This window comes from Seriola dumerili, unplaced genomic scaffold (assembly GCF_002260705.1).
Source record: "Seriola dumerili isolate Sdu_G_001 unplaced genomic scaffold, Sdu_1.0 BDQW01000478.1, whole genome shotgun sequence".
In the NCBI taxonomy this organism is placed as follows: domain Eukaryota; kingdom Metazoa; phylum Chordata; class Actinopteri; order Carangiformes; family Carangidae; genus Seriola; species Seriola dumerili.
Genome location: NW_019174733.1, coordinates 3,530,457 through 3,602,545, shown reverse-complemented (window position 1 = coordinate 3,602,545; position 72,089 = coordinate 3,530,457). Strand labels below are relative to the sequence as shown.

The following is a 72,089-nucleotide window of genomic DNA, read 5'->3' as shown; positions in this document are numbered from 1 at the left end:
AGTGAGTGAGTAAACCTTTGTGGTCCTGACAGTGCCAGGAACAGAGAGGGAGGCCACGGGACGTACAGCTGGTTAGGAAGCAGACAGGCTGTGCAGAGCTGTAGGTGTCCGAGAGATAAACCCATCAGCACAGCCAGTGTTGAGATGAGGCTCGGTGAGGGAGCTCTTGGACAAAATGCTGGTATTCAGATGTGTCATATACGTGCTGGTGTTAGCAGAGGGTTTTTTTTGCCACAGACTGGTCTTATTATCCTGGCCCTTTACTTTATGCACACAATGCCTGTCATCTCTCTGCACCCAGGCCTTTCACCCCACCATTCAACCAATTTTTACTGAAAAGAAAAAGCTGCCTAATAATCTTGAAATTACCTCTTGTACGAGGAATATTTACCTCTATGTTTCATTTTCAAATATGCTCTTGATGAAGGGTAAATTACCTTCTGAACACACATGCGCTATTGTTGAGTGAATCATAGATTATTAGGATAACTTACAAGCTACATGGAGTGCATGCTCCTAGCAATGAGCTTGCAGCAGTTACGTACTGGTTTCTGTGTTAGAGCAGTTCGTCAGACTGAGTCAAGCATGCTCTAATGGTCCTGACTGTGAGTCACTGGAATGTGGTCACATGGGGCGTAATCTGTTTGAATTCACAGTAGGAAAACAAACCAGTGGCCTCAAGAGTGATTTGTAGATATTCAACATTTTTCTTCACCTGAAACAGTGGGAACAAACTATGAATGTTGTACACATTAACAACTATCTAGTACAGCTACATGTGCAAGTGCTGTGAACATAATGTTCATAACTGGGATTTTTATACATCTTTGGCATATATGCAGCAGTTTTTGTCCTAGCGTAATTCTGAAATCTGCTGTCCATCCTCTATCATACATATTATGGAGCCTTCTTACCTCACAAAGCAGAGTATCCAGCCCAAGATATCAACTGTTGGACCTCCCTTTAGAACAGATATATCCACTTGTTTCAGCTGAGGCCACAGTGTGAGCTCTCCTGCACTCAGCCAGAAGTATCACAGATCCGTGCGGTCACCAGGTAGCCGAGAGTGCTCTGTGGTCTTTTCTCAAGCCCCAGGGGAAACCTCCCCTCAGCTGACAGGGGATCAAGGAGCAAGGAGCATCAACTGAGTCAATATGTTTATACAAATGAGCCTGTGAGCTTACGTTTGCCGTCTGAGAGCTAAGACCTGAATACGCTCTGCAAATGAAAGCGAGGGCGAGACTGTGTCTTTCCATGCTCTGCTGGACACAGTTCAGTGGATCTTGATTTTTCTCACTTACAGTAAAATCATTCTCTACACGCGCCTCTGGTTTAGTTATGCTGGTTAAAAAAAAAAAGAAAAAGAAAAAACACCCACCAGGGAAACTCTGGAGCTTCCAGCAGAACCCTAGGCCTCGTCCATATGAGTTGAGCGCCCCTGGCTAGACAGCTCAGTGATGCTGTCTACCCTTCTTCTTCTCTCCTCCTCTGTCCCTAAGGCCCGGGCTCAGGTAGCAGAACAGGTGACTGGCTCTCAGGTTTCAGGACTTGCATAATAGGTCCCCACTGCACAAGTTATTAATGGAGTCAGAGGCTCAGAGCAGCTCCTGCAGTTCTCCAACTGACACAGCAAAGAAATATATATATATATGTTTAGAGATAAAATAAAAATACAGCTGTTTCAACCCACTTTTACTCTTTTCAGTTCTTACTGAAACCAATACTTTCCAAAGATGCTTTCCCAAAACCGCATACATCTTCTTGGAATACGCAGACCTGGATGTAGACAAAAGAACAGAGAGTAAAGGCAAAACTATAAATAAACGTCTAGATGCGGTACAGCACTGAAGGTGCTGAATATTCAGTTTATTGTTTCTCCCCTTTGTGAAACCCAGCCAAAGTAGGGTAGCTTTAAAAATCACAGTAGAGTACAGTAAGTTTACACTTTCCCAATGATAAATTACCCAGTTACTCAACTAAAACAGTAAAAACATTGAGGTATATTTCACTCTTGTCACCACACATGACCAAGTGGTTATGCTGATATGAATGGTGAATGAAGCACGGCGATGATCAATGCCTTATACCTCCAGCTATTTATCTTGGGGATATGCTGCTACACTATTAAGTGCTTGTAAATATAGGTATACACGGTGATCATTTTATAGTCACACAAAGCAGATGGGATATTTTTGCTATTTATCAAGCAGTTTTCTTTAAGGGTACTGTTTTTCTTTATAACTTACAGTATGTTAAAGTTTTCCTTTTGATCTGTCTCCATGCTGGTTTCCTCTTCATACAGTCGGTTGAATAATGTATGTTTTTAATAAAAATGCTCATAATGTTAGATATTGGCCATGTTCAATATTTGATTCAAATAACTCAGGTTATCAGCAGTTAAAATATGTAATAGTTTCTTCACCTGACAATCACTGATAAATGTAATATTGTAGCAAATTATTGAAGAATTAATCAGTTCCCTAAAATATTGGTTGATTAACTTTCTGTCATTTGACTTATTGCATTGTTGATGAAGTATTTATGCATTAAACGTGATACTGCTGTTATGAGACAGTTTATTTGGATGTATTCAGTTCACTGTTGACTCATTTCTATTTGTTAAGATATATTTCACTGTAGCAACAATGGACTAACTCATCAACTCTGTCAACTGGGTATTGTTTGAAAGCTTTTCTTGTTTTATATGTTCTCTTTATAATCCAACCTCATGACCATTGTCACTGCTGTGTCCAGCTTCACTGCATCGAGCTACGCATCCTTGCACCTCTTCCCACCTCAACCTTTTAAACCTTTTTCATTCCTGCTTGAAATTTTGCTACGGATGGATGCACCTTACAAGATCTCTTGAAATAAACACAGACATTTGCCATTCTACTCAAATATTCTAGTCTGAGAGCTCTGAAAAATGTAGCTGAGAAAAACTGTGAAATGGGGTTCTCTCAGCATGCCTAAAGATATGTGTAGGGGAGTCTATTCCAAGCTGATCCTATTAAAGTTCCCATGCTATACAGTATGTCCACCCTATGTCTTCCAGCAATGTCACTTTTCATTTGATTGGCCCTGTTTCAAGTTTCAAGGGGTTTTGTGCAATTAATAGTGTGCTCTAAAGCTAATGTGTTCATTAGACAAAATCTTTTCTCTCTTACCCTAAAGCATCCTTTTGTCTGCATCAGAAACGCCATGGGTATACGGTACTAAAGCTCTCTCCTTCCCTGTTATGTTGTGTTTTTCCACACTGACGTAGTTGGATTTATCATTCATAACTGGTTTGCTTTAAGTCCACTGCTTAGAAGAATTTTAATAATGCAAATCTGGATCATAAGGTAAAAGAAACTCCAGCTTTGTCCAATCACAGAAGGTCGGTTTCTAATCACTGGAATGTGGCCTATTTTCATGCTGTAGGTCTTTCTCTTCTAGCTGGAGAAAAGCTATAGTTACCTTTGTCACTTAAAGCATGCCCCCGTTCAAATGATATAAACTGGACTGGAATACCAAGTGTAAAGTTAGTGCCATCTGCAATCACTGTGCCCATATGTACAAATTACAAGTGATTCCATGGCTTTTAAAATACTTCTCCTTGCTATAATGAGTTTCCACAAACTGCCTATACTGTTGGATTCAACATCTGCAGTATGTTGGATTTTAAAGTAGGATTTTCCCTCAAACTTTGTTGATACATGTGAAACATTTTGGACAGTGTCCAAACTAAATAAAAATTTAAACAAAATTACAGGAAAATAGTTCTATTTGTCATTAAATGACATGTCATTAAAAACAATACATTTATATGGTTTAAAAAGGGGAAAATGCACAGCTCCAAAAATCCATTTTGCATCTTAATTCTGGCATTTCAGATTAAAATGAGTCAAATTTAGCATTTTCAGTTTTACGATAGCAGGATTCTCCCTGGCTTGTTTTTTGAAACATGTGGAAGACATTGTTCAAAAGCAGTGGGTGGACAGTAGTAAGCAGTTAGCTGAAATGCACCAGTCAGAGGACACTATTCCATCTAACAGGTTTCATGTTATGGAACCGACGTTCAATAACCCAACAAAGGTACAATACAGTACTGTTGGCTTGGCTTTTGTCAGTTCTTTCTTTAGGTGTCATCATCATCAGGACTTAGGCAACTTTTTTTCAGATGCAAAAAGTTCAGTTTGCATTTTCATTTGTCAGATTTAGGTAGCACATTGTCTGCTAATATGAAAATGAAATTGCAAATCCTTTTCACATTTAGTTCCAACATAATTATGGCAGGGTTAGCTGAGCCCCGTATGTTCTCCGTCAGTCGTTCTCAAACTCTTTCCCTGAGTCAGAGGGCTGGTGAGGTGAGCAGTTGTATGGTTCTCTGATTTTTGTATCACACTTGAACTTAACATAATTGTGGTGCATCACTCACTTACTCATACATTTTTTACATCTGAAAATAATCCAGACAGACATTACTGATAGATAACTGGGACAGGGTTGAGGTGTGAGGAGTGAGGACAAAAAAGTCTCAATGTTTGACCATTAATTCAGAGGTCCACATTCTGACCATTGTTTTTTATGCAAGTTATCCTGAATTAATTAAATATGGTGGCAGTGTTACATTTGTGTCTAGCAAGAAATCTTTACTAATGTTGTGGCTTACCAGAAAATAACAGAAACGAGAAGGAACTCTGTCTCTAAGCATCATAATGACACTTTTGGGTTGATTTTCTGGAAACAGCTGGATTCTTGATAAACTTGATTTCACAATAGTTTGCCTGATGTAGCAATTATGTGGAAATAAATACAGAGACACCAGACTTGCATAGAGTAGCATGACTGTGTGTCATGTGGAGGGCTTGGATAAAGATAATGTTGGTAAACACCTTCACTGCACTGCACTGTCAGTGTCTACGAAAAAGACCCTGAATGCTGGCATCTCTTGCTCCCATTTTTGATCAGATAAAAGTTTTTTAATTTCTTTTGCTAAATTTAGAAAAAAAATTTTTTATGAAAATGTACATAAATGGATCCCAGTAAATTGCTCAAGTGTAACAAGCTCACCTAAGAAACAGTACTGTTGCTTGAATCACCATACACAGTGACAGTCAGTACTGACATAATAGAGGATGTCATTCAACTTGGCCTTTCGCCAGCCTACACATGAAATATGCACATAACCCGACATGAACACACTGTCTGAAACACAGGACACAGACAACATGCTTGCTCACATGGCCACATACAGTACAACTGCTGAGACATAAATATATGAAAATTGCCCATTCCTCTGCCCTTATACGTGCAATTGCAAAGCTATGTAGCGAGCTATGAAACACAGGCATGAAATAGGCACTGGCACTGGACACGAAGTACTGCACGAAACAGGACAGTGATTACAAATCCGAAAAGATGAGACACCATGAACCAAAAATGTATCATCAGCAAAAAGTCAATATTAAGTTGCCATGGGAACCCTATAAATAAACTAGTGAAACCACTTACTTTCTGAAAGCTTAATGGTTAGCCTTGTTACTTAGTACCACAAAATTCAATAAGAAAACCGATGCCAGTTAAAATCAGCTCAAAAAAGTGGACCAGACCAAACCATACCTTATCGTGACAATACTACTTGCAAATCTCTTTAAACGTATCTAATGTGCAGTAAGAAGGAAAAACATCACTTCTATGGTAATCTTCAAGATATTTACCATTAACTGACAATGACACACTCCAGTGACAATGCAGAATCCTGCATTTACCTGCCTCAGTGTTGTTAACCTTTCCTGGCTCATTGTATGGACTGTGGTGGGGAAGCACAGGGGAGATGCGGGAACTTGGGTCTTGAGAAGTTGTAGCATTAATTTACCGATAAACAACCTAAAGTACACATACATCACACTGTACGTTCACAGCCAAAGAAGCTGCGCAACTGTTGTAACAATATTCTGTCTCAAATTTACTGCAGATCTGTGTGATGTGCTCGTTCACTTGCTACTGCTGCCTCTTATTGCTACACGCCAGTTTAGTTTCCACACACATCTGCGCATGTGTATAATGCTCCAATATCATAACTGATCTCCGAACAGTGGAAGCTAACTCGAAGATGCCAGGATTATCCTCAATGCACATGCGCAACCATCCAAGAAAGGCTGATGTCCTCTCCAATTGGTAAACTTCAGCCATTGTGGGATATGGTCACACCATAATACATCCATGGGTCACACCCACGAAAATGACAGCAGCGACCCTGCAGCCAGCACAGGTAGGCAGTAAATTATGTGATGAAAGCAAACAGGCCCATCTTTTATGGGACAGAACGTTGTTGTGAGTTCAGATGTAAGGGAAGATATTACTTACACTTCTATCTTTCTAATTGATGTCTATTTTTAGCTGTAACTGGGCAAGCACTGCTTGCCTTACTTGTCCTGACGACACGCCACTGCTGTGCTGTACACGGCCTATTGATGTTTAAAATCCTATATTTTGCCTGGGGGTTACAGTTGAAACACAAATTGGATAAGTGACAAACTAGATAGAGCAGTGACAAATAAGGGGACAAACCGTGAACTCATCACACGACACTCAGAGGGAGGTGAACAATTGTACATTATTAAGTTTGGTGAAATTCTTCCTCTTTCAGAAACTGAGGTAAAAATGTAACAGTAGGTATAAGCCATAGCCAAAGACTTCAGTTGTTTCGTCATAATAAGGTGAGAAGGGTGATAAAATGGTGTGAAAAAGGCCTAGCACTGTAGATGTGAATCTATGACCACTTTGAACCATATTAGAAGATTTTCAGTTAATGATTAGAAGAGGCCTTTGTACAGGTGTCCTTTTATTTTCAACCCAGGCTTGGAAAAGGATCTGTTTCAGACACACAATCAGATAGACTCTGCCACAGCAGTGAAAGAAAAAGATGATTTATTGGATTACTTAATTTATTTTCCCTCAGATTTTATATGTGACTGCAGTGGAACACAAGATAAGATAAATTTAATGAATCAGGAAACTTGGGTCTTCACACTCTTACGTCAAAAGACAGGTGTGTAGAGTGAGAGAGACTCCTGCTATATTTGCAAGATTCTAAATCTTGACATTTCAGTATTAATTCAGTAACGCAGCTTTTGTACAGCTAATATCAAGATGCTGCAATTCTCAAATTTAAGGCAAAAGCCATTGATTTTTTGCCTGATTTTGAAGTGCTTTATGCTTTACATTTTATTTTAATCCTCTGGCAGTAACAAGTCCCAGTTGATCAGAGGTCTTGAACATTCATCAGAAATGTAATTTGGTCCAAAACCATTGAGTGCTTTGTAAAGAAGTAATACATTTTCAAAATCAATCCTTTGACACTCAGATAGCCGGTGCAGTGATCTGAGAACTGAGGTCATGTTCTGCTTCTTTAGCAAAGAACTCTGGAAACAAAGCTTCTGTAGATAGTTCGGGGAAGGTGCTGTCAGTGAGTCGGGTACCAACCCTCTAGTCCTTTAAGATGATCTTTTAAATTAGTGTCTAGCTGTCTTTATCTGGCTAAAACCTAGGTGTGAATTTTCTGACTTTGTTATTTTTCAGTAAAAACAATTCAAGGTGAGCACTTACTTCTGAACTTTGTTGGTCACACAAAAAAAGATGATTCTTTAGGTGAATTCAATAGTCATGATACAGCGGTGTGAAAATTTGTGATCTTGCTGTTATGTGTAATTTGAGCTTGTGAATGCATGTATAAATTCAACAGTAAAGGTCCAAGAATTGATCCTTGAGGTGTTCCTCATGTCATTTTGGTCTGAAATATGTAGTGACAGATTGCCAACAACATATTCTTGTTCTGGGAATTGAAATGTTTAGGTTTACAAAATCTAATGTTGTCTGGTCTGTTTGTTCTATGCATTACAAATGAGCTTTTGCCACAGTCAGTGGCAGTGACAAGAGCAATTTCATTGCTATGCTGTTGTTGAAATTCAGAATATAAGAAGTTACTTGAGGACAAGAAAGTGCAGCAATTTTTTTGCCTTTTGACAGGCATAATGAAAAACTGAACTAGAAAGCACTGTGTTATTCTAATAGTATTTCCATAATACTTTACAAGACTTTTGCTCACCTTTGATCCAGTACCTGTTTGGGTGAGTTTTTCTTTTCACCTCAAGCTAAAAGACAGAAAAACTTAATGTGTATCTGGATTATTTTCATTTAAGAGAAATAATTCATGAGAAAATACTGATAATATTCAGAAAAAAGGCCTATCTCACAGTGATTATAAATCCAAACAGATTCCGGATCCAGATCATCAAAAAAATCTTATCACATCACTTCACCAATGACTTCATCACTGACTAGGAAACACAACGCCTTATTCAACTGACATGATGCCTTATTCTCTGAAAATGTAGTTGCATAATTAAAAGGGAGGGTAAGCAAAGTCTTGACCATCTTCTTACCTTATATGGTCTGTGGTCATGGCTGATGGAGAGTTTACCAATAGTGAGAGGTCACACTTTGCTTTAGTGGCCTTTCAGCATGACATATTGCTGGAATCCTCCACCACTTAAGAAGCCATCTGTGTATGGATTGATTATTTTAGCCCCAGATAATGAGTGTCAATTGGGAACCGTATGTAGAAACAGTTGCTTTCTTAAAATCAACACTCTGGCTCTCTTTCTCCCTCTCACAAAATATTGATCAGAGCAATTGAGTCTTTGCAGTTTGTACCCCCTGATCCCTTTGCTTCTATTTGTCAACATCCAGGAAGTGTATTTTGTGTATTTATGCACATATGTTCACGATGGTGGTCAACACTCACAGAAGATTGTTTTCTTTTCTTTACTGCTTAGTTGACCCTGTGAGTGTACTCACCAATGCCACAGCTGCATGACTGTGAGTAGCAGAGGCTCATACAGCGCTCACTGCACTGCTTTATTAGTATGGCTGAATGCATTTCAACAGAATGAATTAACAGGATGAAACGATGATATATTTTAAACCGTCAGTTCATTCATAACCTTTGTGCATGCGCTACATTGTGACGTGACAAGATACAAATGAGTTTTGAATGCATTGTGATTAAACCTGCAAACTCAAGTGGGATGAAAAAGGGTGACGGTTCAGAAATGGTATCTGGGCAGCAATTGTAAGGCTGCTTGAATGTGAAGAATTGATGCTTTTTCTGTTTTATATAATTGCAAATTAAATCCCTGGAGCTATTTGTAAGTTTTGCTATTGCTACATGGCCAAAGTTAGCATTAACAGCTGTTTAACTTGCCAAGAGTTTCAGCCAAAGTTGTGTTTTCAATACAAGAGGTTATAATACATGCTCTGAGCAGCGCTACTTCTTCAGGGCAGACTGCAGTGACTTGGTATCGGAAAGTGACGAGATGGGCTGACTGGGCTGAGACTAGCTGGAGAGCAAGCTAACTTCAGTAGAAGAAAATAAGTGATACAAATATATTAAAAACAAGTGGGTAAGTGAAGGAATGAAGATGGATGTTGAATTTCTTCTAGACTGGTAAGTAATAGCTGTTAATGCTAACGTTGGCTATGTAGCGATTACGAAGAGCTCCTTTGAACTGACAGACAAAAACACATAATTTGAACACACAAACTTAAATGGGTAAATTATGGAAGCCATTTTTTCACTAGAAACTGAATGAAATTGTCTCAGAGCTTTTTCTCTTTCTTTACCTCATATAATTACCAAACTACATGATTCTTTCCAGGAGACTTTTATGAAATTATTAGGGAATGACAGACTAGAAAAATAAAGAGTCACCAATATTTTGTAGACCAAACAAATCCAAATCCACATATTCATCAACAATAGTTGAAGCCCTAAGCCCTCTCCCTTATTCCCTGTGTTATCTTCCATTCTCTCTCCCTTTTGTAGCTTTTTGTCCCTATTTTGTTTTTCTCTGTCTGTGTGTGTGTGTGTTTGTGTCCAGCTGGGCGTGGCTATCCGGTTCCCTCTCCTGCCAATCCACCTGAACACCTGCATCTCATCAAGTCTACAAGCAGCTGCAGTATTTAAATCATCCCTCCAGTCTCCGCCAGATCGTTCTGTCACCTACGCAGGACAAATGCTACGGCCGAGTTTCTTGTCAGTTTGATTCCTCGTGCTCGTCTGTATGATCCTAAGCCTGTGTTTGCCTCCACCTCAGGTTCACTGCTCCTGCCTGCTTCCATTACCTGTCACGTCCAGCTCTGTCCTCGTTTCCTGCTCCTCGTTTGGATCATCGTTTCACCGCCTGCACTGCTCTGCCACAAGCTCCATTGCCTGCTCAGCTCCAGCTTACCTGTTCAACTTACCTGCTCTGCTCCTTCAGTCACGACTCCATCCATCTGCCAAACTCCAGCAAGAGACTCTGGTTGCATCAGCTCAACATATTCAGTTTACAATGAATCCTCTGTGAAACTGCTAACTGTCTCCTGCTTAACGATGTGCCTTATTCTTCTTCTCTTTTCTTCCTGGACCACTTCTCTTTGATACGCCTTAGAACGGCTAGTAGTAAACCTCGGTGTCGCAGTGTTTACTGAGGCAGAGACTGACCATAAAGATAGATGTAGTAGGTTACAACTCTAACGTGTTGATCCAGGAGGGAACAAATTTGATAAAATTCTGGAGTGTTAACAATATATCAAGAAAACAATTGGGTGTTTTGATCAGCATAATATGCCACTGGTTATATAGCCTTGAGAAGCAAATCATTTGAGTTCCATTGAAATTAAACATGGGCAAATGTAGCTTACTTTATACATATCAATGTAAAACTAGTTCAGTTAGACAGCAAAATATCAAGTAACAGTAACTGGAAACAGCTTAGGTGGATCTTCATTTTTACTCGAATCATTCGGATGTCATGATTTTCATTCAATAATGTGCTTTTGCAGCAATGGACCATTTTTGAGAACAAATCTTTAAGCAAGCTGTAAATCATGCAAAGCGTGGAAGCACTGTTTAAATGAGATCTGGCAGTATCGCTGGCTGCAAGAGAAGAGGAAAGCAGAAATTCTTTCTCCTGCAGTGAGTCTACAGCATCTTGAGAATGGTTTACAAGATTAATACTTGGATACCTGCTATCAGGAAGATAACACAGGTTTTATACGTTGCTGCTCTTTTCCAACTTTAATATAAAAACCAATGTTGGCGTACACTGGTGTAAATGTCATTCATTTTGCTCTCCATTGTACAACGTTCTTGACAAAACAGCAGGCACAGTGCATAGCAGGGCATGGAGAAGTTTCTCCTCTTAGAATGACAGACAGGAAGGGGATTGAGTCAGTGTTGCTGACCTGACAACTCTGGCAGAGATGGACTTATGAACTCTCACAAAGAGAAACAAAAATGGAGGAAAATGCACTTGACAGTTGAAAAAAAAATGCACTTGTTGTATTGGGTTTCTACATCCCAGGGAAACCAGTAGTGATTTGATTGCTCCCCAGCTTTGGTGCTATAAAAAAAAAGTCACAATCAATACTCCAGACATCATATTGATTCAAATCAGGAACTCATTACACATTTACAAGCCGCTGTAGAAAATACAGCTCGGTTCAAGTCATTGACTGTATTGTTGTTTTGTTTACAGTCATATCTGCACAGTCCATGTCATTTATAACGACCTGGTTGCTTGCACAATTCTGTAAAACTCATGATATCTGACTTTCTTAATCATTAGCAGTATTTCCTTTCAAATCAGTTCAATTCAATACAATTCAAACAGCTCATTAACGACAGTAATTGCTTTAACTCAGCAGATTAGATATGGTACACCTCGTATCCGCAGTGAGGTTGAGTGACTGTTGTTAACAGAGATAAGAAGCATGGCATGGTGAGAGGCTGACAGGATTGGCTGTCATGCCAACTCAAATCACAGGGCATATAAGTGTGTTTGAATTGGCTCGGCGGAGGCTGCTTGTTACACTCCTCGCATGTGACAGTCATGTCTGCAACATGACGTGGGAGGGAGACTGTTGGAAGGCTCCACACACACCCCCGCACACACACACACACACACCTCAGCCCTGGCAGTTGTTTGATTTGTTATCCGTGCCATACGTCCTCCAACAAACTGGGAACAGTCATGAAAATGTGAAATACATGCAACTGTTGGAAGTACAGCGATATTCTTACATTATGTTCAGCAATCAATGCCAGACCAGCAGCTCTTCCAAAACCATCTCAATACCAGAAAGTGGCGAATGAGTTGGTACCGCTGCCAAAGCTGTGCAGTTCTTTATATTTGTTGTCGTGATAACAGAAAATGTGCAGGAAGTGAAATATAAGAGAAAAGTAGAAAAATGGCCAAAAAGGCCTGTTTTGCTTTATTGGATGATTTTAAAAGTTCCTGGATCCTCACCTAAAAAACGAATCATTTCCATTTCCATGGACCATGTCTTAGAAATTTAAGATTAAGATCAAGATCAAGTTTAAAATGAAGATTAGAATCAAGATTAAGATTAATTTCTATTGTCCTGGGGGAAATTTGTCTTGGACATACACTGCAGCTGCTGTAGAAAAAAAAACAAAAACGCAATACATAGCACATGCACATATGTCATCCATGTATGCACACACTTGGATTGTTACTGAAAAACCATTGTACATTCCCTTCATATCTTCATTCAGAATATATAGTACAGTGTGACTTTAATATGAATAAATAATGAAAAAACAGCTGATATAGCGTTGGCTAGCTTGTTGTGCAAGACTTTGATGTACAAAAGGAGAGAAGAGTTCTTATGAACTGTAAGATATGTGATGAGTAAAATGAATCTATGTCTATCTTGTTGTTTCAAGCTTCGATGGACAAGGGAACAAAGGACTTCTGAAACCCGTTCAGCCTGCACTAGGGGACTCTAAAGCATCTGTATGAGGAGGGAAAGCTGGTGCTCCTTCCATCAACATTTCTGAGAAACCCTGCTAACTAGTGAAATGACAAACAAATGGGACTGAAAACATAATCTCAGTGGCAGAAGTAATTACACTGAAGGTATAAGAGAGGCAGGAGAGCACATAATCAGTTTGTCAGCCTTAATAAGACCTTGCTCCCGCTGAGAAGAAGTAATCTACTGGAAACTGATTTGACTGATGAACCTCTAAATAAACCGCCGAGCCAGTGAATCCATCACATTATACAGTACATTATCCTGGCGTTATTATGGTGATCACAGAGGTTACAGTACAGACCCTGTCTGTCATAATTCTGGCACTTTAGAGATGATATTACACTGTATATTATTTATGATATGGCACCAGGTAGTGCTGAAATTAAGCTGGTTACAATGAGCTTTGTAAATTATTTCTTTGCCAGAGCAAATTCCAAAATCAATTCATTTAAACACGACATTTGTGAGGCACAATTTGACACAGAATGCAAAATAGTTTTATAACTTAATGTATTTCATTTGCTTACTACACAGCACTTTAACATTCTTCCTGTGACATTCAGTCAAAAGTGACAATAATACTTACATAAATTTTCCTCCAAATTCAAAACCATAGCCGGTGTCTGAGTGGTGTTTTAAGACAACATCCACATTCATACAACAGAGACTGCAACACACTGATGTTTGACCTCAATGAGATAAAAGACAGACTTGAAGAGTTTGGATTGATGTTGAGGGCCAGATGACATTGTTATGTTCAGAATAGCATCATGGTAATTGTTCTTCCCCTCTCCCCTTTATTACTTAGAGGATTTAAAAAAAAAAAAAAAAAACTCATATTGTTTATTGTGGCTATGATGGGAATCTGCTAATCATGATCACTTAAACCCTTAAATGTAGGGCACACTGACAGAGGTTTCACAAATTAAAAGATAGCTGAATGTGCAGCATAACATGATAAACATGCAGTAAAGGGACCATCTGCCCATATGGCTGGGAATTACATTACAGCTCCAGCTCTACAATGGTGATCGAGTGAGAGAGAGCAATAGAAAGATACAGTGTGCATGACAGGTTAATGTCCCCTGTGGTCAATAGGTTTTTACAGCATGAGCCACTGTAGGAAGAGCTGTTCTCTCCTATGTAAAACTTTAAATTGTTTCAGTTATTTTTCTTGACAAACAACAGATGTAATACATTTGCTGGCCCTCTTTGGAAAGCCCTACATTGATTCCTGACACGACTTTTCTGCTGCTGTGTACTGAGAGTTTAGTGTTTTCTATAAAGAAGTAGAGAAAGGCCTGTTTGTTGTGTGTGGATGCACGCTCTCGGAGGACAAGAAGATTCTAATGAATGAGACTCATTATAATGAGAGTGTCATGTGGCAAATCGTGACAATTGTTTTGCACAGGGAACAGTTGCCCCTGTCCTGGCAGTGTTACACAGGACGGCCATCTGCAGCCCACATGTCAGAGAGCGGCAGCCAACATGGTGGCAGATAATTGGTGAGGGACGAGAGCTGGAGCAGGAGCCTGGGTCTAAACCTACTGAAATCAATTTGCATGACTTGGACAAACAAAACAGTCGTAAACACATCGCTGTACGTGTGCGCACACCCACACCTACAATTTACATATCCTCCATGTATACTTCAGTAAACGGGAGAACCCTTCAGATGGATTCACTCACTGTGAAGGTCTCTGAGTTATTCATGGCCTGAGGGGGCCCATCATTCTTATACATTTCACTGCACCATTTGCTTCCATTTAACATCACTCATGTGAGGTAATGACAAAAGTCAATATGTAAAAAGAGGCGAGGACTCACTGCTGTGGCAGGACTGTTGACTCGCACAATCTTTATGCACATTTGCAGTATAGTGCTGTGTACAATTCTTTTTGCATTAAGTAGGCATTTGCATGAAGCACTTATTTTGGGCTAGGTCAGAATAACAAACCATAAAGATAAACAACTGATTTCTTGTGTCATCTTGAAATGGATTTATGTCTATATATGTTGGAGGTGATACTTCTGGATGCTATAAGGGTCAATGTGTTGGTTGTCATTTTTCAAACACAACACATTTGTTTTTGAGGGAATATTCTCCTGTATTGTATCGTGCAGTGACAGCATTGTCCCAGAAAATGCAGACACGAACACATTCAGACACTCAGACACATACACGCACACGCGCACGCACGCACACACACACACACACACACACACACACACACACACACACACACACACACACACACACACACACACACACACACACACAGAGGCACCAAGAGCTATCACATACTGAATGACAGACAATCTGTCAAAACTTGCATACGTCTCATTTGTCTGGGAATTAAAACAGGAAGACAGCTGAGGAATCTCAGACAGCAATCTATTCCTCAGACAATATGCTTCCACCACTTGTATGAGCCAAATGATTATTTACAGCCTGCTGTCAGCACAGAACGTATGAATAAATTCATGTGAGTGCTTTGGACTACACAAGGCGCAAGAATCAACTCGCGTGTCTTCCATGCATGAATTTGAGGTTATTGATTCTCAGATAAGAATCATGTTCAGTATTCTCATCTGCAACTGATCCAATTACAAATGAAAACACATTTAGATTATTTCCTATGTACGCTTGTCTTTATTTCTTATTTTGTTTTTACGCTGCTAATCATCTGTTCTTGAGAATGGTGTTTCTATTACAGTATTTACAAAATCTCTTATTAAACTTCCTGCATCTTTTGTGGCTTGTTTCCTTGATAAGATTCGCTAGCTGTTAGTGATGATTAATGTTACCTGTTTGGCAGCATTGCAAGCCTGATGTTGAGGAGACAGACTACACTGTCTGGTCCAGTGCATCTCCAGGAGGCCTTGTGTCAAAGTTGTCAGAACTGGCTTCCAGGGAGTGACGCTGATAGGCAAAACAGTGATCCCAGACAATAACCTTTCATCATCCAACAGCTCAGGGCTGTTGTTTCTTCAAAAGACAAACTAAGGATCAGCTTGCCCATTAAATGATACCTGCAGGCACCAAATACTGGCTGTAGTAGTTGTGTAATAGTTGTGGGTTAAAGGACAGAGCAAATGAAAAAAGAAGAATATTAAATGAGTCCTTCATATTTAATCTCAATTATTGTTATTCTTGGTCTGAATTGTTTTCTTTTCTCTTGCTTGTCATGAATGCATTAAAAGTAAACGGGACACTTCCCCTGAAAACATAATAATAGCATCTCCCCCGTGACGAAGTAGCTCACATTAAGACCTAAATTTTGTTGCAGGCTTCTTCTTATATCTGCATGGAAATACACAAACAGCGTAGTTTAGTGGGGAGGCAAAACCTGTTAACCTGTCTGGGGATTATCGTGTATGACGGTGTCACTAAATTTGGAACAACGATGCAATCTTTTGCGAGGCTGGTGACACTGGGTGCATTGTAATAAGGAGATATAGCACCAGCATATTTCCAAATTTGGGCAAATAAAATTAAAATGATCTGCATGAACAGATAACACTCAAGGCGAGACTAAAGATAAACCTGAATGTGTTTTTATATTACATTTTCCTTCAAGGTCATTCCGAGATGTTTCACTCTAATAGTTCCTTCGCTATACTTTAGTATTATTTTCTGTTCATGCTGCAGCAGCTATGTACATTTTTTGAAAGTCGGCCAAAACTCTTCTTGTGTGATGTTTACTTTATCACAGCCAGCAGCCATTAGATAGAATACTTTTGAAGCACACAGAGAAAGAAACTTATTTTTCACATAGTGGATTAAAATCAATGCTCCGCCGTGACTTCTGGATGCATTAATCATATACCGGTAGCACATCAGAGTTTATTCAAGGGCAACTATTAAGTCTACATTTATCAGCTGTTACAGGATCTCTGACTGTCCAGATGCATTTGTTAAAGTGGAGGTCCTGCACCCACACAGGCTTTAAGGAAAAACTCTGCATGTATTGCATGTAAACATTATTCATGTATAATTTTGAGCTTTTTTGTTTTCTGTAAGCAGATATCTCGGTTCCTTCTCCAACACAATGCTATTTTTATCATCGCAATATCATGTTTTTAAGTGGCACCCTTAGTCGTCTTTATAAAGATGTGCTTTGGGCACCAGTGGATGTCTGGTCCAGGACATCAGTGTGGTCAGAAACGGCCCTTTTCTCACATGTTCTACATTGAAATATAAATACAACACAACATATGGCATGGGATCATATATTTCTTTTTACTTAAGTAGACTAGCTTTACCTGCTAGCATATTAGCATATGAGGTCTCAGCTGGGCTTACTTGGATTTGTTCAATGTGCAGTTAGGTTTGAATAAGGGACTCGTAAATTACTAAAAATATCAAAAATATGGAAATTAGAGATGGCTCTACTTCTGTAGGTAGACAACTGCATAATGCATTCCATGACATGAAAGCCACTGAATAATACACAGATAACAAGATATCCATGAGCTAACATGGCCATAAATTATGTATTTTATTCCCATTAATCAACATAAAACCATACGTTGTACAAGGGAAGGAATTTAAGTATCTCAGGGTCTTGTCCCTGAGCAAGGGTAGACTGGAGCAGGAGATCGACGAGATCCGGGCGGCATAAGCAGTAAAGCAGTTGTCGTGGTGAAGAGCAAGCTGAACCGGAGGCGAAGCTTTCGATTTACCAGTCGGTCTATGCTCCAGTCCTCACCTATGGTATGAACTTTGAGTAGTGACAGAGAGAATGAAACCGCGGCTACAAGCAACCAACAAAAGTTTCCTCTGTAGGATGTAGTCTTATTGGCCACTCAAAGCGTTTTCCACTATTAACAACTTTCACCAATTCACACACTCATTTATTCAGCACACATTCACACACTGATGTTACATCAGGGGCATTTTGGAGTTCAGTATCTTGCCCAAGGACACTTTGACATGAGGACAAGGAAGAGACGAGAATCAAACCACTGACCTTCCAATTTGTGGTCGACCTGCTCTACCTCCTGAGCCCCAGCCGCTGGAGGAGCTCGGACACAGAGGGATCATATATCTCATCTGGCCAGGAAAGGCCTCGGGATCCCCCAGGAGGAGCTGGGAGAGGGATGTCTGGACTACCTTGTTTGGCCTGCTGCCGACCCAACCCCAGATTAGGCAGATGAAAATGGATAAAACTTTGCGTTTCAATATGGCAATGAAGAGCGCGGGCTTACCTTTAATATAAGCACTATGGTGCTCTCTCACACTGAAGTTAGTTCACAAATCTTATAGCATCCCATTTCAGAAACTTTGCAGTGACATTCAAGAAGTGAATGAAAATGAATGAATGCAGATTAAAAACTAACCCTAGGAACACTCTTCTCACATACTGTCTGCCGTGACGTAGTGCTGGCCCAGTGTAGAACAGCCCGACTATACACAGTCCACACTGATAATACAAAGGTCAACATCTAACAGCTTTATGCTGCATATGAATTCCCGAAAAAAAAAAACTGCTAATACTGCTAATGGCACTGTCAAGAGTATATAAAGATTATATAAACAAATGCACTTAACCTTTTCACCAGCACTTGCCTCATTCTCCCCTTGTTCAATGTTCTGCTGATTATCCATTTAAAAATGTGCGGTAGTTCTGGGCATCTTGGTCCGACCCTCAAAATCTAAGATCTAACGGGAGAGTGTATAACCCTGAATTCAGCCTCTTTGCTTTGGTTACCCTTGTGCTTTATTGCAAATTTTAAAGACTAATGATTATTTTAAGACATTTGTGGTATTTACTGCTGAGCCTGAATAGATCATGAGCTCTTAAAATCAAAGTTGCAAAAGATAATGCAACCTAGCTTCTTTCAGATCTCTTTTTTTCAAAGAACATCCTTTTAGATTTGCTTTCATTTATATTATGTCCATCCTCCTTTTATCGTATTCTGACTTCTTGTTCATTTGTGGAGTTGTGGAGAGAAGAGTTTAGTAATTATACACCAAGGGGGGATAAACATTTTTGCTAAGTTATTTGAATTCACAAAGTATAGTGTGTAAAAAGTGAGATACATCAGCACACAGCCGAAGTGTGCAAACAAACTTGTACCCTCATTTGTGAACATGTTGATGAATGAGGCCCGATGAAACATACAGTAACCTACAGAACAGTGAACCTGTTCTCATCCTACCTGGAATCATCAGTCATTTAAATAGATCAAAGAAGCACAGAACCAAATTTTGAAATTACAACATCTGCTGTTTGACTACACTGGGTCACGAGCAGTGTTCAGTAGCTACACGAGTAAAAATTGACTGGCTATACTGAATCACCATTGTGATAACTGAGAGCAGTTATCGGTTCAGCTGTGACTCACAGCTACTTCCTCATTAAAAGTATATTTAAAAACAACCTCCACAAAAGCTACAGAAACAATCCTAATCTGATAACTCTGTTAACCTACAGTTCTTGAACAAGCAAGAGATTGAACATCAAATCTCTGATTACACACTCAAGCCTTTGTCAGTGGTTATTCCAGACCCTCTTGTCACAGAAGCAGCAGCAGTGCCAAACGTCATATGGTGACTGACTGAGTGCATGCAGTATTGCCCTCAGGTCTGGGCTCCCTGACAGTTTAGTTGAAATATGGATATAGTTCAAGAGGGACTGTCCCAGAATCAACTGTGTGATAATACAGGCAGAGACAGAAGGGCACCCTGCTGTAGCGCAGAATGGATACCCCCACCGACTCATCCGCTAGGTTTGACTAATGACCCACCCTTGGCTGTATCCGTCCGAAAGGCTGCAGCAGGGGATGGAGACAGCTCCCATGATCCCATGTGCCTGCACTGTGTGCGTACATCCTTGTGCGGTGAAATGTGGAAACTTAAATTACAAGAACACGTGACAAGAACTACAAATGGCTGTGTTCTTTATCCAAAACGTTTAGACTTTGTTTTCTTTCTCCGCTGACGTATCCCATATGTTAGAGGCATGACCAGCAGCAGGAGGGATTCTGTACTTGTCTTGTATGACATCTTCAGGAGATTACTCCAGAGGCTGATAAATTGGCTGTCATAATTTGCCACAGCTCCCATTGTTCAGCACAGTCACAGTTTTCACAATTCAGATAGTGAGATACTACATGCAAAATAATAACTTTTTAAACGGTCCTACAACAAAATGATCCGAATTTAATGATTGGTTATTGAATAATGCAATACCATTTTAATGTTTAATGAATGCATGGCCTAGAGTCTTAAATTGTTTTAAAAAGAGTATTTAAAAAGTATATTTTATTCATACAGTACATAACTGAAAATAACAAGAACTACAAATGCTCTTGCTTTATATGCAACCACAGTCAACTTTACCCAGGACAGCATTAGGTTCGCCAGCACATTGGTTAGTCCTCCTAAAAGCCTGATTCTCTCTTGCAAAGTTGAAAGTGATTGTTACATAAGCTAAGGAGCCAAATAAGGTTGCGTTTGAAAGAATTAGATTACATTTTTATTTTCATACTTCTAATACTTGGACTAACTAGATTCACACTGCAATACAAGAACAATGGTGTTTCTTCATTTCCATGTCTTCTACATTGATCTTCAGCTGGTGAACACGTCAACTTTCTGCCTGGAACATGCAGCATTAGCAACTGTCTTTCTGCGTGATATCATGTATGTAGCCATCAAGAGCATGTTTGAGAATCCTTTAACAAAATCGTGTTAAGTTGCGACAGTTCACATTATTCTCACTTGTACGAATCTCACTGTCACATTACTGATGTTTTTACAGCTCAATTACATAAAGTAACAAATCCATTTAAAAGATGATGATGTAATTATATAAAAATACACCATTATAGTCTACAAAGTCATATGATTGACTTGGTTCATTATAGTTATTACAGCGCACTTCACACACAGTGAAATTTTTTAACATCTTAATTATAATGCCTTGTCTGAACAAACCATAATTTGACCCTGTTTAGCCCCAGTTAAATGCTCCTCTGCATGCTGAAAAGGTTGAGCTCTGAATCTCAGGATGTGGGAGTTCTTATAGACTTTCTCAAAGTGAAAAGTTTACCTATTATTACAGCATCTTTTGAGTTTGACGGGTTATAAGAAAAAACTTGTGCGTGTTCAAAAAGCATCAGTCAGGTTTTTGTTAATGAGTCCAGTGCAATAAGTACGGTGCAGCACTTTCTTAAGTTTCTTAACTACACACTTTGACATAACATATTTAAAGCGCAGTGTGTGGGAGTGAGTTGCTGTGAAATTGACTTTGTTATTAGTCCAACTGCGGGTAAATAAAAACTGGAATAAGGCAACATTTGAAAAAGTTCCCCTGGGGATAGAGCTGTCAGACTCACACAGGCTTATGTTTGACTCTTGGATGGTGCATCATTTGACACATTTCACAGAGAACATTTAGACAAGTCCTTAACCTTAGTTTCATTCGTTAGCTTGCCCGAAGCCTGGGCCACTGTGCATGGGGAATTATTTTGAATGAATTACAAATAAGGCAATTTGCAAAACTCGCACCATGAGATGACAAAGCCGAAGACCTTTTAGACTTATTTGTTATTCAAAAAGAGTGATTTAGTTTAAATACATTTTATTAGTGCATATGACAATTTCACAGAGAAAAAAAATGATACATTTTAGTCAAAGTATTATCTTCTTGAAGAAAGGTTTATAATTTGCTGTTATTGACACAATGTTTGATGAACTGAACTAAATGAAAAGGTGTTCTTTATTAGCAACTTGTTTTCCCAAAAATGAATTGTAAACATACATTAATAGAATAAATGTTGTACATGTAAATGGTAAGAAAGACTTGGATCATTAGTAGTGAATTTCTAAAAATTCTAACCGTGGAAGATATTAAATGCTCTCCTGATAATCTCATTCTTATACATACTGTAATACAATTAACACTCAAAGGAGTGCAGAGAAGCAAAGCATTTCTCTGAATGGTTCTCTTTCCATCAGTAGATGTGCCAGTTGGACACCGTTCCTTTGCCTCCAGACAATGTGGATGTGGGAGAGGGAAGAAAACAAACTGGAGAGTGTCAGACAATGAGCAGAAAACAGAAAGAAAGAAATGAGGGATGGCAGGATGAGAGATTTGTGACTGAAAGAGTGGACAAATCTGGAAGATGAACCTCCACTCCAAACACTGCAGCTATGCCCCCCCCCCATTGCACAGATTCTGTCCTGATTTCAAGTCCCTTTTACCAATTTATCCACTTCTCCCCTTGCAGAGTAAATTTACTGTCCCTTTGCGCCCCCTGTGTCTGATGACTCAGTAAGTGGTCTTGAAATTAATTTGAGCACCACAGCTTTCATGGCTCCTGCTCCTCTCTCTTTCCTGCTGGTTTCTCCCGCCGCTTTGGAGGGTTAAATGGTTTGAGAGATTGCTGGCAGTGGCAGTAAAGCATGCTGACAATGGGAGGATGAAACTGTGGGCTCACAGAATGGGGGGTGGGGGGATGGAGGGGGGCTGCTAATGTTGCTTTGATGCAGGCATCTGACAAAAAGCAGCTCAGATATGGGTCTAACCTCCCGACATGATCAAATCCGGGAGAAATAAAGCAGTCACATGTCACATGTATGAAACGGCTTTACCTACTGGAAATACATCTGGCAGTACTTTTGTATTCATGATAAGATAATACATACATAATGCATAATGGATTGTAATATCATTTTAAGTAGGATTTACAGTGTATGGATAGATATGATCTTTTTTGGAAAGTCATCAAACTTTGGACACAAATTTAAATATTGGGGATAGAATAGCATCTTGATTTGTTCTACAAACACAATCAAAAACTCACCCATACATAAAGGTATATAAAAACATACATACATATACATATCCTGGATGAGAGCAAAATCTTTTAGCAGGGAAATCAGGTTTTTTTCTGTCAGAATGAAAGAGACTGATACGTTGATTAAGCCTTGTCTCTTAATGCGATGTTTGTCATTGTTTAGACTGAGCCTACACTGATGTGTAATGTGCAAGGAAACTGGCCAAACATTCTCAAAGGCTCACAGTTGGTGCACAGCCTTGGTCAACATCAACAAATTTCACTTGGCTTCTACATGTACCCCACTAGGCCTTGATTGATGTATTTGAGCCCATATAATACATGCATTGCAAACAAAGAAAGCACAAAATGTGCCAGGCAGGAAGCGGAATGGGGCTGTTGTGTTGATTTTATAATCCTAAACAAATGTTACTGGAGATCAAAATTCTCATTTGTTGAATTTTATGCTGCAGTAAATTTGTGATGATACATAAAAAGTTAGGAGCTTTTGTTTTGTTTTTCACATGAGCTGCAGTACAAAGGCATCAGATTAAGATGTAGTGGAACAAGCCAAACTACTTGGAGACGATTCTACACATGTCTTTACAATACTAATGGATCTTCCCAGCACTGCAGAGGCTTCTGTGGTATTATGAGTGTTTATGAGAATGTCTCACTCTGAAGCATCTGGATGTACAGGGAGAACATGTAAACACCACACAAGAAGGGCTGGGGTCAAACCAGGGGCTAGTTACACGCAGTCTATATTGTGCCACTGCAGTAATACTATTGTTGCTACTATTTTTGACTACTAATATAGTACAATGATTAGCTAAACTGACATTATGTCCTTTATTATTGCAACTTCTGCTGTAAAAAGTAACAATAATTGCCATCAAAACAATAAACTTTATAAACTGTATATAGCTTTAAAAAAAAACTAATGTAGCCTAACAGATATATATGTCAAGTCAAGTGTATTTGTAAAACCCAGTGTCACATACAGTTTGTCAATGGCCCTATAAATTTCTTTTGTACTTCAAGGAGCACATGAGTGTAGGTCCATCAGCATCAAAGAGAGTTAGTTAACGTAAGGTTAAAATGTGTGCCTCTATATATTTTCAAAATATGATAAAAGTATAGTGAAAACGTCCCCAAATTATACAAGAATATAATTTTAGTACATTTATAGACCTTTAGTTTGCTAACGATTAATCATCAATTTTTCTCTTGAAACGTTAATCACACGTTTCTGTTTGTGACTGTGTGAGTCAGTAGCACTCCCACTGAACGATATTGTTTCATGAGCCTCTTTTACAACAATCAGATAAAAGTACACTCAATATACTAGGTACTAACATATTGTTTTTCAAATATTCTGTATGAATCTTTAACTGCATTAGTCGGGAAACGGAATGAAAAAGTGAGAAAGTGTTTCTTCCTCTGACTCTGTATCGTAACGAATCACTCCATTATTTCCAAATGAAGGACTGTTCAGACTGTGGATACTGTGGAATATATTACACATGAGACTATATCTGGTATCTCACTGTTGTAAGACATCTGCAAAATGATGACCAGTATAGGCTGGAATAGAAAAGTATTTATTAGATACTTGACCTTTATCATGAGAGAGGGAGCTCAAAGAGAATTAAAGAAGAAAAGGGTGCTCTGTTAAACATCAGCTGTCCTTAAAATGCAAATAGTGCAAATACAGTGTTTGTCCCTGAAATCAAAATGTTGCTCCTCTTAAGGTTTTAAAAACGTTGAAGATAATTTCACTGATTTTGAATCAACACTGAGGGATCTTTCACAACATAGTCCAGTGGGAGGGCTACTGACTTACACAGTCACTTATGGAAACACATGATTGTGAAAAAGACTTTTCACAATCATGTGATATTAATAGTATCTCTTTGCGTGATTTCTCTGGAAAAATGATTTGATTAAAGGAGTGAAAGCAACAAAACAAAAAAATCCATGGAGCCAGGAAACATATCACTCTGTGCCGCTTATATTACTGATATCATCTATTTGCATTTGCAGTTTTGAGTGCTGTTGCTGTTGCTGTGGATAAAATTCGACATTGTCTAAAACACCTTTCCTAGACTAACAGCCTCCGACATTTCAGTTTATCAACCATGAGAGCAACACGGAGGAAAAAAACAGAATACATTAAGGTCTGATCACGTTCTGAAGCACTCCATCCTCAGTTAATGAGCTGGTGGGTTTTTTTGAATCTTTGAGGTATTTGGGTTAAGTTTGCAAAATTTAGTCTCAATCTGTTCCTTCAACCACAGCTCACCATGTTGTTGTGCATGTTTAGAACCCCGGTGATGGTGAATATGTGAATGTTCAGATATTTGTGCACCTGTGCATATGTAGAGGCCAGGATGGGGTGAAAAACTGTTGAAACTGGAAACATCAGATGTTTTTTTCCCCAATGATTCATCACCGCACAGTGAGTTTGAGACAGTCAGCAGTTGTGTGTATTTGCAATGTCATCCTCTATGAGGATGAGTGATATAGTTATTGTAGTTAACGGAAAGTGAGTCCCTCATGACTCAACAGAAGAAGTAATCTGATTGGCTCTTTGCTGAGGGTGTGCAATAAAAGGGATGTGACAAAGGCAGCAGAACAGATTAAAAGGCAGTTGGCAATTGATATTTGGATATCACACAACGATTTTCTTCTCATTACCAGAGTATTGCAGTAGAGTACAGGGCAGAACATATGGAGACTATCAACAGAGAAACACTTCAGGCAGACTTTGATGCATTTGATATTTCGGAGGAGTTTGGATTTCTCCTTGAGGAGCCACTGGTAAGTTTCATTGTCACTTTTTCTTTTCTCATAACAATAGACATTTTCTGTCTGTATAGTCTTTGCCGAATGTCATTGGTTTCATTGGACAAAAATTGAAAATTGGACCTGATGTCTTTAAATGTCTTTTTCTGGAACCGCAAAGCAGAACACAACAGGTGGAGTGAACAATGTTGGTGGATGGTCAGGGAAACAAGAGAGCTCAGATTAGCAGGTTCATCCCTTGAGTCTAAGTCATCCTTAAAGTTCTCATTCAAACCTTTCAGAAACACTCCCAGCAGAGCTCCCTCATCCCAATTGGTGTTTACTGCCTGCGTCCAGAAATCTACCAAATAATCTGTCACTTTCCTGCTGCCCTGTGGGACACTCAATAAACGATTAGCAGCATTTCCAGAATGACTATAGGGTAATCAAAAACTGATTTCATCTTAGACAAAAGTCCCTCAAATGATACTATTGTTAATGGTCAGTGGGAATTTCACTGCCAATGCCAAAGCCCTCCCTCTTACTAAACCCCATAAATATTTTACCTTTGAGTGAGTGGACGTTGCTGGAACACTATATTACATTGCAATAGGAACACACGAGGGTGGGGAAAAAAAACAGGAGAAAAGGTCAAGCGAGGCCTAATCCTAACAGGAGTGGAGTATACAGGTTTTAACTGGGAGACATGGAAAGTAGTTTGTTGTTTTATAAGATTTATAGCAAAAGAATCAAACATTGGCATCAGACAGCCTACTTCTCTATTTATACAGTGATTTCCCATTGGGACATCCCTACTTGGATAATTTTCTCAGTTTTCTACTGCTTCCTCTTTTAAATTGCTTTCTCTCACTAGCACCAGTCATTTCCTGACATGCAGGTCAGGCACCATATCAAACACGAGCTGATGATGTTACTGATTACATTCTACATGAAAATAAAAAAACAAAAAAAACAATCAAAACTCAATGAGTACGTCATTTTATTCCTATTATCGTCTAGACTAACCTTCCAGACTATTATCGGGTGTGGATGGACCTGGCAAATAATCTCACACATCTGATCAAGTCACGTAAACTACGGGATCTGGTTCATGAGGTGAGTATGAGCAATGACTTCATAATGCAAATGCTAAGTAAAACAAAAAAAGTGAAAGCCTTGATGGTGTGTGCTGCTCTCGAAAATGGAACTAAAAAGAATGGAAACTTGTATCAAATCTGTCACAATCCAGATGCCGGTCTTGATTCCCAATCTCCTGAACGATCACAGGGAGCTCAGCCTGGCTCACCTAGCGCTGGGGTTCATCAGCATGGGATATGTATGGCAGGAAGGACAACATGCACCTGCTCAGGTAAAATGCTTCAGAGCAATGGAATGAAGTGGGATTAAAAATGAGTCCACACCTGATGATGTTGCTTGATGAAGAGTCCTGAGGGGGGACATGAATGTTTGAACCAACAGCCATTACTATCCCTAGAGTCATGCCACTAGCATGCAAAAAACCTTTGGATTGAAATTTTACTATTTTGGTTGTTTTACAGGTTCTCCCAAAAGCCCTGGCCGTGCCCTACTGGCTGATATCTCGCAGACTAGGACTGCCACCCATCCTCACTTACGCAGATTCAGTTTTATCCAACTGGAAATTAAGAGATCCCACAGGGTGAGTAATGGTCTCTTGTTGCCTTATTTAATGTCTTGATTTCATATCTGTAGTCCACGCATCCTCCCTTATTATAACAGCAGAGGTGGACAAAGTACACAGCTCTATTACTTGAGTCAAAGTAAAGATACTCTAAATATTACTAAATATTACTCAGATACAAGTGAAAGTTGATTTTTTTTTTTTACAGTACTGCAGTACTTGCTTTTAAAAATACTTAAGTATTCAAAAGTGATTTTTTTTTTTTTTTTTATGTCTATGCATTATTGTATTGTTCCACGGTGTATTTACGAACCTGATGACTCTGAAACAACCTACTGAATGAAGTGATTTACTTGTAGAACAAGTAGGATAAAAAGTTTGTAGGATATGCTACAAAGCCTATTAGCTATAAAAACACAATTGAATCAACAATCAATAAATTGCAGTGTTTTCTGCCTCCACTGATAACACTTCCAACTTTTTTTTTCATTTTCATTTTAGGAATATGGAAATTGGGTGAGTAGACAGAGAAGAAAAGTGTCTTTCTCTGGTTTGAATTTCTCCATTGCACTTTCAGAAGGTTTTCAATGTCTGATACTTCGCTCATATGTTTTCAAAACATCATTTTCAAAAATAGGAACATGGACTTGATATTTTCCTTCCCCGGTGGTGAGAGTTGCAGGGGATTTTTCATCGTGTCATTGTTGGTTGAGTTGGCTGCCAGTTCAGGCATAGTGGTAAGTACTGGCTGCTGTTATTCTTCCTCTTTCTTGTTAACTGCACGATGATGTCAGTTTATTTCCCGTCTTTGATTCATATTTCCCAACCATATACTGTGTGTGTCTCTGTCCCTTGTCACTTATTGGTGGATTTCAAACTTTCAACTCTAACCAGGGGGCCCTGGAGGTGATGCACGCTATGAAAAGCTCTGACGTTGCCGGCATACAGAATGGTCTCGTCAAAGTAACTCAGTCTTTGAAGAAGATGAAGGAAACTTTCAAACTCATGCACAGTAAGTTTAAATTAAACCTATCCCCGTCTGAATTTAATCAATTTACATGCTGTGCCTTTTATGAAGGCAGGGAAATTAGAATAACAGAATTTGTGCTCTTTCCAGATCATGTGGATCCAACTGCGTTTCATGGAACATTGAGAATTTTTGTCTCAGGGTGAGTTTTAGTCCTCTCACAATGTCCTGCATACTGAAGTTATTAATGCTTTTAATATTTATCTCATCTGGTGCAGATTTATCTCACTAGGCATCATAACTCCCTTCTGCCTCTACCCCTCTATTGTACTTTTTGCTCTTTCTACACGGTTCAACGGGCTTGCATGAAAACGGTTGCATGTGTATCTATAAAAAAGAAGGTTCATGCTACATGTATGTGGTTTAAACTGTTTCAGGTGGCGAGACAACCCCATGCTTCCAAATGGGCTGCTGTACGAGGGTGTGAGCACTGAGCCGATGTTCTTATCAGGTGGAAGCGCAGCCCAGAGTTCAGCCATTCAATGCTTTGATGCATTGCTGTGTATCCAGCATGAGGATGAGACAGGTAAAGATGCATTTCCTTCAACCTCTGACCCGCTCAGATGCTTCTCATGAATTAATCACTCGGGTTGTGCAGTCAGTTGATTGCTCAGACAGAAAATGTTTCCAGGAAAGGCTGTTATTTACTCTTTTTTTTTAAAGGTCTTCTTTCTGTTCTCTTCATTGATCTAAGGAGCCTTCCTGACACGCATGAGAGATTACATGCCTCCTGCCCACTGTCAGCTGATAGAAACTCTCTCTGCCCGTCCATCTCTACGAGACTTGATCCTCTCCTGCTCCAGCTCTGATCTCTGCCAGGCCTACAACTCTTGTGTCTCAGCGATGGTGGATTTGCGGAGCTACCACCTTTATGCTGTGCAAAAGTACATCATCGGACCTGGAAACCATACCATGGGCTGCCCGCTCAGAGGTGTGGGCACTATGCTGAACGACAAGGGGACCGGTGGATCCAACCTGATGGGCTTCCTCAAGGGTGTTTGTAATACCACAAAAAAAGCACTGATCTCAGAGCGTCCATCTGTGCCAAGAGAAAATGTAATGTCATTTAACATATAATTCATGATACGTACAATAGCCAAAACCTACTACACTACACTCTTGAGGTTATGACAGTTTTATATGGAAAAAAATAAGCATAATCAAAATAATTGAAATAATAATTATAATAATCACAAGAATTCAAGTACCTTGCCGTATTGTACTGCTTGGGAAATGTTTAGGGTGCTTTTAGTAACCACAACCCTTTAAGGATTGAAGAGCAACTTAACAGCAGCTGGAAATGTTGTTTCTGCTGCGTGGTTTAACTTCTCATTTTGCTGCAGTGATGTGCAAGTGTAAATCATGTGACATCACAGTGGGTTGGGATCCCAAACTTTGAACAAGTGAGGGAACTAACTTTTTAGCCTGGGTTTAACTTAGGACTCTTGGCATGATAGTTATAGTTATGCATGATGGAAATAAAAAGACTGATGGTAATCCAAAATTATGAGATACTACATACTATCTCAAAAAGTCAAACCTTTTATGCTTTTCTTTTCTTTTCTTGGCGGGATTAAGCTTTCATATCACACAGCCCTTGATGTAATCAAATAAACGGCACTTTACTTTAACATAATGCTTTAGACAATCACATTATATGATTGTAAAAACTTCTACAGACCATGCTGCATAGAAGGATTATGTTTAGTATTGTATTGTATTGACACTGATTTTATTTTTATGCATAAAATAATGTATAATCTTCAAAATCCAAATGTGTCTGTACACCTTTGAATCTTAATAGGATTTTACATAAATGATGTTAATTGCATTTAGAAAATATTTTAATTGGTATTTATTTAAACATTCAGCAGTTAATATAACAATAATGATAATGTTGATAATGTTGCTTTTGACCTGTTTTAAAACTATTGGTTAAATTGGGAAGGTGTAGATAAGAAAAAGCTTAGCTGGAAAGAGCTGTGGAGTATGGAGGAAAGTAGCATTAGATTCTTGATAGGGGCAACATATGATGTATTGCCAACTCCCCAGAACCTAAAACTCTGGGTAAATGGAGACCCGCTATGTGCATTGTGTTCAGGTACGGCAACTCTAAAGCACATTTTGTCAGGCTGTAAGGTTAGTCTGTCGCAAGGTCGGTACACGTGGCGACATAACCAGGTTTTAAAAAGCTTAGCTGCAGGAATAGAAGACCTACGGAGGCAGGCAAATTTAGGAGGGTCTAAAACAAAGAGAGTTGCAATAAAGTTTGTTCAAGAGGGAGAGAAAGTTGGTAAGACAGCAAGGAGGCAAGGCAGCTTAGAGGATGCCTGTGATTGGGAAATGCAGGTAGATTTAGGAGGAAAGCTTGTTGTTCCCCAGGAAATAGCCAGTACAAAGTTAAGGCCTGACATAGTCTTGTGGTCTAGGAGTAGAATGAAAGTATATTTCATAGAGTTGACTGTTCCATGGGAGGCTTCAGTTGAAGAAGCATATGAAAGGAAAAAGCTCAGGTATGCAGAGTTAGGGGCAGAAGCAGAGCAGCGAGGATGGAAAGTTAGGATTTGTCCAGTAGAAGTAGGATGTAGAGGATTTATAGCAAGGTCTGTTGTCTCTTTGGTAAGGGAGCTAGGAGCAAGTGGACAGAGTGTGAGGGAAATAGTAAAAGACATGTCAGATGAGGCAGCAAGATCCAGTCAGTGGATTTGGATTAGAAGAAGTAATGGTAGCTGGGGGCCCAGCAGGGGGAGCACTTAGGATAGACAGACTCTTAGGAGAAGCAAGGAAGAAAATCCAGGAAGAGGAAGTGTTTTTAAGTGGAGGGTGTGGCCTGTGTGAGCCTCTTTGAGACCATGCGGTTAGTTCAGGTGAGTTGGTTTGTTTGTATTGCTCTGAATTGGTCTGTAGTGTGTCTCTGACTGTCTAGACGAGTTTGTTTGTTTTAGGTGAGTTGTTGGAGAGTGGGGGAGTAGGGGGAGGTAGAGCACAGCCTAACCCGGTGGGGGAGAGCTAGCCCAAACAGGCACCTCTCCCTGACTCTACCTCCCTCATTCAAAATGGCCGCCATTTTCTCCAACTGGTTAGGGGAGTTTGTTTGCTGAATCTGCTGGTGTGTTTTGTCCTAGTTGATAATGTTGTGTGTGGTAGCATAGGCAAGGTAAAAGAAAATAGTTGTGGTGTGAGGAGCAGTGATGGCTGGCATTAGGGGAGTGACTCTGGGACGCCAGTGATCACTGTCTAGCCTCCTGGAGGTGTCGTGGGACCAACTAGACGAAACACTGGTGAAAGGAGGTTCCCACCTGATGACCCCAAAGACATGTCAGTTATCACTGCTCATTAGTCTGTGTAGCTGAATTAATAGTTATCATAGGGCTTAGGGAGTTATTCACCGAGTCTGGTCCAGTTTTTACAGCACAAGTTTCTTGTGTTTATCCTAAATAAATTTATAAAATGGAAAAATGTAATAAAATGTAAAAATGTAATATATACATAACACAAATAATGCCAAAAAATGTAAGGAATATATCTTTCTAAACTGATGTGACTTTGATCAATAAACTCATTTTAGAAATTTGATTGAAAATGAAAACTCTTATGGAGACTGTTTTTGAGAGTAAGACGATGACATCAGAGGAGGGAGATGAATGTAGAGAGAGAACTGTGAGCTGTGGAAAAAATGCTGTAGGAATCAAATGATAGAGGACTGGTAAAATAAAAGCAAAAGAGACTCAGCTGAGGAGAATGAAAGCGACAGACACAGTGGGCGCAACCAGGGGAGAGGGATGGATGTGGCATCAGGTCACACAGTTTGATCGACTGCAACCCTCAATCCCCTCCCGGTCTCGACTGGAAGGTTGTATCTCTTCTTGCTATTGGGGTCTAATCACATTAAAAGAGAGAAGCAAGAGCTCAACCACACTGCTGCTTAGCCCTCGTTATGGTCCACGAAAGCACAAAAGATGCAAAATATGGACTGTTTGACACTGTGTGAAGGCAGCTGTGGCTGTAACTACACCCAGCACTGGTGTAGTTATCTGCTGTCACATTGCCTCTGGCACTCAGTAGACATAGGAGAACACAGAATCACCTTCAGTTGAAAATGTTTTAATTGTGATGTAGAAACAGTAGAAAAATGCATAATATTGCACATAATCACTAAATTGCACTTCCTCAAGGTACAGATCTTTGCATGGAAATTGGTGACCTGAATAATGTAATCTACGGCGTAATCTAACAATGAGAAGCCAGTATGTGTCTTCCTGACATATAACAGTACCATAATCTACATAAAATGAGAGCTGCTGTTACAAAATGACTTTAAGAATTCAATAAATACTTGCTTTGTAACAGCGTGCAAGTTCAGTGTCATTGCTACATCATTAGTGTTTTGTTTGTTTTATTTTTTTTTTTGTACTTAACCAAAGCTGGTGGCTACAAGTCTTCTCTGCTATAAGATTGCTACCATACTCCTTTAGCACTGTGTATAGCCCTTCTACTCTTGCAAATTCAGTGCACTGTTGTTTGTGTGGGTTGGTAGACAGGTGTTCTGTAATTGTTTTCTGCTGGGAAAAAAAAAGAAAAGAGTCATTCAATTTTATAAGACGGAACTTGCAGTTGAATGGAAAGATAAATCAATATTACAAAACAACACTTTAAGTAGCCGCTAACTGGACATGAAACAAATTATTTTAAAATAAAACAGGATCTAGACTTCACATCAGAGCTTTGTTGTGACACAGTAAGTGAGACAAGGCAAACTCTTAATGCACTCAAAGAGAAATGTTAAAATAGCCTTTACTTTTTGTTGGGAATTAAAAAAAAGAAAACAAAAAATAAACAAAACAAACAAAGAAAAAGCAAGAAAAACAAAAACAAAGAAGAACACTGTTTACGTTATCATAGAAAATACTCTATAGTAGTCAAAACTTTATATATGTTGTTAAAAAATCCGACCTAACCTAGAACACTTGTTCTGCATTTTCAACAATTGTACCTTCTTCAAGAGGAGGGGCCCAAACATATATGTTTTAAAATTTCATCTGGGTCTTTGCTAAAAAGGATAGATATTCTAAAATATAGACTCTGAACATTATGTGTCAGTGTAGCCAACAGAAAAGGACAAGACAGTTTAGCACAGTGAGCTAAAATTGAGAGAAAGAAAGGACAGAGAGAGATAAAGGGACAGAGTTACAAAGAGAGGGAGGAGACAGGGGTTACTAACAAAGGCAGGCAGACGTTCACTCAGACAGACAAACTGAGCAGGTTGTTAACAGATAAGGAGGAAGAGGAGAGAATAGACAGGGTTATAAGAACAGCAGTGACACACTGCCATGTACTGTACTGTGTTTCAGTCTTTTACGCATTTTCTTCTCAATAGTCAAATGTTTGTGCTTTGCCGGAGGTGGGGCTGATGTCCATTCAAAGATTATAGCTTCACTCATAAAAGGCCCTCCACATGGCGCCTCCTCTTGTTGCCAAGCAATATGCTCTAAGGGGAGAAAGACCAAAAGTGCATTGCATTGGAGGACACAATGAAAAGACGTAAACATAAAGTGAGAAGTGCATTTACCCAGTATATAAATAACATTAACCTTTAAACAGTAACAAGGTCAAAACCCAGGATATAGCTGGACCGCATATGGTCAATGCGCGAAATTGAGGACGTAGCTGAAAACTGTCGTGGAACTCATGTAAGTAACTACCTTCAATGGAAAGTAGCTAAAGCCTGCTGGAAAAGACGCTAAATGTAGCTAGATGACGTAATACACTAATTAGCATGATTTCATTTCAGCGTATTTGCATTCTGCCTAGTGTCAGCCCTTCATCTGTTTGCTTCTCTCCTACTCTCTGTGCTCACATGTACAGTATTCTAATATAATAAAGCTGTTCTCAGCTTCTCTTACATGTCTTTCTGTTTCCGTTGTCAGAAGACGGAAAGTTTGAAATAGTAACTGAACATGGCCCATTAAGACCACATGACAAAAAGCAGCCACTTGCAAGCTGCTGCTCTGCTGATAAAATCCTGATTTTATAACTGCAACGTCGTCTAACAAAATCACCAAACACATAAGTTAAAGACAACGGCTGTGCTGTGATTTCGACCATATTTACTTTTAAAATAATGACTCAGAGAGGAAGTTAGAAGCGACAGAATATCTTTCTTATTTTGTCTCTCACAGCGCACAGCCTCTGTCTGGGTTACAATCTGCTGCTCACCTTCTCTGCCACTCACTGAACAGAGCAGACACAGAGGCAGGTTTGCCTCTTGCTTGCAGGGCAGTAATGGCGACTCTCTTCTATGGAAAGTAGCTAAGGTTTGTCCAAAAAGTCACTAGATTTGTTGCTAGGTGAAAAAAGTCATTAAAGGGGTCTGATGATGAAAACTGACGTGAATCCGCTATAAACGCCCTCTGATGACATAATAGAAAATGTTCTCGCCACACCAAAAGCAACATCCAACACCCAGTGGTGTCACTCACTCACTCACTCACTCACTCACTCACATTCAGGGTTGTGGTCCTGGACCTTGATGGGTCCAGCCAGAAAGAATACATGTACAAAATGTATCCCAAAGCTCACCTAGTTTTTGCAGGTGCGTGTCGACCTCTCCAGCACACATGCCAGAAAAAGGTTTGACAGAATTTAAAATGTTTTTTGTCTCTGCTGTCCCCCAGCTGACTTGACGTGCAGTCTCAACTCAAATGAACTTGTTTCTGTCGTTATCCATTGCCATGGGATGATTACTCCCTCTGAATATTCCTTCATCCATTTTGAGAAGAACGAGGGTATTAATGTGCCCAATAAAAAGGCAGTTTCCAAAGCCTTCATGTTTTATTCAAAGGAACCAGAGTTTCCAACGAGCATGCTTTTTGGACTCTGTCTTGGATTTGCGTTTCGGGGTGGATGTGAACACTTCGTTGGAGTAAGGCAGAGCAGGGCATTGTTGACTGTCCAGGGGGCAAAGTCTCTTCATCAGGGGCAGTAGCTTGTCCTCCTGCAGCTTGAAGTCTAGCTCGACACTGTAACACAAGCATAAAAGGTATAATTTTAGAATATTTAGATCATGTAGAATACAAGGATTTGATTGTAGATTTCAGATTTCTTGACCAACAGGAAAATCAGGTACATTAATCAGAAGGGTTTTAAAGCTCGTGATTTGGGCGGCTATAGCATTTATGACTCAGGCTTTTATTTTTTATTTTAGTAATCCACTGATGTCCAGATGGAGGCTGGGAGGGAGGCAAACAGTTCAAATGCACTGACAGACACCCTGGCAGCACATATTTCTTGCGGCAAATATCCATATTTCAGAAACTCCTGCGAGTAATAGAGTTCCTTTGCATCATCTCAGTATTTTTTTATGCATGCAGTAAAAGGGCTTTTCCTGCATAGATTATATTTGTGTTTAAAAAAAGAGCCAGAATGTGGGTTGCTCCTGACATCAGACTTCCACATCCGCCAGTGTAATCCCAGGCTGGTCATCGTCTGATTTTGTTCCAGCACCGTAGTTGAACTCTCTCTCCGATTAAATCTCTCAGGCCTGCGAGATATGTGGGGCTTAATCCCATCCAAATGAAACCATTGAGAGGCCAAGCAGACCTTGATTAACTGCCTGTTTTCAAGCATGGGATAAATGCACTATTATACACCATCTCCTTTGACTTTATTGCTATTGATTTGTAGTGTTCTGTTAATGTATTTATTCCTGGGGCATGCAATACATTTTGGAAGCATCATTCTGGAAATAAAAGAACATGAATCATCTGTTATGTGCCTGACAAAATGACAGTCCTGAACAAACCTTGCCTGATAATGAAATATTCTGTTGCTTTTTGGATTGGGGCATTTTTGATCAATCCTTTTTTACATTTTCATTTTATTTTATTTTTTTTTTTTATCTCCAACATTAGTTAACACACTGCATTTCAAACACACAGTGAATACTATGACTTACAAAGCCCATACCTGTCATTCAAAGTCTAGAGGATTAAAGGTAGAAGGGAGAACTGAAGCTGCCAAAAGAGATGACATCTGACATGTCAAGGTCAAACATATAGTCCCCTTCTTGTCTGCAGACAGATAAATAGACATTAAAGTACAAAGCCTGGCCTGATAGGGTAACCACTTTGATGGGCAATGTAATTAGTTCACTGACGGATATGCCGTCCTCAAAGTGACATAGTGAATCCTGGGAACTGTCCTCACCCTTAAGATAAGTGTCAGTTAAGAACAGAGCTCTGTTAAAGCCTTCAGGGGAAATCCTCTTGTTGTACATTGCTGTGCTCGTTCTTCATTTTCTCATGTGCATTTTTTTTCTTATTTCCACTTCAAATGAAAGCTAACACTTGCAGATCTTTTGAATGCTGAACACCTGACAATGAAAATTTTGAGTATAGACTGAAGCCTTTATCTCTGCAGAACTGCTGTTTCTTGCAGTATGTGATGCACCTGTTTTACAACATTTCTTATTCATACTGTCCGTTGTTTCATTTCCCCCTGCTTTTATCTCTATTTGTATCTTTTGTTTTATGTTAAAATCATTGTGTCCTCTACAAGTGCTGTTTAAATAATGTTGACTTGACAGAAAGCAGAGCAGGATCTCAGCAGCACAGTGCAACATAGAATAGCCTCAGCAATTATTAAGCAATTAATCACTTGGCAGATCACTGCAATTACTGTACGCTGTGGACAAATGCCTCGGTGGAAAGCCAGAGGCAGCACTGTACGATGCGGGTGGCACTGGGCAGCAGGTGCTTCGGCAAACAAAAGCCCTATATCTAAGATCATCTCTGTACACAAACAGATTGAAGCGGCTAGAGACAGGGAGGCTTTTCTAGGGCATTCAGCAAAGCAGATTAATCATCTCTTTAGCTATGCAGTGTGAGTAGCTGTTGCTGTGATCAGTGGCGAGCCGTTTGTTTGTCTGTGGTCGTGGTGTGCTGAGCACCACTCAATGATTGTTGCTCCTGGGAGGGATTTTGCCGCTGTGAGGTGCCTTTTTCAAATGGCGTAGTCTATTCATTGAGCAGTGTCTACCTGCTCACTACTATTCTCTATTATTTCTGCTACTGGCACCTTTCAGCGTAGAGTCATTTCTCCTCCCGTGATTTCCCCTTCGGCCATTCGCAGTTCAAAGTCACCACTTGACAAGATGAGTGGTTCAGGCCCAGTATAGTGTAGCATCTCCAGAACTACATGACAGGGCATAGTAGATTAAACCACTGCAGAATGACAGTTATTTCCTCCACTGACAGGCAACAGTTGAAGCATAAACTTCCCACAGGTTATGTAAATCAGATGCAGAAATTCTTTCCCTGTCATGTCTATCAGATATAAAAGCCGTTACCGTTGTCTGTTACATGGCTTTCTGCTTCACAGACGCACAGAGCAAAACCCAATCTCATTAATGAGAACAAAACAGAAGAGGCAATCTTGACAATTCTTCACCAAAACAACCACAGCTCCGCCATCTCAGCGTGGGACACCAGTGCTAATTAGCTCCTTGCGTCTCATCATATTGCATTGCAGTTGCCTTTCTCTGAGTGTAACTGTTTTTCAAAGTCATTGTTAGTCCCAAATTGGAAGCACTACATTATATACTTTGATTTAAATGCTGGTTCTTATTCAACACAGCATGATAGCAATAAAAGCCCTTAATGCTTTGATCTGAGCATGTGTTTCAGACTGGGCTTCCCGGGGTAGTCTAGGCTGACTCAGTGGTGGGATGCATATAATTTGCAAATTATGCTTTTGTAAATCTTGTTTGAACTACATATGTATATAAGCATTGCAAGGAAATGTGAGGAGCAGAAGGTGGAAACCACCTCCTCTGTAATGTGAATGTGTTGGCTCCTTAAAAGGGTTGCTTCCCCTAATAACAATAATCATACTGAACATTTTGTCACCTTCCTATTATGATATCTAGCTATGCAGATTTTTTCTTCTAGTTTTATTTGTCTCTAAGATTTCTGCCTCCACCCCAATGTAATGAAAGTGAAAACAGCACTGAAACAATTAAACAACAATGTGCCTTTTCATAAGCAATTTCTGCCAAAAAATGTGGGCAGTTGAACTCAAAACTATCTGCATTGCTAGATACCATTAGAAGTAGTTAATGGTTTAATGAGTGAAACGACCCTTTCAGGGATCCCTTTTTTCTCTGATGTAATGGACAGTATCATTATAGTTCTTGCCTTGATTTATCGTCCATATATTCTGCCTCTCTCGCCCTCTTTTCCACTCGCCATACATACGCCCTATTTGTTGCAGTGATGTATGAGATGCTGCAGTATGCTGTGGAGACTGTAAGAGGAAAGCTTAAGTCTGGATAAGACCCATAGATTGACTACCTGAGCTCAGCAGATGCTACAGTCCTGAATTTATCGGACATAGGAGATACTGGACTGCTCTGAAATTAAGGGCTGTGTCTCAGTGGCTGCTAATCTTGGTTACAGTTGCAACATGCAGTTTCTGTCTAACTTTGAGGGGTAATTGGTCTTTTGGTCCCAACTTGGCATTGGTCCATCTGCACTCAGTCCTCCTCATTGATGTGTCACACAGAGTGGATTGTACAGTGATTACTTTTGCCCTATCAGCAGTTTAACTTACTGGATAATAGAATTTTATAATAACAGGGATGCTGGTGATGATGTCATACAGCAGTGTGAGTGATGAGGTAGTTTTATGCAGTACATCTGATATAAAGAGCAGAGATAAACAATAAAGAGGTGCTTTTATTTTTTTCAGTCTTGGAAGGTTTGTGCTGGTGGGTTTTACTGAGGAATACTAAACAGCACTATTTGCAGAATTTAAGATATTTATGACAATTGCTTTGGCATAGATGGATGGGACCGTGATGGATTACCACCCTGCTTGCCAACTACAGCACTGCTGTTCAATGACTGTTTGGATGAACTGAAATCAACAACAGTTTAATGATGCAGAGCACAGATGAAATGATAATCTTCTACTTTATTAGAACTCTGCAGAGTGCATCTTCATTGTAATTTTATTACCACACCACATGCTTTGGTTTAATGACAATAGACTGAAGGCAGTTGTTTTGCCATCAGAATTTGTTCAGAGTTTGTTAATTAAGCCAAGTTGTTTCAGCGACATATTGAGTTGGCACACTTTGTCTTATCAAGATAAGATCAGGGAAACAAAAAAAAGAGAAACTCAGCTATGTGCTTTAGGACTAGCTACTCTACGCAATGGGCTTTGTCAGTCTTCCAAATTGTATTACTGTTACATCTATAATGTTGCCTCTCAGTTCAATGAAACCCAAATGTACTCCGTTGCTCCATTTATCTGCAGCAAGACATAATTAAACCATAGGTCCAGACACAGAAAGTACCATTCACAGGCTCATATGGCCATTTATTTACATAGTTCTAAATATTCTCACATACCCTCTCCGCTTAAACCCCTCGATTAAGTTTCACCCTGTATTCTTTGTCACATTTATTATTTGTGATCCTTGCATGATTCATTATGATTATGAATAAATTACAAAGATTATAATCATTGACTGTAAAAACTGTAATTTCATTTCTGACACTGGAAACTGCCAACTTGTGAGTGTTGGTTGTTGTAGGTCTGCTGTGGAACAAACTTTCTAATTTTAAGCTCCATAAAGTCAGGGGATCCTGAATTATTTACCATTCAGTGTTGGTGCCTGTGATGCACTGCAGCAGCTTTCAGGTAGGGTTTATTAAGTTCATTGACCTGTTGACTTTGGTTACTAAGGAATAGTATGGAATACTTACTCTCTTAACTGGAGCATGAGGGCATGTTCTTTGTCTACAATGTAACTTAAATCATACCGTAATTCTTAGAAAGGCCTGTGAAGAATGCAATACAGTAATCAATAAAAGTGTAAAAATATATTTTTTACAGTTGCACCACAAGTGAAAATATGTACTTTAAGTGAAAAAAGGGCAGTATAGATGTGTTGAGATCATGTGAGGCAAAATTAAACGAAACTTTTTTTTGGCCTGTGTCCAAACCAAAATCTATATTTTGGACGCAATCTTATCACAAATTTTTTTTGAAATGCTAGACACAGGGACACAGGGTGACATAGAGCAGACTATCATCTGCATAATAATTGAAAACATTTTTGCTGATAGGGCCTAAAATAACAGTATGTACTAACAGAAAAGACTGGGGCCCATAAGTGAGCCTTCAGGTGCACCAGAAGAAATGGTCAAATACAATCTGATGTTGTTGACTCCAGAGACAGAAAAGAGGAAGAAGGTGCCAAATTGTTTGGGAAAACTGGACCATTCCTCACGTATCATCACCAGCCTTGGCCTTGTTTACTTCAACATCTTTAGGAGTTGGATCAGCAGCGGGATGTAAGAGTGTTATACGTTAAGGGTGAACAGCTTTATTCCAGATCTATTTCGGAGAAATCCATCAGTTTTAAAACATAATTTAGTCTAATATATACATCAGGAGTCTTTACAGATGGGTAGTCAGTCTGGATCTGTTTAGTTCAGTCAGACACAAGGTCATCGGGAAACTAAGAGTTATAAGACTATTGTTGCTGACACCAGCCCATGTCTCTGACTGCAGAATCAGAGTGATGTCTAATAATTTTGTGTTACTAAGATCCGGTTTTGCTTTACCAATGAGTTCAGGTCCAGTTTTTCCATTCTTGCTGAGGAGTGGTAATCGATGGTGGTCTCTCTCTCTGAATAAGGTTCATTCTGAAAAGGCTTGAATGTGTTTTCCAGTTTTATTGACTACAATCCAAAGCTGTTCCCTGTTTTGCAATGGTTTGGGGAGTGAGAGTGGCTGTCGCTCTGCAGTACTCTGTCTCTGTTATCCTGTTGTGTTTTCAGAGAGATATCGATGGAAGAAAGCCTTTTGTTTCTATTTTTGATTCTACCTAGACTGACATCAGACCAAAGCTCCTTTTTTGATGCACCAGGCGTAAAACACGAAATTGTCTTTAGTCTTGCTTCTTAAGCATGTCTGGATCAGTTGTGGTGTTCATGTCCAGCAGGACTTGATTAGTGTGCAACCCAGAACAGGGAATGTGTCATCAAAATCTCATATTACGCCATTGGGCCTGATGTAAGAACATTTTTCTATTCTTATTCTAAACCTGTCTTACTTTTTCCCCCTGAGGCTTACTCATACGGGTGTGCCAAGTTTTAACTTGATGAGAACCACCTGCTCATGAGTAGGTGCACGTTCATCATTTGAACATTAGCATAATCAAGGAGCTTTAAGACCTGCTGTTAAAAACTAAAAACAGCAAAATTAGCCTCGTCAGTAATGAAATAAATTAGAAGATATTAATACAGCTGCCTTTGTCATGTCAAAGCCACACTGACAGAGTTAAGGAATGGTCTGACATGAATTTAGATGCCGCAGAACATCTTAAAGAGGAAAGCAAGCCACGACTTAGATGGGGGGCGGTCAAGGAGACGTGACAGTCATGGAGATGGAGGAGAGAATACACTTAATTATAGGCGATGTTTTACTGTCAGGTGTAATGGAGGAGTTTACCCCTGGATAGCAACTTCATTAGAGGAAGCTGCTGGAGGGTGAGAATTTTATTTTCCTTTTTATATCACATCAGGTTTTATTTTATTTTATTGTTTGTTTTAGTTTATTTCATCAACATGTTTAAACGCAAAATTTATTCAGATCAAGATCTTTTAATTTCTATGTCAAACATTTGATTTTTCCATGAGGAGGAAACCAGACTGGTACAACAGGCCTGGACCACGTGGGAATTGTGTTTGTGCCTAAGAGGAACTTCTAAACATGTGGAAATTGGTGAATATGACACTTGCCACTTGCCAAAAGTGGTTCTCACTTGAGGCCCAATGATTTCTCATCCGCCAGTCTCTGATATGAAATGAAGCTCCTGCTTTCAAGTTCCTCTATGGTCTTGCACCACAATCTGGGTCAGTTACACACAATTCACTCATCAAGGGAGAAGAGAGTGGAGGCATCTTGTCAAGAACAGGACTGTATTCCTTTTCTCTGCAGTAAAAAAAAAAAAAAAAACCTTATTATCTTGCTGGTAAAAAAAGACATTCTCTATTCTATTGTAATACCATAGCTATAAAAAGGGAAGCAGAAAGCAGAAGTTTGGAAAGATCCTTTCACTGAAGCAAACTTTCATATCCAGAAAGGATACAGATTTTACATCTTTAATTCGCCTCTATGTGTTTTTTTAAGGTACGTTCCCTCAGGTCCATGTGAAAACAATTGAGAGGTTTCATTGTACTGGAGTGTATTTCTGGGCTTGAGAGTATTTTCTAAACAGCTGTCTGTTTCCTGTTTTAGAGAACAAGGTAACACGAGGGTTCAGCAGTGGAGGCTTTTGGATTGAAGTGACAAATGACACAAGGTTACAGCTTGAGTGGATTTCCCACCTGCTTCTGAGCCATTTTTCAGCTCAGAACATATAAGAACCCTTACACCTCACAAACCTGTTGTGTACTCTGACAGGAATACAGTGTCTTTTCAAACTGACAATCAATGTTGCAGTGCTTAACCCAGCCTTTGTTTCTAAGAATCTGACATGTTTATGGGATGTTATAAAATTCCTCATATATTCTGTGATTACTAATTCTGTCACAGTGAGGCCATGCATTCCCCCAGAAACCCTTTCAAATGATATTGGTGCAACAGGCAATGTGTACAGTACTGCGAGTAATAGTTCTGCCATTTACTGTGAGTTATTCTTTCCATATCCCTGATGTTTATTTTATGGTTGTTCTCTTTTGGATTCCATTTACTGCGTCACACAAAAACTTTCTTTTAGATTCAACATTTTTAGTTTTTTTTTTTGTCTATCTTGCCTCAGTCAGATCAATGTAAATGTATAGAAAAGCACTGGTGCACTAAACACCTCTTGTAAGCATCTCTTTCACACTGAAGCATTTTATCAGACAGAAAACAGCATTAATGACGCACTGGCATTGAAGTGGGCCCACCTGTAAATGATGCACGCGCTGTTTCGACAAGTGTCACAATTTGCTGTGTCTTGTCCTGTTCGGTAGGAGAGCCTGTGAAAAGAGAGATGAAAAGATATATGTGATCTTCGGTGACAGGCTTGAGCGTCATATTTCAACACCTGTGGGCATCAGCTATCAGACAGATTTGTTCAGCTTGTTTTTCACCCGGTGTTGTTTATTCCTAACAGTTGAAAATGCAGCAGGGGTTTTGATCCTGCAGTTCTCTCAGATTTGGTTAATCAAGTGTGTAGACTTGCTGATTTTACATAATAGGATTACTTTGCTTTGCCATGACATAGTTTTAAAATGTGTTCTGTGTCTCTAATCTATAGGCAATAGGAAGTAAGTGGCAACAAAATGCTGCATGAATCATATGAAATGAAAAATCAATATCTTTATATCTTCTGGGCTATACTGTACATCTTTTTTTTTAATTTATCTTCCAACTCAATTTGCTACAGACATAATAAGCATCAGGAATGCAAAAGATTTATGTATATGTACATAGCTTCAAGCAACTGTTGTCTGTACTGTATAAACATTGTAGTTTTTCATGAATAAGGATCTCCACAGGATTGACTATAAGTCATTTCTCTGGAGCATGACAGAAGCTTATGTATGCACATGTCAAAGAGGACACATCAAATATACAGCGGCAGTCTTTAATATCACCAGTTATTCATTCATATTTCCCTGTCTGAGTTTACATAAGCACGCAGGTGTACATGTTTTTATTCGAGCTATATGTCACTGCATGTAATGGCATGCTGCAGTGGTATGGGGGATGAGAGGAGGGGCCGTGTTAGAGCTGCACATGTAATTGCTTGCTGTCGCGGTAGCCCTTCACCCTGATGGATGACATGTGGAGGGGTTGAACCTCAACTGTTCACCATGACATGAGAGGTGACCTCACTGAGGGGAGACAGAACAGCCTCCGTGTGGATCGAAAATGCTGATGGGAGCTCAAAGTCAACAAGTTCATCCATCCTGCCCTGTTCTCAAATGAAGTCTCTTTGAACAGCTGTGAGCAAGGACAGTAACTCACAGCACAGACAAGGTCTACACTAGTGCTGTGCTGCTGCCTGGCTTTTCATGTACATCCTTGTAATTTAAAGAGCTTCGCTCGAATAATCAAAGCGCATTAACCTAAATTTATAATCACTGCGTGTGCTCAGCACAAAAAAAAAAAAACGTTCTTTTTCCCATTCAGTGTAAAATGTTCATGACCCAATATACTGTAGTGGCACTGTATTAAAGCCAGAATGCCACAGAGAATGATTTCAGAGATTCCTCTTGTGGGAAAAAAATAACTGCACCTCTGAAAGTCATTCTCTAAGCTGACTATTTGTTGGCACAGATTCACTGCTGTGTTGTTTGCCCACGTCAGCTGTCCTGGGATATGTCCTGCCCTCGTCATTTCAGTTTCTCTGTCCATACCCCCTGCCTACGTGCCTGCTGCTCTGCCTCCCTGAGAGCTGCATAGTATTTTGTGTTGGATTGATAACGTGTGTACAAGAGCTAGGTCAGGTTAGTCAGGTCGCATTGTCTCACATGGCATTTCGGGCTTTATATAAGGGGTGAATGCTGTGTGTTATCCTATGCTCTACACATTTTGTATGTAGTGTACAGTATGTGCAGAGATCTGCAAACATTATTTTGTGAATGACATTTGCTATATGATGCAGTGCCATGATTAGCATGGGTAGAGACCTTCATTTCGGTCTATACAGCAACTGTTTATGTAGAACAGTATTATGGCAAATTCATCTATACAGCATAAGTCTGAGTTGATATGCATCACACATAAATAACTATGGACTGTTGTTACAATGAAATATGAGCTCATGCAAAAGACTAATATTCTGTATATCATCATTTACAGCCACCTTGAGATAAAAACCTTGAACACTACAGTTTATATAATACACAAAAAACTTGTCAGGGTTTTAAGATATATTCAATTATGCTATGATTGACAAAGAACTATGTAATGTTTTAATTTACTTCAGGTATGTGATTCATCACTGTCAAACATCAAGCATTATCAGGTGCTACTGCCCCACTTTGTTTAAGTTTGGGAAAACCTTAAGAGATGAGAAACAGATCACAAGCAAAGGCATTGTCTGTAGTTCCCGCTGTGCTTCTGTAATGAATATTTTTCATGTTTGTAACTGGCTCATGGCACATGCAAGAGACAGCAAGTAAAATCCCCAAAAATGAAGAAGTCTTATATTTTGTAATAATGTTATTTTCAATGTTGACAGTGAAGTGGAAATAACGGCTGTGAATCTTGTAAATACTGTGCGTGTACCCCTGCTGGATCAATTGATTACCTTCTCCTTTTATCACTGCATGTATGCTGAAAGCAGTGCCACAAAAATCAGTGGACACTGAGGGAGGTTTTTAGTTGCTTTTTGGCTAATCTTAAACTATAGCTCTAAAGAAGGCCATCTGACCGTCCAGCCATGCGAAAAAGGGAAGAGTCTTTAGAAAGGTACTATGGAAGGCAGGCTTCCCATCCTGTAACTGCACCTCTCTAATAACGTTGATGGAACACAACACAGTGAAGGCACTATAGCAGGCACAGTTTTGTGGAGATGAAAGGCAACGTGTTATGAGGCTGCACTAATTGGGCCTTTAAAACCAAGTTCCACAGAGCCACACTAGGGTGCCTTGTTCTCCACTGGATGTGGATAAGGCTTAAATACAATTTGCTGTGTGTTGCCATGGGTTTTAGAGATGGAGTACATTGATTCTTACAATTGCCCTGCTGTAAGAATCTGGCTGTGGACATGGCTTGAGGACTTTATGAAGCATATTAATTCATTTTCTCCTTTAAAAGGTATGTCTCTAATGAAATATGACATATAAAGAATTACTGGAGGCACACTTACTCTTGCAATAAATTACACAGACAGTACTCTCATGTATTGTACCCTGTATTTGAAATGCCCCATTAGACCTTGATGGTTGATTATGATATCACACCACATATACAGTTTTTTTAGCCATGTTAGACTTGGTGAACCTATGGCTTTTCCTCCAGTGCCGTCAGCAGGTAAGTTTTCATTTATTCAGTGAAACGTCTACATGGCAGATTAGTAGCATATTTTGTACAGATATTCATGGTTCCAAGATGATGAGCCCTAATAACTTTGCTGATTCTCTGATGTTTCCTTGAGCGCCGCCATGTGTTTTATTGAAATATTTCAACAGCTACAAGAGGAATGGCTGTGATATTTGGAACAGGAATTGATCTGACCTGACCTTTAATTTAGCTCTGACATTCCCATCAGCCTCAGCTATACTTTCTGTTTAATGCTAATTAGCAAATGTAAGCATGCTTAAATGCTAAACCAAGATGGTTGATACCATATAAACTTATACCTTCAAAGCATCACGCTAGCTTTGTGATTGTGAGCATGTTAGCACGCTGGTGCATGCATTTAGCTTGAAGTGCTGCTTCAGAGTTGGCAGACTGGGTGAAGAGTCTTGTTCAAGAATAGTCTTTGCCTCTCACAACTTGGGTTTTATTTTTGTGGCTTGCAATTGTTCATAATAACATGGTCATAGCCAAGTTAATTGCTGAAATCTGAGAACACAATAATATCGCTATAAGGAAATCTGATGAGGAAAGAAACACCAGCAGTCAGACAATCACACAGGATTGAAACACACCTCCAGGTTATTTGAAAGAGAAACCTGGCAAACTGAATTATTACCAGACACGTCCCATTGTAAACACCCATCACAGTTTACAGACTGACTTCCTGGATCAAATTTGATCAATTTGTGTACACAGTTTATCCTGTGATACAAGGGAGTATTATAAACATTTCTGGTTCTCTCTCTTTTGGATTTAACTCCAAATAAAGTGGTTAAAATAATCTGGCTGAACTGTTGGCTAGTTTACATCCAGTTCAGATGTCTGCTTGTACTGTATTTCTTGCCCTGTCGAACTCTGTTGTATTGATGATGTTGCTGTGTTCCCACATCTTACTTTGTCGGATAGGCCTATAATGTTATAATAACGAACAGACATAATGACCAAAGTTTTAAAATAATACGCAAGTTGTAATAAATCAGAATTACCCTTTTGCATAGCTTTTCCCCGATCGCACACCAAAATGGGCATGCATGTACAGTCTATGTTTGGTTGCATGTGTAATGTAAAGGTCTGCACTGTAAAGCTTACTCTACTCACCCCTCTCTCTGTGCTTCACCTTTCTCCAGCTCCTGAATAACTCCCAGTAGAACCTTGATGGTCTCCTGACTCGAGCAGATGAGGCTCTCCATGGCCTGCAGCTGTGCTTTGATATCCTTGTCTCCAGATAAGGGCATTATCTGCTGGCTGCTCCTCATGCCTGGGGCTCCTGTGTCTCTTGGAGGAAAGCCCTCATCCCCCCCAACTGTTTGCTGGAGTTTAGAGGAGGCTGATACATGCCTTGTCCGACACTGCCCTTGTGACTGTGCAGAACATTTGGCACTATGGGGAAGTGTATGTGACTGCTGTTCGTTTAGCTGCGTGCCCTTTTTCCGTTTACAGCTCACAGAGGGGCTTCCCAAAGACTCCACCTGTGTCAAAGAGTTCCACGCCACTGGGCCCGTGCCCTTTGACTTGTCCCGTGAAAACTCTGAGTTAGCCAGCTGGCGCTTTGAGGAAGTGCCAGCATCCATGTCTTCCTTGGGTAATCCTTTGTGTTTGGTCCTTGTCCCACAAACCTGGTACTCTTGTTCACTTTTGGAAGGGGGGCTGCTCGGGTGGCACTCTTCCGAGAAATGTGAGGAGTCTGGGCACGAGGGTCCATCCAAACAGTTGGCACTGGATAGCAAATCCTCTGTATCACTGCTGTCATCAGTGTGGTGAAGCAACGCTTTTGTCTGCCCCACAATCTTACCCTTGTACTTTGAGGACTCCCCGATAGGTTGTCCGTCCTCTGCCCCTGCCTTTATATCACTCAAAAACCCATTGTTTTGTCCCCTGTAATCTTCCACCAAAGCAGTATGTTTAAATGTATGTCCTTTTTTCCTCTCAAAAGGGAAAGTTTTATATCTCTTAGTGAGGTCTGGTGAGGTCTGGACACCAGTACTCTTGGTCACATTTGGAATAGAGCGTCTGGCAGGCATGGTCATGTATTTTCTGTGTGTCACTTTACAGGAAATGGATCTGGAGCGTCTTCCTCGATGCTCATTCTGAGCTTCACAGATATCCTTAAAACGCACTTGTAAGGCCTTGTTTCTTTTCTTCACTTGCTGTTTTCCGGATTCTGGTCCAGACTGCGTATCAAGACTGTGTGATGGACCTGTCTCTGAATCTGATTCATCTGAATTTGAGAGAACAACGCATTTGGTGTCCTCTTTGCTCACCATATTTCCTGAAAGAGATAAAAGAGGGAAAAGAAATCAGAGACTGTGTGTTACTCTGTTGTGATGACCTGATTCTTCTCTCCTTTCGGGACCATAACTTTACATTCTGGCAGCACATCATAAGCTTCTGTTAAAGGCACGATCTGTGATCCAACATCCAAATCCAAGATTGAAAATTTAAAGCACAGTATTTATCAATACACTTGGTGAAATGTGCCAAAAGTAAAACCTCAAAACACTCCTACACAAAAAAGACAAAAATAATCAAGTCGAATTCTCCAACTATGTATGTGAATACACTTGTATCTAGTTGCACAGATTATTAATTGAAATGTTTGTTTTTTTTTAACTCTATCCTATAGGTTTATGTGACCACTTTTAATTACTGCAACTTTCTTGGCATGGCAGACAGCTCTAAATACTGCAATACCCAGGAGCCCTGGCAACAGCTGCTTTAGAAAGAAGAAGCATGAGTCAGAGTTGTGACAAATTCAAAATGTTTTGTCGTTGCTAATGAGAACAATAGTTGCAGAATTAATTCAAAACTTACCGAGATTTGGAACTGAATTTATTTAAGCTGCGGATTGTGAAAACTGTTTTCTTTATCTTTAGCTTCCACTTGCCATGAGTGATGTATATAACATCATTTTAAGCTCAGTGACTTGACGTTTCTTGCAGGAATGCACCTTGGGAGTCATAGTTAACTTCTCACTTTTTGTTTTCATGTACACAAATTTGTACCTTCAACTTTTTATTTCTAGGACCAAATACTTTTTAACAGTGACATTTTCCTGCCTGTCCAAGCTGTGGAAGTGCTCTAACTGAGTCACATAACATTGACCAAGGAGTAAATGAATGAGACTTCCTTACCCCCAGAGCCAGGGGCGCCCAAAATAGCTCCTCCCACTCAGCAACCCTATACCTTATCCACTTTTTTGTCCTGTTAGGGCTTAGGATAGTGCTAACTCTTGCAGCCTCGACTAGCTCACTTGTCAAAAGTTGGATCATTTGCTTCAGGACACCTTTCTGGAATAATAATAATTGGGTTTGCGCTGTGCTTCTTGCAGCCGCTGCCACCATTTAGAAACTCAGTTCCCTAACTGTTTCTTCTATCAGTTATCAGCCACCCTCAAACACACACCTCAAGCTAGAAGCACAGGTTTGGTGCCAACTTGGGTGTGTTATCAGTGCTGAGATGCCAGATCACTGCATTACCTCGTTAAGTGGAGTATTTGCTAGTTGTACAAACATGTATATAATGGAAGTTTATGCCCTTGTTTTGTTAAGGACAATATCACAAAACTAAAGCTGCGTGTGAACTAGACTGACTTTAGTTTTCATTTTCAACATATTTTTCATTTGGCCTTTTATTCATTTATTTATTTATTTTTACAAATGCCTTGTGACACATTTATGTTATTGATTTCTGTACTGGCGAAAGAATAATACTCATGTTTCAGTATCATAAGTGTTTTGGGCTTAGCTGGTTTTATGGCTTATTTTCCCCCTTGGCTGATGTTATTTTTGGGGTTTCCTTTTGGATCACTGCAAACCACGGTCTCCTTTGGGGATTAATAGTGCAAATTAGCTTTAGTTATTTAAACATGACATTCACTTGGCTTCATGGAAAACTTGCTTTTGGCACATAGGAGAGTCACATTTACATTTAGTCCAGCCATATGTCAGGGAAACACTCCAACTCAAACAAATGGGTTTACGTGACAGCTCGCTTCACTGTTCTTCATATCATAATTACATCTAAACTGCTGAGCTCCTGTTCTCCGCTCTGCACTGATACACTCAGCAGCACTCATTGCCAACCTTAAGCTTTCTGTATATCCACACACTTATGATCATCGCCCTATCAATTCTATAACATTTCATAAGATATATATTTTGTGTGTTGCTCACTATTTTCCCCACAATGGTTGAGGTGTTTTGTTATCGAATGGCTGTGGGCTGGTTGGTGCTTGGCCCAAGGTGTTTACTAAATAATATATTCCCTTTGTGCTCTGAAGTCCTTATAGTAAAGGAAATGACCTCACAACTGCTGCCCATACATACTAGACTCTACATAATAGGTGACGTTGAGCTTCTCCACATGTATCTAAACTCTCTAGAGGGAAATCTAGTATCATCACTCCCAGGTCTCTGCTGTGCTGATTGGACTGACGAGGTGGGAGCGACACCAAATTGAAACTGTGCATGTACTGTGATCATAAATCTGTGAGTCCACTGACTGAACTGACCTTAAACATTAAATGTTTACAAGTTACTATTTGTTACAGCTTAAGAGATGCGAACAGTTCGGGAAACAAAGTTCACACAGAGATTTGCTACTCAACCAGTTGTCACTTTAGAGTAGGAGTGTTAGTCTCCAAAAAGTGTTAAGCATATTTTCAAACAACTGTTTGAGAATATGGTTTATAAACCTTTGCCCTGTACAGCAGTGTAATCATGTAAGCCAGATTTTAAACAATAAAATAATTGAAAACAACTATTTTGTATACAAAAATATACATACTGGAGCAATGGCGTCCTGAGCAGAGAGGGAAGTCACATCCACATGTAATGTGTTGTACTCTGAGCCTCTCTGTTCACTGTTTTCGTTGCTGGTCTGGCAGCGCTTGCATGTTAGTACGTGTGCGTGTGCATGTTAGCATGTGACTCCCTCATTGACCCTCCCCTTTATTTAGACCCCACAAGCACCGCCCTCATGCGAGATGGCAGGTGCAGTATGCAGCGTTAAAATGAGAACACCTGCAAGAAATTTGCCGCTGATGAAACCACGTGTTTGTCTGAAATGGCCCCTGACAAAGAAAGAGATAAGACCCGATCACAGATGGACTGGCTATGAGAGCTATCGGCTTAAATCCTGGTGTGCAGGTGGACCAATAAAAAATCCAAAAAGTTTTTAAAGTTTTTACCGGCTCCATACAGCGTCTGGACTGGATCAGTCGGCGTATTTACTGGCTCCCTTGGTGTCATTGTGCTACCGGCCCGTGGATAAGTCCAAGGCTGAATTTCTTTCCCGGTCCTTGGGGCTAATGCTGGTCTGGCTTTACCGAGATGGAGGACATTACAAGCGGCCAAAGGGCTCCAGTCTGACTCGGAACTGGCTTTTCCTCTCCTCAATGCGTAAGTACCTTGATGACAACATAATGTTACATGTCTATTTTCATTAGTGACCGGCTACGGAAGGCATGATGATGTTGGCTAACAAGCTGTTCCCCATATTATGAATGTGTTTGGCTAATGTTGCTATTGCTAGCTGGCTAACTGTCGGCGTTGCCATGGAGCATATCGCGGCGATGCTAGCGTGGGCTAATGGTTGTGGCTAGATTGTGTTTTGTTTGTCGTGGTTTACACAGGGTAACTTTATTAAGTTGTGCTTCTTGTTGTGTTGTTAGTGGCCGCTTTCACTGAGCTTGCTGACTGAGAAGGTGAAGGGGGGCCAAACGGAGGCTGGAATTGTGGCGGACCAAGCATTTGTTTAGTTATGATGCTGGTCGTGTAGTGCAACATCTAGAGGCAGTGACGATCGTCTACAGAACCTTTTGAGATCAGCCAATCATTTATAGAACTTCAATAAAATGATAAATTCTTTGTAAATGTAGAGCTATGATGAGATAGCACCGATGTGATTCATATATAAGATGTATCATTTAACCACTTTCATACTAATGATGCACCAATCATTAACCATCATTAAGCCTTTCCTCATTTGTACATATATCCAATGGAATAGCTTGACGTATATTGATTATGTAATAAATCTGCTTTGGTCACACAAAGGACCTAAAATAACTTTCATAAGGCAAAGTGCTGCTTGTTTTTGTCACCCCCCCTACGCCCCCACCATGCAGAACTTTGAATTAAGGCCCATATGATCAAATAAGAAACACTACATTTTCTGTCTCATCCGTGATTAAACACATATTCATAACTAGTGCATGAAAAATATAAAGCAGTCCAAGGAAATGAAATGATGTCTGATATGGTTGAAAGGAAACATCAGAAAGAGCTGGTTAATCATTTTCATATGACAAGACACCACAAGATAAATAAACTCCAATGAATCTTTTATTACCACACAAAAGCAAGCTATTCATGGTGTCACAGCTCCTCTGAACTAATCGTGTTTTATCATTCGGAGACATTGTAAATCCGTCAATGTGATTGTTCTGGTTGGGAAATTTATACTGAAGTGACATTTCCTTACTGTCAGTTCACAGCTCCCAGGAAAAGCAAGGGTAGATTATACTAATGTTAATTTCTGATCTACAGTTGATGTACATCTGCAGTGCAGCTAGAGCTCTGACATAATGGCCAGATGTGTAAAAAGTATTCACAAAAGAATGAGTAACCCAGTGTAATATGAAAAGAATACACTTTTTAATGATGGCAAACTGTCTTTGCTCCATGTGACCACATTCGTCTTTGTGTGGGTGTACACACATGCATGTGGGCACTTGTATGTATACATGGTTGTATATCAATGTGTGTCTATGCGCCCTTTCATGCTGCTTATGTATGAGTGAGCGTGAGGGAAAGAGAGACAAAGTGTTTGAGTATTTCAATGTGTTTAGTTTCAGTGTGTTCTCGTTATGCTCATTGAGATCAGATTTCTGTTCTGCAGAGCAAAACCAACTGCAAATCCGCTGTAGGTGTTAAAGATTATGTTTACACCTACCTAAGATCTGAACACAGTGTGAGCCAGACCACTTCCAGAAGTGGTCAGGCAGCTCCGATCACGTTCTGATCACAATGCATTTCCACCTTGCATTAACATGCGTCGTTCCTTATTGGGATAAGATGTCCGGATATAGCTCACATTTGAATACCAGGTGTAAACGAGGTCTGAGCGCGTGTCAGCTTCGTTGTCACCTTTTCAAAGAGAGGCCTCTGCCAGCATCTTAAGGAGCTTCTGCATAAGCACATGCATAACAGCAGACAGGGACTAATAATCAGAAGCATGAGGTTGAATTCCTTGGGACTCCTGCCATGTGTTTCACCTTGCACACTGTCCACTGTAACCTAACTCTCAGCTCAAACTGTTGATGAGATGGAATATATTTAGAGCAACTATCTTTCATCTTGCTCCCTATTAATGCTGGGAAAAAAACTGCATGCCAATAGCTTCTAGTGTCACTTTAGTCACTACAATGCATTCAGTGCCAGATGAGAAGAGAGAGAAAAAAATAAAAACAAGCAGCTCAATCTCATTATACGTGAACAATATGGTATGCTGTGTCATGAATTTCCACGCAGTTGTTTTGGAATTTGGTGCAGCTGAATTTTATTGGGGGGTGGTATTTGTTCTGAAACATAGCTTAGTGTGCACTTTGATTTTTAGTGTAAGTTGTTTGTCAGAAGCGGTTCCACAGATAAAAAGAATTTGTTCAAGGCTGATTCACATGGGATCATACTATTTCACAGTCAGAAATACCAATCTCACACCACTGAAAAGGTAATCACATCTGCAGGAAGTCTCCTCTAAGCGTATACAATTTCTTATGCAGTCATGTAAGGCATGTAAAGCAGCTAAATGGTAATTCACACAAAGAGAAGAAAAGCTCTTCAGTGACTTATTATTGTTGGAAGTCTGATACACAGAGAGTGAGAATGAGACGAAAGATAGGGGGAGACTGATGTGACACATGGATATATTCAGATAGCTGAGCGAGAATCTCCTTTGCCTTGTCGTCGTCTTTCTTCTCCTCCTCCCAAGCCCTCCTCCTCCTCTTCTCAAAGCAAGCTATATCTCTGCTAATGACCTGAGGTCCTTCCCTGATTTGGCCTCAGCTATCCAAAGGATTATGAATAATGCATTGACTCTAAAATTGCAAAAGTAATCCTCTGAAATCTCCTTATGTACCCTGGCAGACCACGTTGTCTGTTCCAATTGCCCTTCAGTTCTTCACGCTGAAATGCTGCATGTATGAGAAGAAAAAAAAACAAAAAAAAAACACCTTTTGGCTACAGTATCATGATTGATTTATTTTGACCACAGTGTTGTAGAAACATGGCTGTTTGTAAAGAATGTTAATACAAGGCATGGAACCATTTTCCATGCCATAACAGGTCTACAACACTGCTGACTCATGAGTTATGCCCCATCTCAAAGCAGAGAGAAAGAGATGGCTTTGCTTAGATCGCCTTGCATCCTTGTCAGACCACATCAACACAATAATTACTGAAGTGTATCCGTAGGATATTTACATAGGGCAGCACTGCCTAGCCACTCTCATTAATGGTTAAGTAATGTTATTATAGTGGCCTCCCACTCCTCAAACATAGTAACTGCCACTGCACCAGCGTTGCAAATTGAGTGCATCGTAAACATGGGATGTTCTTCAATGCTGCAGCTCATCATTTTAGTTTTGTGTATTGCAAGGTAAATGCTTCACTCTTCATTGGAACACAGGTTGATGCTGTGCTCATCATCCCCCATGTGTTCTACTGAATGCATTGTTACTGTGCAATGTATCCATTTTGCATGAGGAATATTTTCTCACTATTTGCATAAATTACAGTGTGACATTGCACCAACTATTCCTTCATAAGCACAATGTAAAGGACGAGATATCACTGCACCATACTGTACCTACGCCTTTGTCCAGTGTGTGTGTGTGTAGTTGTGTGTGTCCCTACAGTAAAGTACAGTGTATGTGTATATTATAGTATAGGTTCTGACCCTATACACTCTGTGTCGCTGTAATCTTTTTCTCAATGCACCATCAAGCTCTTCTTTCAGCTCCAAGAGTTTTTATATTGTCTTTTGTTCAATTTTTGAAAACAATCCCAGCACAGTTGTGAGAGCTCCACACTCACGCACCCACAAAGACACACATTACATACATCTTCTTATTCCAGCTGTCGTCCAGAGCTATCTGTATCTATCCGGGCTGCAGGCTACACCTGTGAAAGTTTGCTTTATGACATTGGCTTAAAAGATTTATCACTGAGCAGCACTTTCTGTTAAAGGGGAATAGCAGGAGATTTTAAAAGGCTCCTATCCCTGTATCTCCTGGATGAGAGCACTAGCTGTGAAATGGATCCAGGGGAAGAGTAAGTTTGGACATGCAGGGAGGGCATTTTGTTTTTTTGTTTTTTTTTTTTTTGAGATCACATGCTCTCTAGTTGGTGTGCGTCTCTTTTTGTGTAAAATAAGAAAAAAGACGGCGTCTACTTTATAGCTTACATCTATAGTGCATCACCCTGATGAGTTCATTGATTCATAAAGGGTTGGGCTTTGTTCATACACGTGTACTCAGGTTGAAATGATGATTAACTTGGGTGTAATGTAGAGGACAAGTTACAAAGTGAAAAGAATGCTGAGATAAACAAGCCACAGTGTTTTTGGCACCTTTAAAGCTGTACCCTGTCTGTGTTTCCTGTAAATTTCGGTAGTCAAGGAATGACGTGTAGGAAATAGAGGGTAGGAGAGAGAGAGAGACAGAGACGGGGGGGGGCAACGACTGAGAGCAAATTTAAGTGCTGTTTTGTATGTGATGCAGTACCCCTAGAGCTTTCCAGATCACACATGTCATTAGTCATCATAAGTCTCAATCCATCTTTCATGAAATTTAGCCTTGAGGAGCAACATCACTCATCGCGTATGAATGTCATGTAGTCTACGCCACTTAATACGATAGGTGTTTTCCAATAAATGATCATCATTCTGACAGTCTGCTACAGTACAATGTGCAATAGTCTATTAGTGAGCGCTCATCAATATTCTTCACTATCAAGCCCAGACAATTCACAAGTACAGCAATCCCGATAATCAGCCCCAGCCTCATCAGATAAACACTGCATGTCTGTCACAGGCAGCAAAGATGCACATTATGATAAGTGTATTAATCAAAGTCAATCACCGTTCATCTTAATTTTCACTTCTGAAGAAAAACCTTTGACGTGTTCATCTGATTAGTCATTAAACCTTCCGATGCTTGGATGCAAAAATGCCCCCTCCCTCATTTATCCATATCTAATGCATGCAGGGATCATCATACACATGAGGCAACACTATCTAAACACTTTAACAGTATTTCATCGTAATTCATGGATGCTTCACATATCCACTTTGATTCAATTAAGATTTTAAAAGGCAGACGCACACCAGATCAATCCCCCTCCCCACTCTCCTTGCATTACCTGTGAATGTGTGCAACTCCAAAAAAAGGGAGTATAACTCTTACCTTGAGAAACAAATCAGAGGTGCAAAGGACAAGAAAGCGCAGATCCCCTGTGGAGCCAGTGTTCTTCCATGTATTCAGTGGGTGCCAGGGTACCGTCCGACCCCTGGAGCAGCTCTCGCAGGCTGCGGGAGGACCAAGAGAGAAGCAGCCGGTGCAGTGACAGCTGGAGTAGTTGTGGCACATCCGGCAAAGATTCAGGTTATCGAGAGGAAAGAGGGGAAAAAGCAGACAGACATTGCCTCAAAACCTCATCGGGTCCTCACTGATATCCCCCTCCTGCCTTCTACTCTCTCCCCCTCTTCTCCCTTATACACCTTATTCAAGCATCACTGACACTCATTCGCTCTTGTCCCTGCACTCACCGGGAACAGGCACTCACACACGCAGCGGAGATCTCCATCTCGCGGTGCTGCTGCTGCTGCAATCCCTGTGCATTCGTGATTGAGTGTATGTGTGTGCAAGAAAGGGAGGGAGAAGGTGGGCTGGTGGGTGGATGGGTGGGTGGATATGGCAAAGGGAGGAAAGAGGAGGAGGAGGAGTGAGGGGTAGTACGCAAGCTGCTGGGGAAAGTCCAGAGTCGCTGAGCTGCATCATCGGTGAAGACCCCCTCAACTTGTCCTCCACAGGCTGGCTCCGTTGACACTGAGCTGTTATATAATCTGAACGGCTTTGGGAGACAGCAGAGAGGGGGAGCTGTGAAATAATAATAATGCATTGTGCTTTTAATTGGATGTCTCCTGCTCCCCGATACTTTCATACATCTACACATTGTTTATAAGAGGAGGTGCAAGGGGCTGAATCCAGCAAAGGAAAAGAGAAGTGGCTCTGTAGCTGCACAAATGGGGGGAAGAGGGGGGGCAGAGGAGGCGAAGAGCCAGCAGGGCAGCAGTGTTAGTGAGAATCTGAGACGAGAGAGAAAATGAAATGACGAGAGGGTGTAATAGAGACAGTGAGACAGAGAGAGAGTGAAACACGCAGAGAAATGTTCACTGGAGAAATGGGAATATTGATTTTGCAGACATGTTAAATTTCTTAGATTCTTTAAATTTCTTATAAGTTTATGACTTATTGATCTATAAAGTCCTGTTATTACAGGGAATGGACATAATAATATGAGCACTTGTATGCCATTCAAGGTCTGCAAGAAATACTATACTTCTTAAGAAGGGGTGGAGGATTACATCAAAGTTTCACAAAATAGTCCTAGTTAATGGGAACAACATGCAAACTTGACATACAAGAAGGAAGAACTGCAAAAAGTCCCAAAGATATCCTACTCTCAGTGAAACATTTCTGACTTTATTTTTATAATATCTCTGAAAGGTAAAAATGAAATGACTGCTGATTGTTTTCCCTGAATTGTTCAGACAGTTATGGAGAGTTCTGAAAATAAAAGTTTTGCGTGAAAAGCTGTACCAGTACAGATGAAATGCCAAAAGACCTATAATCCTTTTGGCTGGTGAAGAAAGTCAAACATTTGACAAACCAGAGACCTAGATATTTTTCTCAGGAGTTGATGGACTAAATAAAGAACACAAACTCTAAGGAAACCAAAGTTGCCCTAGTTGCCACTCCTCCACCACAAATATTTTTGGTAATGTATTCCAACATATACATATACTGTACGTATATACATACAGTATGTGTGTGTCTGTGTGTATATACATTCACACTATAAACCTCATGAGCTGAAAAGGTAAAGAAGTAAGTCTAACAGACGTGGCAGTAAATTCAGTGAAGTAATACTTTTAATTACCTTGGGAGTTGTACCGAGTTTCATTGTTTGGCACGCTACTTCATGAGATTACCCTAGAAATTGAAGCCTGTTACAGACTAAAATCTTGCCAATGCACCTTTCATAGTAATAGTTGATTCAGGAGTTAATTCTAGTTTTTGTAATTTGCTGCAGAAGGATTATAATAGAGTTCTTAAACCTTGAGAGGTGTTTCAAAGGTGTTTTTATATTTTCAAGCACAGCTTGTTATATTTGTCTGTTTAAGTTTAATTAACTTTGATTACTTTGGAGTGAGAGGTTGGAGTTAAGATAGGGATGGCATAAGAGGACTCTACCACCGGGCCAAAGTTTTACCTCTCTTTGCTTATGTAAGCAACCTGAAGCTGAAGAGGAGAAAAGCTTTTTCAAATGAGTTTTTTTTTTTCTTCCAAAAGGCTGAGGGGGAGCGGTAGCCGGTGCAGTGATCTGCTGACTGCTGTCTTATTGATTTAATTGTCTGTTTTCCTCCCAGCCCTGCCTGTTCATGGGCCTATGACGAGCGTATTACTGCGCCCACTGCATGCATGCCAATCCAACCCGCCGTGAACCACAGCTCCCCCTCAGTCCCAACACCAGCTTAATCTCACTGTGCTTAATGAGTGGAACAACACAGAGTTGACAAGTAGGGAAAATCCCTCCACCCACCACCACTTTCCTCAATCCCCTCTCTACAACTTCGTTTATTGACCTGCCAAAGGCTGTGAGGGGAGTGTCCAGATTTATGCAAAAAAGCCCGCCCTGCTTGCTGATGACTGTCAGCTTAACCATTCATTACAGTTGGATCCCCAAGGACAGCTTGAGCCTCTGGGCCACTGTACATGCAGAGACTTTAAAGTTGTCATACACCACTGAAATCAAGGGAATGTGTATTTGAATGAAGGCATGGGAAAGTGAAAATAAATGTGCATTGTAAAAAAGTAGATGTTGCATAAAAGATTGAAGGAGAATGTTGAGGTTCAGACACAAACACTATTTTGTTTCTTCCAGTTGATTTTCCAGTCTCTACTGAGTTCTCCTAAGTCCCAAAGGTAAAGGAAGTGTGCACTGTCAAATGCCGCTCTCAGATCCTAAGAACATCCCGAGGTGAACGAGAAATGTTTGCATTAGCATATGAAACAGTCAAAGCAGTAAACATACATTTTTATCTTTCATCTAAATTATTCATGAGTATTTTCCCACTGTATGCATCAAACACATTGGGATCGGAACAAGTAAGATCACTGGATATAGTCTCGAACATGAATAAACAAGGACTTTCCTCATTATGAGAGGTTGTTGCTCACATCCTGACTGCACCTGCTGAAAAACTTTTTTGGTGAATGATATTTGGAGCCTGTGGGACAAATTGAGCAGCACTGATCCTGTACTTGTGCTTCAAAGATACAGAGCACAACATCACGTCAGATAATGTTGCAGTTTTTAGTTGGTGTAGCAAAAAAAAAACGGTGGCAATGCCGGTCAGTCAGTCCACCACTTTGGTGCACACTGAAATATCTGAGTAACTATTGGATAACTAACCATGAAGGTCCGTGCATACCCAGAGGATGTATCCTAATGACTTTGACTGTATGGCCACAAGCAGGTTGACTTTTTAAAAAAAGAAGAAAAAAAAAAAAAAATTGCAAGATAATCTCCACAACTATTGGATGGATGAAATTTGATACAGCTATCGATGGTCACCTGAGGATGAATCCAAATGACTTTGATGACCCTCTGACTTTCCCTCCAGTGCTACCATGAAGTCGATATTTGTTGCTTTCAGTAAATTGTCTTGGCAGCTATTGAATGGATTTTCATGAAGTTTGGTACAGATATTCACATCCCTATCAAATTAACTTTTGTGATCCCTTAACTTTTCATATGGTGCCATGCTTTGGTTTATGACCAAATGCTTGCAAAAGTAATGACATTCCCAACACTCAAACACATGGACTAAACATGAGTTGAGAGTAATCGTATTATTTGTGAAATTAAAACGCATAGTTATGCACACACACACACACAACCTCCACCACCCACTCCTAAAAGATGCACACAGACATTTACACACAAGAACTGCACGCCTTGTTGAACACAGATGGTAGTTATTCTCGAAACTGCAGTAATGTTAAATGATATTGTCCTTGTTAAGGAGATAACAGGTATTAATGCATTGGCTCTTGCTCAATTTTATAGTCTTTTCACCTAACCGCCACTCCAGTTTTATCCCAACAAATAGCATTAAAAACATAACACCATTAATCACTATTAGTGTCTCTGGAAAATTGGCTTAACTATCAGTAAAAACTCCCACAGAGAAGCCAACGCTAATGCTGTTGAACTCATTTCCATTATACAACACATGCAGGCGCGTAAACACAAAACAAATAATCAATGTAATATAGAATTGTTACATAACCCATAATTTCCCTGTTGGCTGCAGATGATTACCAGGGTAACTATTTATTATAGTGTATAAACATAATGACAATCAGTCAAAACATACTAATGTTCTGAAGTGTAGTCTCAATGTCCCTCTCAGCCATACCAGTGACACCACTCAGTCAGAATATAATCCAATTTATAATCTAATCCAATACATTGTTATCGAAATATTCTTCACTGTGTCTCCGACTCTGACCCTGAGTAGAGAAGAACGACAGGTCTGTCCTTTGTGGCTCCCTTTTTGTTTGAAGAGTTTTCTGTGTAATTGGTTGTCTGTAAATCTATTTGCATATGCACTGTGTACCAGCCCCTCCTGAGACCACATTCAAACACAGCTAATCTGGCGTTGAGGACTTAGAGCAGCATGCTTTCATGGGATCAACAGACGATAGACAGGGAGTGAAGAACGAATCTCTTCATGTTTTGTTTTTTTAGTTAGGACAATGAGTAAGTTTTTATCATAAGTTACTCTCTGAGAGGGCTTTAATGTTTGCACACCAGTAAAATGTGATCTGAATGCAGTTCAGTTTACTTTAAGTTAGTACGTTGACATGAGGATGAGTGACTTCTGCCACTAGTAAACCCATATTACGTTTGTGTGTGTGTATGTATGTATGTATGTATGTATGTATGTATGTATATATATATATATATATCCCATCAAACTTAATTCCTTTAATGGCAAGAGCTGTCTCCAGTGGTGGAAAGCAACCCTTTTGTTTCGCTTTTATTTCTATGACTTCTTTTCTTCTGAAGTTTGTATTCTAACCAGCTGGTCCTGGTCTTGTCTTATAAATTCAAAGTTGGCCTAAGCTCTTTTCAAGTCTGATAAGTAAACAGCTTCTAATGCTAACGTTGTCTATGTAGCAATAGCAAAACCTACAAATGGCTACTTTAAGATTTGATTTTGCAATTGTTACTTTTTTTGTAAGATGGTGTGGGATGTGACAGTTTATTTCCTTTTTTGCAAATGGTTTGAATTTTTGGGAGCATAACACCCTGCAACACTTGCTCCTAATCACAATATTGGCAAAAAAGGTGAAAAAACAAAGAAATGCTTAGTGTTGCAGCTCAGTTTTGGTTTTCAATGACACTTCATAGCCACCACTTCAATATTTGCAGACTACGCATATGAAGGTCTGGACATTGCCAAATTATTTTTGAAGTCTCTGAAGTAGCGCTGACAGCATTGTCCATAGAGCATAGAGAGTAACAGTTATGGTCTTTCCGCTTGGGTGGCAGGGTTGGGAGGGGGTGTGTGGAAGTACCTACTCTACATAATGGCCAGATTTTGTTTGCTCCCAGTTTGTGTCATCACCAACTACAGGCTCTGGTCGACAGAACACTTCAAAGTGAGAAATGATCTCTTAGCCCTGATGATGCTGGATGTGCTTGGTTCCCATCACTTTTCACATGCACCACTGCAAACTGGAGGATGTTTGTTTCCATGTCAGCCTACATTTTTGAGACTAATTAGATATTTTGAGATATGCATTAGTTTTGCAGTGTTTTTTTTTTTTTTCTTTTTTCATATGCCCCTTAGAACAGCAGAACAGCACAGACCAATAGAACATATTAGGTGGAATTAGCACAAAGATATGGACTGTGTGCTGCACTGTAAAAGAGATGGGCTTCGTATATGGGCTTCAATATTTAATGAGGTAGATGAAGAAAATGTTAGTCACACGTGTGTAGTTACGACTTTGATATATCTTGGCTAATATAAGAACTCCAGAACACCACTCTCAGTCAGCCATCGCTTGTGACTCACCAAATATGGCTTTGAAGTTTCCTCATGCGTGAAGATGTCATCTCTGCTCATCCAAATTAAATCACTGTTACTCATCAGCTTTTCCATTTGAGCTCATATGCTATCTCAGTGGCAACGAACCCCACTGGCCATTTAGTGAACCAGACATAGACAATGCTGTGTGCTGCTGGAATATCAGGGGATTAACCCTTGACATAGCATCTTTGAGCCATGATTTATGATACTTTAATACCAAGAAATGCAACATCCCATGGTTCCCTCATAACTGTTAGTGTCTTCAACCTTATAGACCACATCAGCATGGGTGAGTGTTTAATTTAGATTTAATGTGTCACTCAAGACCATGCAGCCATATGGGCCTTTTTTTATTCAGTGGTCTGAGCACTGTAGTCTATTGCATAATATATAGGTAATATATAACTTGCAGAAACTGAGTTTATAACCTCAAATGTTATGCAGTGTTTTTATACATCTTTAAAATAATAAAAGGGTAATGAAATGTTTCACAACTTTGCCTTCCTTCAAAGAATCATTTGATGTTTTTCTTTAAACATTATTTATCCGTAAAGTCATACCCATAGCACAGAAATACTTCTCTTGATGACTTTTTATGTTTAATGTTATTTATCACAGACCTGCAGGCGACTGAACCATACTCTGTCAACTACAACTGTCTGCTCATAAAATGTAAAAGGATTTCAGTAAGCAGTTTTATTTTATTTTTTTTATTTATTTTATTTTTTTGTTCGATCAGCCCCTCAAGCTCTTGTTACAAATTACAATTACTCTTCTGCTACTCACTGACATAGTGCCAGTTCTTTTAGGGGGCAAATTACACATTTAGGGAAGTTTTCTTAGCTTTTCTTATGTCTTTTGTCAAATGGAACACAGCTAGGGGGCGGTACCACATTTATTTAAGCAGCTAGAATTCAAATTAATACTACACAAATGAATGGAAACACTCTACATGTATATTGTGATTTGTGAGGATAAAGTAAAAAAATAAATAATATGATTTCTCCACAGTAATAGTAACAATATTCAGCTCGCCATATGGTCTGTTTCAACTAGACACTCAGTATGATGTGTGATGACCTGTAGCCAGCTGGCCATTAAGACATGTGAGCATTAGAGACACACACACACACACACACCCACCCATTGCAGCCACTTTCTGGTGACTCTGGTGACACATCCGTCGCATTTATATAGCTATATATAGCTATATATATATATATATATATATGTGTGTGTGTGTGTGTGTATATAAAAACAGCAGCAGAGTCTCCAGAAAGTGGCTGTGATGGATGCGCAGTGTACTTTGTGTTTAGGAAGTTAAGGTTAGAGGAAGGATGGTGATTTTGGTTGAATGTAACTAAACACAATGTCTGAAGTCAGTGTGAACTGTTTCTGTATTTAACCAGACCACAATGTTTCCCTAACCTTCACCCAGTGCTGTGAGTGCCTAAACATGACCATGAAAAGGTTTAATAATAATAAAACTACAGGTGGCTATTGTACTGCAGGATGGGATATTTTCCTTTGTGCACCTGTCATCCACTCCAGCCCATGGTGCGTAAATGTAGCAATAACTATCAGACAAGCATGTGCACATTGACATCATTTCACCGTTTATATTATTTTATTGCATGCAGTCGGTTATTCATATGCACACACAGACCTGCAAACACACATCACCTGGAACAGAAGACTTTGCTGGTAGGTCTGCAGCAGCAGAATAGAAATTCTAATCACGGTGATGCATAAATATATCAGCTACTTGAGGGTTGAAAGCACTTCCCCCATCACCTTTGTCACTCACTTGCTATTTTTTCTTTTTTTTTTTTTCCCACTTTTTCATTCATCTGCATTCACTTTCCGTGAACACACTGTCCCATACCTCATGTATTGGAACAATGGTTATGCTTGGAAATGCCGCTACATTTGCTGGAGTAGTTTTCAGATTTGGTCTCGCAGAACCACTGTTCAAGGTGGCCCCATTGAATCGCAGCAGATTGCATTGAGGACTTAATAATGACAGTTCTGAATCGCGCCCCAAAAATAATCTGTCTCAATTCATACACCCTTGAGATGAAGCTGCAGCTTGGTATTAGTGTAGAGACGCTGTCAGATCTGTCAGGAGCAATAGTGGAAGTGCTTACTCATTACTGGGTTTACACACTGTGCTCTTGAACACCCACTGCTGATTTCGCTATAGACTGGACATATACCGCTTATTGAATGTTTCAGTGCAGTATCCCATTGACTTCTTTTTGCCAAAACATGTACACTGTAGCTCTAACTGTATGTGGTATGTTTGTCACGTCGGCCAGAGGCGCACAGGAAAGGCATCAATCCAGTCAATCATTCTTTAGCTTCTTTCTTAAAATACATACACATGCACACATACATACACATTAACATTTGTCTTCCAGCTGCTGTGACTCAGCAGAATCCAGTAATTATTTCATTTTTTTTTTAGGTGAAAGGAACACGATTTTGATAGAAGGCACAATCTTGATGAAAAGAGATATGAAATCAAAAGGGAATATTCCTGGCAAAGGAAATTCAAGGTACTGGCTGTAGGCTGAGCTAAAGATCTGTCTCTAATTGGATGGAGGTAATTATAGCCGGATGACACAGGTCACAGGCAAATTGGTTGTTCTGGCATGAGAGGCAGGAGGTTTCCAGTTATGTAACCATAAAAGCAGTACTTTCCCCAGCCTCTCTTCTGACCCTACATACAGGGGGTGGTGTATTTACAATTAGGTGTTCTATACATAACATTAGACATCGTGAGTCATAGACTTTGGATCAAACAAGAGGAGGAATACAGTAAACGCTGTTCAGAGGCTTTGGTTTTTCCTTAATGGTGAGAAATGAATTTTGGAAAAGCACTAACATTGTAGTTCAGAGTCTTGCTAAAAGGTGCTTCAGGTAAGCTTTGGTGTAACAGAAATATAAACCTGGGAGATGCGAGCTCCAGTCTGCATACTAATGTTACCCAAGTGTTACAGAGAGGCAGTGTCAGTAGTTGAGAGTTATACTTCTGCAATGATGGCTTTTCTACAGAACATTCTGCATCCAAACAAGCAGCAGATTGTGGGTTGTAAAATAACAGCATCTCTGATGTCAAACTGATTTAAGTGTCACTCTTTACACTGAAGGAGGTGAGAGTGTAACATGGATATAGGAAAGACATAAATACATACTTAAGTGGAAAATTTGCCAAAAAGAAGATCACATTGATTTGTAGATAGCATAATGTGCTGCAGTTTACGAAGCACAAGTTGGAAAAACTTTTGTGGATGTTCATTGCAGTGGATAAACAAGAAAAGAGGTTTTAGATGAGGAGGTGCATCTGAGAGTTGAAATGTGACTCAAAAATGGATGTTTCTCTTTTGAAAAACAAAATTAACAAAGATGGTTTCAACTACTGTATTCAGTTTAAAAGAGTGGGCTTTCTTTTAAAAACTGTGCTCAAAATCATGTTTATCAGTGAAGATAATCATTGTGCATGCAGATCCAGATAGTCCCCATCCAATTGGTCTCGCTGTCTTTTAGCAAAATACCGCTTTGGTCGTAGGGCACCCTGGTTGCTTAGAAACAATGACAAAGATGGCACAAAGATATTTAAAATACACACTTCACCTAATGCATTTTAATAGTGTGTGCCAGCTCCACCGAAAACTTTTTGTCTACATGCCAGGCCAAACTGATTGCATGTTAGTGAAGGGCATTCAGTGAAGAGGTCTTTGAGGAAGGAATGATGTTGGAAGTTAATGGCTCAGCTTTACTGGTGGCTTGTATGCTTGTCAAGTACAGCATAGCAAATGTCAGTGGTTCCCATTAACTGCTCCCTGTAACAATGCTTGTCTGCACTGTAGATAATGGCAAGTAATGTTTATTAAGGAGTTATCATAAAGTGTTAAATACAGAACTTCATTGTTCTTTTATAGAGATAGGATGTAGAGAAATTAATGGTGTAAGTTCCTGTTTGTTAAGAACAGATGATAGACTTTTTCATTTCTCATTATCTGCCTTGTGATGGAATTTAATGGTAAGAAAACATTAAAAAGTTAATAAAAGCAATGTTCATGCACCCTTTTCAGAGGCTGTAATTGGATATAGTGACATGATTACAGGATAAAAAGTTCATATAGATTGTATTTTTCTTATATAGATAAATATGTAGGATTTCACATGAGAGGCTGTTATTATTGGTCTTTCAAATCTATGTAAATATGATGCATTCTGGTATTTGGATTATGATTCCAAATATGGTATCAGTTAAAGTTGCATTTGAGTTTACTTTCTGTTACTTACTGTCTCTGTCTTTGTAGACTAGTCCTGTAGTTGGTTATATGCAGTAAATTTTATTAAATTATCAAAGAAACATGTAGCTTGGCTTTGTGCAAAGCTAAAACAAGTCTATAGCCATGCTAGTGGCTCTGGCTGTGCTTAGACACAGCAGAGCTTTGAGCTAAGTGCTATTGTCCCCTAACAAGCTCATCTCAGAAATTTTGGTCGGCCAACGCAGGCTCTCACACAGTTGAAGCAGAGCCACGAGCTGATTCCCCAACGTCAGTGCCTTTTTTTTTTCTCACTGGGCCTGCACAAAGTGGCAAACAGAACGTCTGAAAATGCCATAGCGACACAACGCTGGACAGAAAACAACAGTACCCTAACAACAGTAAAAGTAGCTAACTTAACTCCAATTCTCTCTGTAAAATGGGCAACCCATACTGTCCAATTCTCCCAAGCCAGAATTGAGTCAATATGCGCCGGCACCTCCCCTTTCTTTATTTTTTTTTTTCTTTTTTTTTTTTTAAAAAAGATGTTTCAGCACACAGGACTGCGTATATTATCAAGGCAGCACGCTTCTTCTGCATTGCTAGCATTGTTGCTAAAAACAACCCTGCCTTGGGGCCAATAGCCAGAATGGTCCACAGTACAGTGTGGACACTCGGGTCGTTGCTGATCATGGGACCGTACAGTGTGAGCACATAAATCGTGAGCTTTGGCTTTACATCGCGGACAATTTACTCGTACAGTGAGAGTTGAAATTCAACTACACGATTTCTAAAAATGTACAGTGTATGCCCAGCTTTAGTGTGTTAAAGGTGCTAACATTTATGAAGCTGGTGGGAATATCATTCTATTTAGTCATGAGCTAAAGTATTGGACAAATTGAAATTATGACCTGATGATGGTGCAAGATGAAAAGTTAATCAACAAAGTGGTTGTGACTGTGTAGAATTCTATGGCAATCCATGTGAAGCTCAACCTAATGGTGGCACTAGAGTAAGTCAGAGTCAGAACCACCAAAGTCACTGGGATTCATCCTCTGAGAAAATTGCTGTCTGTACAAAATATTGTGCCAATACATCCAATAAATTTCATGGCAATCCATTGCCAAAATCCTACAGGAGCAGGTGGGAGTTAGATTAAAAAAAAAAAAAAAAACCCTTTCCAGTTTAGACCTCCATGGCAAAAATGAATGTGTGCACAGACTCCTGATCAGTATGCCAAGTTCTTTATATATACTTTGTATACACAGATTGCCACAGTGATCAGTATGCTACTCTTCTTTTCAACCATTCAACGAGTTTCATTTCAATTGTGTTTTTTCGGAGAGTTCTCTTCATTTATTCAGCAGCTGTGGGGACGGGAGCTGCTAGTCCCTCGTTGCTGCATTCAAACGTGCCCTATTAGGCCAGCCTAGAAATACTGCAGCTGCTCTAATTGCCTCTTGCTGTGCTGTCCTCTTTGTAGACTTTCATCTACCTGCAGGCACTCACGTGGAAGTAAATACTGCTGGAATATATTTTATAGAAGGAATGATAATGGATGTAAATTCAGGATCATCTTAAACTACATCCTTTAGCTATAGCATGAATAGCCATCCTCTCGTCTTATTTTTAGTCAGTTACTTTATAGTCCAGGCTATACATCGCATTGGTTTATTAACGTTACCATACCTTAATTACAGACTCTCTAGTGTGTAACTAAATTACATATACAGTGTCATGTTATGTATCATCCCACCATTTGTAGTGGACTGTGCCATATGGCAATTATACACAGATAGATAACAATCAGCAGAACATGTAGCCTGTTATATTTGTAGCTTATTGTATATGTATTCTCTGAGTGTCAAGAGTCCATTATTAAGATGGCCCACGAGGAAAAAAGTAGTGGTCAGGTCTGTGCCAAAAATGCCTGACTGTATGAGGCGAAATATAAATGCAGAGGCTATTTTAGCTTTTTAATAGGCTCCCTAGTTGGAAACAAAGTGTATCTCTTTTTAGCTACCCGTCCACTTGCTCCCCTCATGGCTGCGTTGATGTAAATGAAAGGCAGGCTTTTCATTTTGTCTGTGTTGAGTAATAGCCCACTGAGCGTGCCCTCCTAATTGTTCCTGTCAGGCTTGTAAATCATGGAAGTCTCCCCTCCCCTCCATCACACGCAGCCTCTTCTTGCATAATCCTATTAGGCACAACGCTATCAAATAGAAGGGAGCAATATTGCTTACAGGGGCTAGTCATTTTTTTTTTTTTTTTTTTTTGTAAATATTCCTCAGTGGCAGTTATGCCAAAAACATTTCCACCAATTTGCAGAGAATGTTCTTATAATTATATTCACATAAAAATGTGAAAAGTTCAAGCTTCTACACAAATGATTACAATATAAACCTTCTATATATAAATCTTTTTCAGGTATGATGGGCTCTTGTCCCTTCACTTCTTTGTTGGCCTTGAATTGGCAACAGAAACACTACTGTTCAGTCCACAATTTGCCATGACATGATGTTACATACTTGCTGTGGATGATTCAGCCAACAAATACTTAAGAAGTTTTAGGGAATGAGAAATGTCATCATGTCCTTGGTCTTGATGAAACACAAGAAAGATAAAATAAGAACTGCAGATAAAAGGGAGCTTCAATTATCATTAGGAACCAAATATGTCCTTTAGAGTGTGCTGCTATATCTATGAGTTGAGCAGGATATTATCATCTGTGTGAAATCATTCAGATCTTTCCAGTCAGCCTCTGAATGAGGGGCTTTCTGCAGACTCGCTGATGGTGAAGACAGAGCAGGAATATCAGAGATCAATGACTCCTATCAAATTTAAAAAACTGTAACTGCTCAGGATGAGAAATGTAAACAGTTGAACTATACAGGCTTGCACCTATAGGTGGGCTCTGATAATGTCATGACCCACCACAGGCTCAACATGTTCGCTATTCCGTTGACCTACATCAAGTTTAGTTGATCCAATCCCGTCCTGATCAGCAGCCAGGAAATTAAGTTAGGCTGTGGGCTGCCCCAGACAGTTTGTGGCAGGTCAGTTTTTTTTTTTTTTTTTCTCTCGTGTTACGGGCTCCAAACACTTAAGCTATTAACCTTTTTTTTGTTTGAACAACGAGGATGGATTACCCCATCTGCCAGTCTTCTCATCACAGCTTCCCTGTTCTAATGTGTTCTTTTTTTTCTTTTTTTTCTTTTTTAAAGTTGCAGCAAGATTGAGCCTACTTTTTATCGTTATATGCCGAATGGGAGACAGACTTAAAATCCCCTCAAGCCATCTCCTGGAGTCGGGCATCTGCTTGGACAGCCAAAGAGAGCCAAATGACTCCATTTCGAGTCCATTTGAGCCAATTGTGGAGAAAGCTATTGGATGCCTGTGCTCGCAGTGGGCTGGTATTTTAGCTGCTGGGCTAAAACTCATCTCTCAAGTTACAGGAAAACAAAAACCAGCCAAGACTTTATTGCAGCTGCAGTTTGTTCATGCTATATTAAAATACAGCTTCTTGTAATATTTTTTCTCTGGCTTGGTCGTTAACTCAAAAAAAAGATAAATCTGACAGACTGAAATATATTTTTATAACATAATTAAATTGATAAAGTAAAAGAATAAGAACAATGCAGTTGAGTGGTGGCATCAACACTGGAGCTCTGTGGTGGCGCAATGGTGGAAATATCACTCTTTTCATAACCTACCCTGAGAGCTATTCATGTTATTTTACTTGGTTAATAGCATTTCTCATGGTTACAAAGGCCCTGAGTAAGAGACACTTTTCTTAGAAGACTGAGCATAGACACATTTCTTTTGAAATGAAAATCAGAACAGAAAAAAACAGCTTACTTAGCTATTAAAACTAATGACTTTGCCCTACATTATAAAGGCGTAATATGATCCATATTGTGATTATATTGTATATAATTGCAGCACTGAAATATGCATTAACTAAGATTTGACACGTATTCCATACCATAATAGCCTGTTTAATCCTATAGCACATACAGTGGATTCAGAAAGTATTCACACTGCTTCACTTTTTTTCACATTTTTTTTATGTTGCTATTTTATGCTAAAGTCATTTAAAATCATATTTTGGGTTCAAGTCAGGGCTCTAACTGGGCCACTGAAGGTCATTCATAGAGCTGTCCTTAAGCCACTTGTCTTGGCTGTGTGCTGAGAGTCATTGTCTTGTTGGAAGGTGAGCCTTTGGTCTGGTCTGAGGACCTGAGCGCTCTGGACCAGGTTTTCATTAAGGATATCTCTTCTTTGCTCTGTAGCGTTCCCTCAACCCTGACCAGTCTCCCTGTGACTGAAAAACACACCCATAGCATGATGCTGCCACCACCATGCTTCACCGTTGGGATGGTATTGGGCAGGTGATGAGCAGTGCATGGTTTCCTTCAGACATAACACTTAGAATTGTGGTCTAATGGCATGATCAGACCAGAGTGTGAGTGTGAGAGTCTAGCTACTTTTTTGAAAACTCTAAGAGGCTTTCATTTCTCTTCCACTTCTGTCTGGCCACTCTGCCATAAAGCCCACATCTGTGTGCTGCAGTGATGATTGTCCGTCTGGAGGTTTCTCCCATCTCCACCCAGGATCTCTGGAGCTCATCCAGAGTGACCATTGGGTTGGTCACCTCTCTTACCAAAGCCCTTCTCCCCTGATTACTCAGTTTGGCCGGGCGGCCAGCTCTAGGAAGAGCCCTGGTTGTTCCAAACATCTTCCATTTAAGAATTATGGAGGACACTGTGCTCTTTGGAACCTTCAAATTTTTTGTAGCATTTCCCAGATCTGTGTCTCAACACAATCCTGTCTCTGAGCTCTGCAGGCAGCTCCTTCCACCTCATGTCTTGTTTTGTGCTCCGATATGCATTGTCAGCTGTGAGACCTTTTTATATAAACAGGAGTGCGTCTTTCCAAATCATGTTCAATCAATTGAATTTACCTCAGGTGGGCTCCAATCAAAGTATAGAAACATCTCAAACATGAGAAACAGGATGCACCTGTGCTAAATTTCAAGTGCTGTAGCAAAGTGTCTGAATACTTATGTTAATGTGATATTTCACTTTGTCCTTTTAATAAATTTGCAAAAAAAATCTAAAATTCTGTGTTCACTTTGTCATTA

The 72,089-nt window shown here is 39.8% G+C and overlaps 2 protein-coding genes across 2 annotated transcripts; one reads left to right on the top strand and one right to left on the bottom strand.

Moving 5' to 3' along the window:
- The first annotated feature begins 25,328 nt into the window (after positions 1-25,328).
- Positions 25,329-30,122, top strand: LOC111235291 (indoleamine 2,3-dioxygenase 2-like). Its single transcript, XM_022763704.1, has 10 exons — positions 25,329-25,479; positions 26,464-26,559; positions 26,693-26,812; positions 27,003-27,121; positions 27,605-27,619; positions 27,741-27,840; positions 27,998-28,115; positions 28,221-28,272; positions 28,508-28,656; positions 28,825-30,122. Exons 1-10 carry the CDS (start codon positions 25,390-25,392, stop codon positions 29,205-29,207), a joined length of 1,242 nt encoding a protein of 413 aa, XP_022619425.1. The 5' UTR covers positions 25,329-25,389; the 3' UTR covers positions 29,208-30,122.
- A 4,843-nt stretch (positions 30,123-34,965) lies between these two features.
- Positions 34,966-48,484, bottom strand: LOC111235381 (protein FAM196A-like). The gene is made up of 3 exons (XM_022763828.1): positions 47,319-48,484; positions 43,094-43,165; positions 34,966-35,149 (listed from the first exon to the last, which is right to left on the bottom strand). Exons 1-3 carry the CDS (start codon positions 48,482-48,484, stop codon positions 34,966-34,968), a joined length of 1,422 nt encoding a protein of 473 aa, XP_022619549.1.
- Positions 48,485-72,089: the final 23,605 nt, after the last annotated feature.

Excerpts from the sequence above, each read along its gene's own strand:
- LOC111235291 (XM_022763704.1), top strand. The coding sequence starts at position 25,390 with ATGGAGACTATCAACAGAGAAACACTTCAGGCAGACTTTGATGCATTT. Across the intron at positions 27,841-27,997 it reads CTGCCAGTTCAGGCATAGTG|GGGGCCCTGGAGGTGATGCA; the intron begins GTAAGTACTGGC and ends AACTCTAACCAG. Across the intron at positions 28,116-28,220 it reads AACTTTCAAACTCATGCACA|ATCATGTGGATCCAACTGCG; the intron begins GTAAGTTTAAAT and ends TGCTCTTTCCAG.
- LOC111235381 (XM_022763828.1), bottom strand. The coding sequence starts at position 48,484 with ATGGTGAGCAAAGAGGACACCAAATGCGTTGTTCTCTCAAATTCAGAT. Across the intron at positions 43,166-47,318 it reads GGTGAAGCACAGAGAGAGGG|GCTCTCCTACCGAACAGGAC; the intron begins GTGAGTAGAGTA and ends CTCTTTTCACAG. Across the intron at positions 35,150-43,093 it reads AGCGCGTGCATCATTTACAG|TGTCGAGCTAGACTTCAAGC; the intron begins GTGGGCCCACTT and ends CTTGTGTTACAG.